The sequence below is a fragment of the Aegilops tauschii genome, chromosome 1 (assembly GCF_002575655.3).
Source record: "Aegilops tauschii subsp. strangulata cultivar AL8/78 chromosome 1, Aet v6.0, whole genome shotgun sequence".
Taxonomy (NCBI): domain Eukaryota; kingdom Viridiplantae; phylum Streptophyta; class Magnoliopsida; order Poales; family Poaceae; genus Aegilops; species Aegilops tauschii.
The window spans coordinates 100046719-100118535 of NC_053035.3; the positions used below are offsets into that span (position 1 = coordinate 100046719).

Consider the following 71817-nt stretch of genomic DNA (forward strand, 5'->3'; position numbering starts at 1 on the left):
ACATGATTCTGAACGTACAATCAACAAGTTGAGACTGGACATGCAGGTATTAGATGCAGGAGTCAAAAAATGAAACAAGACACTGAGGTAACAACGAAGGAATTGGAGATTTTGCAGACTGAAATTTGTGCTATCTAAATCCGGCCAATCCTATTTTCTGGAGAGATTATAGTTCAAATGGTAAGTTATGTTGATGCGCGTCCATGATGTATGAGTTGTATTTGCCCAGTGTATGTAATTTGTTGTTTGTGTATGCTTTATTATCACTGGTGTCGAACCATAATGCCCAATGGGTATAATCGGCTGTAATTTCTTTATTGTATAGTGTAGGATTATTCTACGTTTCTATGACTTAGTCTCTTTATTGTATAGTGTATGTTTTTTAGAGGTGATAGTATAGAGTAGGATAATTCTTTGAATATGCTATATCGTTCAAACGGGGGCCAACTCGCCCAAACGTTGTAGTGACCATGGCCCTCCACAGGTCGTACGTTCCATGGGCCATCTACGGGACGGACGATCCCTGGCCTTCTGTGGCCGTCGGATTCGTGGGCCTTCTATGGGTCGTCGGGTCAATGGGCCTTCTACGGGCCGTCTCTTCTATGGGCCTTGTACGGGCCGTATAAGGGGCCGTAAACGGGCTAGAGTGGAAATCGTACGTTTTATGGGCTGACCATAACGGGCCGTTAATCGGCCGTATTTGATGATGCTATGAAAATGGCCCAACAGATTAACGGGCCACAAACAGGCCGACTGTATCCACGGGCTGAATTTGGCCCACAAGCAGAAAAGGCCTGTAACGGGTCGTAAGTAAACGAATGCTGGAAATGAGCCCAAGAATAAATGGGCCCTGAGAAGGCCGAAAGATAACATGGGCTGGAAACGGCCCAACGATATAATGGGCCGTTAATGGGTATAAAGTGGTACACTGTTCATTACGGGCTAGTTTTACCACGGGCCGTTAATGGGCCGAGGGTTACTAAGGGCCTCATATGGGCCGAAAGACGCCATGGGCCATATGTGGGCTGGAAGTTAAAACGGGCTGGAATTATATTGGACGGCCCAGATGACGCTACTGGGCCTAATTCGGATAGGCCGTAAACGGGCCCTGGGTTAGCGGGCTGTAAATGGGCTATATGCGAACAGGCCGTTAACAGGCTTGCCGTGGGCCGGCCCGCCACCTTTTGACCAAGTCAAACGGGCCGGCCTTTTCACAGGAATGGGCCTCTGTTGGGCCGTGCCACGTGTTGACGTATCATAGGCGCTTTGGGTCCAATGAGTGGATGACATCTGTCCCAACGGCGAGCCGACACGTGTTCCCTCCAGCCAATGATGATTTTACATGTGGAAAATCCCCATTGGTCGGGGCTGTTAACGGGTTATCGGATCCAAAACCGGACCCGATAGCTTAACGGCGTTCCGTTACGGTGGATGCCATGTGTCGGTCACCCTTGACGAAAGCACTTCTGTGACGCGCGATTTATCGTCATGGAAGTGGACACTTCCATGATGATAATTTTGGTAATGTCATGGAACACTTCTACGACAGCACAGGTATGACTATCTTGATTCTGTCATAAATTTGTCATGGATGTACATGCATGACAGAAAACGTGACCTACTGTGACAAACACGTATCATGACGGAAGTGTATATTTTTTGTAGTGATGGCTAACTCCTTAGTCACATTGAGCTCATTATGATGATGCATTACCGAGTGGGCCCAGAGATACCTCTCCATCATACGGAGTGACAAATCCCAGTCTCGATTCGTGCCAACCCAACAGACACTTTCGGAGATACCTGTAGTGCACCTTTATAGCCACCCAGTTACGTGGTGACGTTTGATGCACCCAAAGCACTCCTGCGGTATCCGGGAGTTGCACAATCTCATGGTCTAAGGAAATGATACTTGACATTAGAAAAGCCCTAGCAAACGAACTACACGATCTTGTGCCATGCTTAGGATTGGGTCTTGTCCATCACATCATTCTCCTAATGATGTGATCCCGTTATCAACGACATCCAATGTTCATGGTCGGGAAACCATAACCATCTATTGATCAATGAGCTAGTCAACTAGAGGCTTACTAGGGACATGTTGTGGTCTATATATTCACACATGTATTACAGTTTTCGGTTAATACAATTATAGCATGAACAATATACAATTATCATGAACAAGGAAATATAATAATAACCATTTTATTATTGCCTATAGGGCATATTTCCAACAGTCTCCCACTTGCACTAGAGTCAATATTCTAGTTCACATCGCCATGTGATTAACACTCATAGTTCTAGGGTTTGATCGTGTTATGCTTGTGAGAGAGGTTTTAGTCAACGGGTTTGCAACAATCAGATCTGTGTGTACTTCGCAAATCTCTATGTCATATTGTAGATGTTGCTACCATGCTCCACTTGGAGCTATTCCAAATGTTTGCTCCACTATACGTATCCGGTTTGCTACTCAGAGTCATCTGGATAGGTGTTAAAGCTTGCATCAACGTAACCCTTTACCCCGAACTCTTTATCACCTCCATAATCGAGAAACATTTCCTTATTCCTAAGGACAATTTTGACCACTGTCCAATGATCCACTCCTGGATCATTCTTGTACCCCTTTACCAGACACGTGGCAAGGCACATATTAGGCGCGGTACACAGCATGTCATATCGTATAGAGCCTATGGCCAAGGCATAGGGGACGACATGCGTCCTTTCTCTTTCTTTTGCCGTGGTCGAGCTTCAAGTCTTAACTTCACACCTTACAACTTAGGCAAGAACTCCTTCTTTGACTGATCCATCTTGAACTCCTTCAAGATCATGTCAAGGTATGTGCTCTGTGAAAGTCTTATCAGGCGTCTTGATCTATCTCTATAGATCTTGATACCCAATATGTAAGAAGTTTTACCCAGGTCTACCTTTGAAAGATTCCATTCAAACAACCCTTTATGCTTTCCAAAAATTCTACATCATTTCCGATCAACAATATGTCATCCACATATACTTATCAGAAATGTTGTAGTGCTCCCACTCACTTTCTTGTAAATACAAGTTTCTTGCAAACTTTGTATGAACCCAAAAGCTTTGATCACATTATCAAAGCTTATGTTCCAACTCCAAGATGCTTGCTCCAGTCCATAGAAGGATCGTCGGAGCTTGCATACCTTTTAGCATCCTTAGGATCGACAAAACCTTCTGGTTGTATCACATACAGCCTTTCCTCACGGAAACCGTCAAGGAAACTTTGTTTTGACATCCATCTGCCAGATTTCGTAAATGAAAATGCAGCAACTGCTAACATAATTCTAACAGACTTTAGCATCGCTATGATTGAGAGAGTCTCATCACAGTCAACTCCTTGAACTTGTTAGAAACTTCTTTGAGACAAGTCGAGCTTTATAAATGGTGATATTACCATCAGCGTCTGTCTTCTTCTTAAAGATCCATTTATTCTCAATGGCTTGCCGATCTTCGGGCAAGTCCACCAAAGTCCATACTTTGTTCTCATACATGGATCCTATCTCGGATTTCATGGCTCCTAGCCATTTGTTGGAATCCGATCCCACCATCGCTTCTCCATAGCTCGTAGGTTCACCGTTGTCCAACAACATGACCTTTAAGACAGGGTTACTACTCAGAAGTTGTATGCACCCATGTCGACCTACGAGGTTCGATAGTAACTTGATCTAAAGCTCCATGATCATCATCATTAGCTTTCTCTTCAACTAACGTCGGTGCCACAGAAACATCTTTCTGTGCTGCGCTAGTCTCTGGTTGAAGTGAAGGTTCAACAACCTCATCAAGTTCTATCTTCCTCCCACTCAATTCTTTCGAGAGAAACTCTTGCTCGAGAAAGGACTTGTTCTTAGCGACAAACACTTTGCCCTCATATTTTAGATAGAAGGTATACCCAATCGTCTTCTTTGGGTATTCTATGAAGACACAATTGTCCGCTTTGGGTTCGAGCTTTTCTGGCAGAAGCCTATAGGCATCGCAGCCCCAAACCTTAAGAAACTACAACTTAGGTTTCTTGCCAAACCATAGTTCATACGGAGTCGTCTCCATGGACTTAGATGGTGCCCTATTTAAAGTGAATGTAGTTGTCTCTAATGCATAACCCCAAAATGATAGTGGTAGATCGGCAAGAGACATCATAGATCGCACCATATCCAATAAGGTTCGATTACGATGTTCGGACACGCCATTACGCTATGGTGTTCCAGGTGGCGTCAATTGTGAAACAATTCCACCTTGTCTTTAGTGATTGTAAAACGCATAACTCGGATACTTTCCCTTTGATCAGATCATAGGAACTTGATCTTCTTGTTATGATGATTCTCAACTTCACTCTGAAATTGCTTGAACTTTTCAAACATTTCAGACTTATGCTTCATTAAGTAAATATACCCATATCTACTCAACTCATCGGTGAAGGTGAGAAAATAACAATATCCACCGCGCGCGTGAACACTCATCGGACCGCACACATCAGCATGTGTGATTTCCAACAAGTCACTTGCACGTTCCATTGTTACAAAGAAAACGGGGTTTTAGTCATCTTGCCAATGAGGCATGGTTCACATGTGTCAAGTGATTCAAAATTAAGTGACTTCAAAAGTCCATCGGCATGGAGGCTCTTCATGCGCTTTACACCAATATGACCTAAGCGGCAGTGCCACAAGAAAGTGGTACTATCATTATCAACTCTACATCTTTTGGCATCAATGTTATGAACATGTGTATCACTACAACCGAGATTCAATAAACCATTCACATTGGGTGCATGACCATAGAAGGTGTTATTCATGTAAATAGAATAACCATTATTCTCTGGCTTAAATGAATAACCGTATTGCAATAAACATGATCCAATCATGTTCATGCTCAACGCAGACACCAATGCAAACAACATTTATCTAGGTTCACCACTAATCCCGAAGGTAGAGGGAGCGTGCGATGGTGATCACATCAACCTTGGAAACACTTCCAACACACATCATCACCTCGCCCTTAGCTAGTCTCCGTTTATTCCGTAGCTTTTGTTTCGAGTTACCAATATTAGTAACTGAACCGGTATCTAATACCCAGGTGCTACTAGGAGTACTAGTAAGGTACACATCAATAACACATATATCAAATATACTTTTGTTGAAGTTGCCAGCCTTCTTATCTACCAAGTATTTGAGGCAGTTCCGTTACCAGTGACCGTTCCCCTAATAGAAGCACTTCATCTCGAGTTTGGGTTCTTGGGTTTCTTCACTGGAGCGGCAACTGGCTTGTCGTTCATGAAGTTCCCCTTCTTGCCCTTGCCCTTCTTTGAAACCAGTGGTCTTGTTAACCATCAACACTTGATGCTCCTTCTTGATTTCTACCTTTATGGCCTTAAGCACGACGAACAACTCCTGGATCATCTTCCCTTGCATGTTATAGTTCATCACGAAACTCTAGTAGCTTGGTGATAGTGACTGGAGAACTTTGTCAATCACTCTCTTATCTGGAAGATTAACTCCCACTTGATTCAAGCGATTGAAGTACCCACACATTCTGAGCACATGCTCACTGGTTGAGCTATTCTCCCCATCTTGTAGGCAAAGATCTTGTCAGAGGTCTCAAACCTCTCAACACGGGCATGAGCCTGAAATACCAATTTCAGCTCTTGGAACATCTCATATGTTCCATGCCGTTCAAAACGCTTTTGGAGCCCCGACGCTAAGCCGTAAAGCATGGCGCACTAAACTATCGGGTAGTCATCAGAACGTGTCTGCCAGATGTTCACAACATCCACAGACGACGCCAGAGGGGTTGGCACACCGAGCGGTGCATCAAGGATAGAAGCCTTCTGTGTAGCAGTGAGGACAATCCTTAGACTACGGCCCTAGTCCACACAATTGCTTACAATATCTTTCAACTTAGTCTTTCTCTAGGAACGTATTAAAACAAGGAGCTAAAGCACGAGCTATTAATCCACAACGTAATTTTCAAAGACAATTTAGACTATGTTCATGATAATTAAGTTCATGTAATCAAATTATTTAATGAACTCCCACTCAGATAGACATCCCTCTAGTCATCTAAGTGATACATGATCCGAATCGACTAAGTCGTGTCCGATCATCACGTGAGACGGAATAGTCATCAACGGTGAACATCTCCATGTTGATCGCATCTACTATACGACTCATGTTCGACCTTTCGGTCTCTTGTGTTCTGAGGCCATGTTTGTACATGCTAGGCTCGTCAAGTCAACCTAAGTGTTTTGCATGTGTAAATCTGGCTTACACCCGTTGTATGCGAACGTTAGAATCTATCACACCCGATCATCATGTGGTGCTTCAAAACAACGAACCTTCACAACGGTGCACAGTTAGGGGGAACACATTTCTTGAAATTCTTAGTGAGGGATCATCTTATTTTATGGTACCGTCGTTCTAAGCAAATAAGATGCAACCATGACAAACATCACATGAAAATCATAAAGTGACATGATATGGCCAATATCATCTTGCGCCTTTGATCTCCATCTTCGAGGCGCGGCATGATCACCTTCGTCGCCGGCATGACACCATGATCTCCATCATTGTGTGTTCATGAAGTTGTCTCGCCAACTATTACTTCTACTACTATGGCTAACGGTTAGCAATAAAGTAAAGTAATTACATGGCGTTTCTCATTGACACGCAGGTCATACAATAAATTAAGATAACTCCTATGGCTCCTGCCGGTTGTCATACTCATCGACATACAAGTCGTGATTCCTATTACAAGAACATGATCAATCTCATACATCAAATATATCATTCATCACATCCTTTTGGCCATATCATATCACATAGCATACACTGCAAAAACAAGTTAGACGTCCTCTAATTGTTGTTGCATGTTTTACGTGGCTGTTATGGGTTTCTAGCAAGAACGTTTCTTACCTACGCAAAAGCCACTACGGTGATATGCCAATTGCTATTTACCCTTCATAAGGACCCTTCATCGAATCCGATCCGACTAAAGTGGGAGAGACAGACACCCGCTAGCCACCTTATGCATCAAGTGCATGTCAGTCGGTGGAACCAGTCTCACGTAAGCGTACGTGTAAGGTCAGTCCGGGACGCTTCATCCCACAGTGCCGCCGAATCAAGATATGACTAGTAACGGTAAGCAAATTGACCAAATCATCGCCCACAACTACTTTGTGTTCTACTCGTGCATAGAATCTACGCATAGACCTAGCTCATGATGCCACTGTTGGGGATCGTAGTAATAATTCAAAAAAATTCCTATGTGTCACCAAGATCAATCTAGGAGATGCTAGCAACGAGAGAGAGGGAGTGCATCTTCGTACCCTTGAAGATCGCTAAGCGGAAGCGTTGCAAGAACGCGGTTGATGGAGTCGTACTCGCGGCGATTCAAATCGCGGAAGATCCGATCCAAGCTTTGAACGGACGGCGCCTCCGCGTTCAACACACGTACAGCCCGGGGACGTCTCCTCCTTCTTGATCCAGCAAGGGGAGTGGAGAAGTTGAGGGAGAACTCCGGCAGCACGACGGTGTGGTGGCGGTGGAGCTCGTGGTTCTCCAGCAGGGCTTCGCCAAGGGGAAGGGGTGCGGCTACCCTCTCTCTCCCTCACTATATATAGGGGGAGGAGGAGGAGCCCTAGGGTTTCCCTAGGGGAGGGGCAGCGGCCACAGGGGAAACACTAGATGGGTTTGGGCGCCCCCACCCCTAGGAAACTTGTCCCCCAAGCCGGGAGGGGCAGCTGCCCTAGGGGAGGCGCCCCCACCTCTCCAGGTTACGTGAGATGGGGTGGGAGGGGCGCACAGCCCCTTAGTGGGCTGGTGTGCACCCTCCCCTTGGCCCATAAGGCCCCCCAACGCTTGGTGGGGCCTCCGAAACTCCTTTCGGTCATGCTAGTCGTCACCCGGTACTCCCAGAACAATTTCGGACTCCTATACCCTTCGTCCAATATATCGATCTTCACCTCCGGACCATTCTGGAGTTCCTCGTCACGTCCGGGATCTCATCCGGGACTCCGAACAACCTTCGGTAACCACATACTATTCCCATTACAACTCTAGCGTCACCAAACCTTAAGTGCGTAGACCCTACGGGTTCGGGAACCATGCAGACATGACCGAGACACCTCTCTGGCCAATAACCAATAGCGGGGTCTGGATACCATATTGGCTCCCACATGTTCCACGATGATCTCATCGGATGAACCACGATGTCGGGGATTCAATGAATCCCGTATACAATTCCCTTTGTCCATCGGTATGTTACTTGCCCGAGATTCGATCGTTGGTATTCCTATACCTTGTTCAATCTCGTTACCGGCAAGTCTATTTACTCATTCCATAATGCATGATCCCATGGCTAACTCCTTAGTCACATTGAGCTCATTATGATGATGCATTACCGAGTCGGCCCAGAGATACCTCTCCGTCATACGGAGTGACAAATCCTAGTCTCGATTCGTGCCAACCCAACAGAAACTTTCAGAGATACCTGTAGTGCACCTTTATAGCCACCCAGTTACGTGTGACGTTTGATGCACCCAAAGCACTCCTACAGTATCCGGGAGTTGCACAATCTCATGGTCTAAGGAAATGATACTTGACATTAGAAAAGCCCTAGCAAACGAACTACACGATCTTGTGCTATGCTTAGGATTGGGTCTTGTCCATCACATCATTCTCCTAATGATGTGATCCCGTTATCAACGACATCCAATGTCCATGGTCAGGAAACCATAACCATCCATTGATCCACGAGCTAGTCAACTAGAGGCTTACTAGGGACATGTTGTGGTCTATATATTCACACATGTATTACGGTTTCCGGTTAATACAATTATAGCATGAACAATAGACAATTATCATGAACAAGGAAATATAATAATAACCATTTTATTATTGCATCTAGGGCATATTTCCAACACCACCACCTCCACTATTGACCAATCAAATTGACTGGGTTGACCAGCCCTTGGGGCCCCGTTGCCATACACATAGGCTAGGGTAGCACTAGGTAACGAAAGTTTTTGTTGTTTTACTTTCAAATTAAAAGAATTCCAGAAATTCCAGGAAATCAATAGAACTTTGAAAATTCATATAAAATAAACCGCAACTCCGATGAAAATAATTTATATATCAAAGTCGATCAGAAAGATATAACGAATTTGAATATGCCATCCACATACCTGTCACACCTCTCTAACATAATGAACATTGAACATTTGCACCTGGATCAATATATCATAAAGTGCGTGGAGCTGGGAAAATATACCCGAATATTTCCCCACTTCATTTAAAATACATAGTAATGCATTAGAGCATCCCTAGCACAACATTTTGCCATGTCATGCATTGTGTTGCATTTGTATGCTTTATATTTATTGTTTCTTCCCCTTCTTCTTCTCTGATAGACCCCAAGACCGTTGACGCCGCCGAGTACAACTACGCCCCTGACACTCATATCTTTTCAGCTGAGCTTCCAGGCAAGCAAAACCCCATTAATCATCCAGATATCGTCCATTCTTTCTCTCTCATTATTGCATTAGGTTTTTCTACTATTGTTGTTCCGATAGCTCATATTTTGATGCATAGCCTGCTTTTGTTAACCTACTGTTGATACCTTACCTGTTATCCTATATGCTTAGTATAGATATGTTAGTGATCCATCAGAGGCCCTACACCCTTGTTCGTTTTTCCATGCTCTACTACCAAGTGATTCGATCTAAGTGATCGACGTGTAGAGACCGAACGCACCACCAGCACCCCCTTAGTTGTACGACTTTGCAGAGCTAGTATCGAGTGCCAAGGGTGGTGCTTCGTATCCCACTTTCAATGATATCTCTGTAGTGTAGCACATCGGGTGTGGTTCACAGAGGGTGATTCCTCGCTCACCACTCCCGATAATGTCTCTGTCGTGTAGCACCTCAAGTGTGAACCCATCGAGGGTGATTCCTCCAAGTCCACCTTGATGGTAAGGACACATTGTTACTACGGGACTGAAGGGACATATGGTATCACCCCGGTGGAGGTGGAATTGGGTTCCAGACAGTCTCTTGATAAGTCGGGTCAACCCCAAAGGTACCCACGAGAGTTATTGACGCGGCACGAACAGGCAGGCAGAGACCACCCAGGAGAGATGCGGGTCCGGTCCCTTGTCGTAAGACCGCGAGACGGGGCGACAGGAGCATCGATCGTCTTCGCGAATGAAAGGATCGAGAAGAGGTGTCTAGAGGGGGGTGATTAGACCCTCAACAAAGAAAAGTAGCCGTTTTTAAGTTCTTTAAGTTGAGGTGGAGTTTTAGCACAAGTTTAAGCATTCATAATACATTTCAAGCAAGCATGACAAGAGTATGAGCAGTGGAAAGAGTAAAGCATGCAATTTGCAAGAAAGTAAAGGGATGGGATTGGGGTGTGCAAACGCAAAGAAGACACGGAGATTTTTGGTGTGGTTCCGATAGGTGGTGCTATCGTACGTCCACGTTGGTGGAGACTTCAACCCACGAAGGGTAACGGTTGCGCGAGTCCACGGAGGGCTCCGCCCATGAAGGGTCCACGAAGAAGCAACCTTATCTATCCCACCATGGCCATCGCCCACGAAGGACTTTCCTCACTCGGGTAGATCTTCACGAAGTAGGCGATCTCCTTGCCCTTACAAACTCCTTGGTTCAACTCCACAATCTTGTCGAAGGCTCCCAACTGACACCTAACCAATCTAGGAGACACCACTCTCCAAAAGGTAATACATGGTGTGATGATGACGAACTCCTTGCTCTTGTGCTTCAAATGATAGTCTCCCCGACACTGAACTCTCTCTCACTGATTTGGCAATGGTGGAAAAATGATTTGAGTGGAAAGCAACATGGGGAAGGCTAGAGATCAAGATTCTTGTGGTTGGATTGGAATGTCTTGGTCTCAACACATGAGTAGGTGGTTCTCTCTCAGAAAATGAGTAGTGGAAGTGTAGGCACATTCTGATGGCTCTCTCTTGAATAGACCAGGGGGTGGAGGGGTATATATAGCCTCCACACAAAATCTAACCGTTACACACATTTGACCCAACTCGGTCAGGCCAAATAGGTGAACTCGGTGAGACCGATTCAGTTCAAGATGTGAATGTTAGGATTCTCGGTGGGACCGACATGATCAACTTGGTGGGACCGATGTGCTAGGGTTAGGGCAAAACCTCATCTCGGTGTGACCGATTGCATGAACTCGGTGGGACCGATTTCAGCAATGAGCAAACAGAGAGTTGGTCAGGCAAACTCGGCGGGGCTGATTGCACATTTCAGTGAGACCGAAAGAATTACAATAGGCAACAGAGAGTTTGCAAGGCCATCTCGGTGAGACCAAGATCCCGATTGGTGAGATCGAATTTATTAGGGTTTCTGGCAGTGGCTATGTCAAAGGAACTCGGTGGCGCCGGATAGATCAAATCGGTGGGGCCGAGTTTGACTTTAGGTTTTGGTCATATTTGAAATTGAGAAAGTGGTTGAGGGCTTTGGAGCATATCACTAAGCATTTTGAGCAAGTAGATCATTAACCAACACCTCATCCCCTTTTAATAGTATTGGCTTTTCCTATGGACTCAATGTGATCTTGGATCACTAAAATAGAAATGAAGAGTCTTGAGCTTTTGCCAATCTTTGACCTTAGCATTTTGAGGGGGTTCCACATCCTCTTGTCCATGCCACGCCATTGTTGAACTTTCTGAAATATACTAGATGACGGTATTAGTCCAACAAGAGATATGTTGACATTAATTACCAAAATCACCCAAGGAGCACTTGTGCTTTCAATCTCCCCCTTTTTGTAATTGATGACAACATACATCAAAGCTTTAAATAAGGATATGAAGAGTAACAAGTAAAGCTTTGGAAGCACATGTAACATGCATAGGCTCCCCCTACATGTATGCAATCATGTAAAGATAGAATATGAGTACATGTGAATGCATAAGCATGTCAGAGCAAGCAATGAGTTACATGTATAATGGCTATATGCATCAGAGTAAATGATGTAGATACAGGAAGAGTACCTCCATGTTCACGAGTCCCTCTTGCAAACAATATGTACATCAGCAAGAGATCATCATGCCCATGAGTGTGATGCATATACTTACCTTGTGGTCTTGAGCTGGCTTTGGAAGAGATGAACTTGAGAAAACAGGGTTAGATAACACAAAAACATTACTAATCAAAGCAAGTTCAGAAAACCAAAAGAGTACCAAGACTGGGATGACATGTAGTGAGTGGGTACTTAGTACTCTATTTGGATATAGACATGTCCCCAAGGATTAAAGATATGCAAAGAATTCCAAAGATTTTCATCCCTTAGATATGAACTCTTTCTCCCCCTAAATCTGATATTGGATAATGGGAGAAGGTAGGGTAAGAGAAAATCAGAGCAAAGCAAATATAACATACATTAACATGTCTTTCCCCTCTTAAAGACATGTGACTTCTTTCCTCTATTGTTAATAAGCATCTGGAGAAGCTAAGATGTGCTTTCTCCCCATGTGATAAGCTTTGATGTGCGCTCTCTCCCACTTTGACATCAATTTCCAAGAAGGGATCTTCTGGAGCATGCGTCAAATATGTTTGGTCCTTGAGTCATATTACAAAGCAGCATGTAGTCTAAGATGCAAGTAGAGGATAAGAATCATCGAGTGGAGCTGGAGAAGAAATGAAATTTGTAATGGCAAAATGTTTTCTCAGTAGTGACATCGGTAACGTCAATCCATTTTCATCGGTGACACCGAGTTGGCGGTGTCATAGATGATGCATATCGGTCAGGCCGGGTTAGTCCTCGTCAGTTGTACCGATGAACTGTCTACAAGGTATTGTTGTAGTTCGGTCTAGCCGATAGGCATGAATCGGTGAGCCCGAGCTCAATATAGAGGAAATTTTTTGTCACCTCAGCTCACTTGGCAATCAAGATCTCACAATGCATACTTAGCATAGTTTTGATGTAAGTCTTGCGAGTACTTCGGATGAGTACTCACCATTGCTTTGCACCCATTTTCTTCTACCCGGTTGCTGTGATTAGGTGATGGAGCCCAGGAGCCAGAGGATTCCAAGCTTTGCTACTACGTGGAGTTCGACACCGAAGAGTAGTTCAGAGGTCCCAGGCAGGAGGCCTGTGCCTTTTTAATCTAGAGTCGCGGTTTGTTTTTGCCCTCTTAAGCCACCTTTGTAATTGTTTGTAGTCAGACCTAACTCTTGATGCAATACCAGGTCTTACTACCCTGGCTTGTAATATTTTGTTTCTTTGTTTAATTTTGAGTCGTAGAGTTGTGTTGTGATATTATACCGTGAGTCTGATCTTGATCGTGCATGCTGCGTGGATGTTTAGTATATGATTAATTTCAAGGGCGTCACACAATATTACTAAATTAGCCGCAATTAATATAGATCGAAGGAACTACTTAAGGAAACGGAGAAAAAGAAAGAGATCAACTACTACATGGTTTCATGCTAGGTTAAACTGAAATTAAATTTGCTCTCGTCGAGAGTTGACAATTCACACAAGGATTATATGGAGCAGAAAGCATAAACCAGCAACCGACAATAGTTTGATTTTTTAACAACAATTTGTGCTTGAACTTTGTGTGGAAAATAATTTAACGATATTACTGATTTGGCCACAATTAATATGGATAGAAGTGAGTACTTAAGAATAAACTGAAATAAAAAGGAGGGAAAAAAAGAGATCAATCACTATAGGGTTTCATGGTATAAATAAACTGAAATTAAATTTGCTCTCGTCGAGAGTTGACAATTCACACAAGGATTATATGGAGCAGAAAGCATAAACCAGCAACCGACAATAGTTTGATTTTTTAACAACAATTTGTGCTTGAGTGGAAAATAATTTAACGATATTACTGATTTGGCCACAATTAATATGGATAGAAGGGAGTACTTAAGAATAAACTGAAATAAAAAGGAGGGGAAAAAGAGATCAATCACTATAGGGTTTCATGGTATAAATAAACTAAAATTAAAATTGCTCTCGTTTAGTAGTTGTTCTTTGTTTAATTTTGAGTCATAGAGTTGTGTTGTGATATTATACCGTGAGTCTGATCTTGATCGTGCATGCTGCGTGGATGTTTAGTACATGATTAATTTCAAGGGCGTCACACAATATTACTAAATTAGCCACAATTAATATGGATCGAAGGAACTACTTAAGGAAACGGAGAAAAAGAAAGAGATCAACTACTACATGGTTTCATGCTAGGTTAAACTGAAATTAAATTTGCTCTTGTCGAGAGTTGACAATTCACACAAGGATTATATGGAGCAGAAATCGACAATAGTTTGATTTTTTAACAACAATTTGTGCTTGAACTTTGTGTGGAAAATAATTTAACGATATTTACTAATTTGGCCACAATTAATATGGATAGAAGGGAGTACTTAAGAATAAACTGAAATAAAAAGGAGGGGAAAAAAAGAGAAAAATCACTATAGGGTTTCATCATGGTATAGATAAACTGAAATTAAATTAAAATTGCTCTCGTTGAGAGTTGAACTCAATTAGCCACAATTAATATGGATCGAAGGAACTACTTAAGGAAACGGAGAAAAAGAAAGAGATCAACTACTACATGGTTTCATGCTAGGTTAAACTGAAATTAAATTTGCTCTTGTCGAGAGTTGACAATTCACACAAGGATTATATGGAGCAGAAATCGACAATAGTTTGATTTTTTAACAACAATTTGTGCTTGAACTTTGTGTGGAAAATAATTTAACGATATTTACTAATTTGGCCACAATTAATATGGATAGAAGGGAGTACTTAAGAATAAACTGAAATAAAAAGGAGGGGAAAAAAAGAGAAAAATCACTATAGGGTTTCATCATGGTATAGATAAACTGAAATTAAATTAAAATTGCTCTCATTGAGAGTTGAACTCAAGACCTCCCGCTTACTAAACGGGTGCTCTAACCAACTGAGCTACGAGAGCCGTTGTTACATCAAATGTCCACAGAGACTTAAAAACAATTACATAGAATAGTCCGGTCTTCCACACCCTCCGCAATAGTGCTCTGCATACGACAGCAGCAGGAGATCCCCAAAATGGACGCCACCGTGGTCGCCGTCGCCAGCGACGGAGATGACGGCGACCGCCGCCGCCCCCTCCTTCAGACCGGAAACGAGATCCTCCCATACCCCGAATCCCCTTCGCGACCGCAGCCGGCGGGGGCAGATGCGAAGCCCGAGCAGCAGAAGCCGCAGCGGGTGGCCTCGCTCGACGTGTTCCGCGGTCTCACCGTCGCCGTCAGTAGAACCCTAACCTCTTCGGCTCTTCCCACAGGCTTGTATGTTTCTCTTCTGATTCGCGTGCCAATCGTGTCTGCTTGCGCTTGAGCAGATGATGATACTCGTGGACGACGCCGGCGGGGCGTGGCCGGGGATAAACCACGCGCCGTGGTTCGGGGTGACTGTGGCGGACTTCGTCATGCCGGCCTTTCTCTTCATCATCGGCGTCTCCGCCGCCCTCGTCTTCAAGGTATACCGAATTACTGATGCTTACTACTCCCTCCGTTCCGAATTACTTGTCGCACGTATGGATGTATCTAGATGTATTTTAGTCCATTTCAGCGACGAGTAATTTGGAACGAGGGAGTAGTAGTTACTACTATCCGCTCACCACTATGAAACGATGTAGTACAAGTGTGTAACCATCCCAAGAACCAAATGGTCGGGGCTGTAGAGACCGGGGAATGGTTCAGTGCTTGCTAGATTTTTCATTTGCCCCTAACCTTGGGCCTCTGCTGCTGTGGCGTGTCCATATCACCATATAGCCATATAGGTTTGGTGATTTGTCGAGCTATCCAGTTGTGGACGAAATTGTAAAGGAAATAACATATTCTACATAGCTACTCTCGATTCCATGTAGATTCTAACGAGTTGCTGAAAACCTCTGGTAATCCTCTTGTTCATGCCATAACTGGAGGCTTCTTATGCTGCTTGGAATTAATGTGTTCTGCCGGGTCACCGGTTATCCCTTCTGCTGCACTTCCCTCATGCCTTGGGAATGGGAGAGGGCGGATACAAAGCATGATTAAGAAACAAAACTTACATCAGTGATCAACTCTTTCATTAATTGATGAAACACCATGGCTGGTTCAAGATGTAGGTTCTTCAAACACAGTAACACTACTAGTAAATGGATGCAGTCTGTCTAAAATTAACTGGATGCAATCTAAATAGCTCACTCATAACTTATTATCACTGTGTAATCGAATGTTCTACCCAGTAAATTGTGTAGAAACTATGCAAAGGGTCAATTTAATAATACCGTTATCTGGTAAGGATCTGTAATTAGTGTGACCGCACTCGTTGAACTAGTGGTTGCATATCATATGCTGGCTGCTGCAATGCTCAATACCACCACCGCCACTTTATGGAGGCCCTATATACTGTACGTTGAAGAAGATAATAGAATACGGTGTAAATTTGCTGGAGATGAAACGCTTTCCGTTCGTTTATTCTCAGAGTTAAAAGACATATTCCGGTAAGGAAGACAAATGCAAAGAATCTGAATTGGTAACAAAATTAGTGTCTTCAACTGTTACTAACCTACAGAATGTTATGCACCTGCTGTAGCTTATCTTAAGCAACGGCTGATATTTTGTAGAGTGGAGGTACTTAAGTGCCTCCTAGGCACACTACAACTTCTCCAAAATGAAGTTTGAGGATCTGTAAATCGTCGTATTTTCCCATTTTCATGGATGCCGGACCCTTGTAAACCTTCACAGAGCAATGTGTTGAGTTTGGCTACCATTTTCCTCGAAAGTTTGCTTAAGCTCTTTATGTCTAGTGTGCCAACTATTTTGATCATCAGATAACTATGATTTCAAAGTAGGAAACTGGAAATCAACGGTTCATTGTAGAAGTTGCTCTAGTGAGATCATGGGTTAGACACCCAAAAAGGACAAAAAAACTAAAAAAGGAGAAAAGATGAAAGAGATCACGGGTTGTATTCTCATGGCCAAATTGTTGTAAACCTCACTAGGGCAATCTGTTGAATTTGGCTAACATTTCTTTCTAAAATTTTCTTTAACCTTTTAATTCTTAGCTTCTATGCCAAGTATATTGTTATCAGGTACTCATTATTCCTTGGTGAGGAACTAGGAACTAATGATTACTGCTCTAAAGGTTGGTCCTGGGTTATGTAAGGACTTTATTTCCTTAATAAAACCTTAAACTATGCCACTGCACTTAGATAGTGGACTTCAGTTGCCATGAACAAAATCTTAGTCCCTGTGCTTGTTCAGCTCTACTCCTCAAAATACCACTGATTTGCATATCTCCACCTAGACGTTTGGTGTTCAGTGTGCAATTTAACCATTGACCGACTCTCTATTGAATAACATCTGACAAATATGGCTGGTGCACTACAGAAAACACCAAACAAGATAGCAACAACTAAGAAGGCTGCATTTAGGGCTATCAAGCTTTTCATCTTGGGCGTAATTTTGCAAGGTCATACTTATCCTAGTTCTTTATTAGATATATTGTGATCACCTTTCTTATTTCATTTATCTTGTGTTGGACTTTATCTTAATTTTTTTTTTACTTTTAGGAGGATACATTCATGGACGGCACAAATTAACTTATGGAGTCGATTTGGATCATATTCGATTGCTAGGTGTGTTACAGGTAATTTATAAACTACATATGTTTATTTTTTAGTTTGTATTCGTCTTCTTTCTACTAATTGTCATTTTGCTTCTGGTAGAGAATAGCTATTGGATACTTTCTAGCAGCAATTTCTGAGATTTGGCTTGTGAACAATACTTCGGTGGATTCGCCAGTATCATTTGTGAAGAAGTACTTCGTGGAGTGGTTAGTCAATAATGGTAACATTTTATTAAGGAGATGTTCAGTTTTCCACTCTCTACATTCTTCATGAATCAGTATTAAGCATTTTGGAAGTATGAATCTAATTCTTTATTAAGGGTAATCCCCTTTTCAAAAGAAAAAATGCTCTCGCTATTTCATGTGATTCGGGTAAACTGAGCTCTGCCTCAAAACAATATTTTCAGTGGTATAAAATAGCATGTTTCATTGTCTGTTTCAGAATGTTGTTGTCTTTAGTTTATTAGGCCTTTTATATGAAATTTTGGTTCCTCTGTCGCTCTGTATGTTTAAGTGCCAGAGGTGATTAGATAACTCCCTGCTGTTAGTCACAAAATGTACAAATCTTGTAATTTGGGTGTACTTTGGATGAGGTTAGCTGTATGGACTTACTAAGAGTTATTCTGAACACAAAACACGATATACACTAGTACCAGTACTCACTTCTGTTTATCTTCTGAAGGATCATGGCCATAATGATTTCAGCTCTATACATTGGCTTGGTATTTGGCCTCTATGTTCCAAATTGGGAATTTACAGTTCAGACTAGCAATTCGACCTTTTCAAATCCAAGCAATGGTGTTGGGATCAAAACGGTAAGATGAGAATCCCTCACTAGACCTAATTACCTTGTTCTATTTGAAGATAGGATGCAGGCTCCGAAGTTGTTTTGGATGATGTAATACTATGTACTTTAATAGTATGATTTTAAGACACATGATAATTGTTTATATGTGGTGATATGTTTGAATTGATGTGACTACTCAAGCTGCTGCAATTCAGTTTTGGCACTTGATATATTTCCCAGTAAATATGCTTCGACACTGTTGCATGTTGACCAAGTGAGAAATGATTCTTTGTAAATAAATTTGGAAAACTGATTGATAAGCTTGATCTCAGCGTCCATCATCTTTGGTCGAATTGGTTTGTGTAGGAACCGGATCCCTACCAGGGCGTGGTCTCAGGTTGTAGGGGTGGAAGGAGGGATGACGTGGAGGAAGGCGTGGTCGCCGGCGATGGGGCGCCGTCGTTGCGTGCGCGCGCGAGAGAGAGAGAGCAGGGGGCGGCGGCTAGGGTTAGATCTCCCAGCTCCCTAAGGAAGCCGAGCAAATATGATTGCTTCTTGCTTAATCCCAAAACGGGTCCTTACACGAGTTTATATAATCCTCCTAATAAGATAATTGGGCTAAGCCCCTAATAACGATAAGATAAACTGGGTCACAACTAACTGGGCTAAGCCCCTAATATGCCGGTCATAACATCTCTCCACGCCTGCACAAACAGCTCGTCCTCGAGCTGGAAGGCGGGGAAGATCAACGGTCGCCAAACACCTCCGCGTCAACTGGGGAGGGCTGGTCGCCGAGCCCGGCGGCGGCGGGGTCCTCCTCAATGTAGTCTGCAGCCTCCAGGTAGAAGAGTCGTGGGCAGACGTGGCCCAGTACGTAGGGCTCGTCGCAGTTGAAGCACAACCCTTGGCGGCGACGCTCGAGTTGCTCGGCCGGGGTGAGCCGGCGGAACGGGCGTGCCGCAGCCGCGGCGAGTGGCGCCGCGGAAGCCTGGGCAGGCAGACCCAGCGCGGGAACTTCCGGCCAGGGTGGCGGACCAGCGGCCCGGGGCGGTGGCGCCTGCTGGATGGTCACCGCGTGACGGTCGAACGCGCGGGCGTAGTACATGGTCGTCTGGAGGTCCTGTGGCCCGCGCATCTCCACGTCCACGCGGATGTGGTCCGGTAGGCCGCTGACGAAGAGCTTAGCCCGTTGACGAGCCAAAACGCCGGGGGCGTGGCACGCCAGTGCCTGGAAGCGGTCGGCGAAGTCTTGCACCGAGGTGAGGAACGGAAGACGCCCAAGCTCCGCCAGACGGCTCCCGCGTATAGGCGGACCGAAGCGCAAGAGGTACAAATCGCGAAAGCGCTCCCATAGTGGCATGCCGCCCTCGTCCTGTTCGAGGGCGTAATACCACGTCTGTGCGGATCCTCGGAGATGATACGAGGCGATCCAGGTGCGGTCGGACGCGAGCGTGCGCTGTCCCCTGAAAAATTGGTCGCATTGGTTGAGCCAATTCAGGGGCTCGACGGTGCCGTCGTAGGTCGCGAACTCTAGCTTGGAGAATCTCGGTGGCGTCTGGACGTGGACGACGGGCGGGTGCGCCTCGTCAGCACGGAGCAGCGAGGACGGCGGGGCCGAGTAGGCGGGCATCAGGGTGCCGCCCTGGAACAGGGGCCCGTCGACGCTGGCGAAGAGCTCAGCGGAGCCCGAGGACCTGCCAAACTACATGGCCGGGTGTGTCGCCGGCGGGGGCAGCACATGCAGCCCGACCGAGGCCGTCGTGTAGACCGGCTCAAGGGACCCAGCGAGCCAGGCCGGTAACGGAGACGGCGACGGGGGAAACCGGACCTGGTGGATGGGCACCTCCGGGCCCGTCGTCGGGATGCTCAGGGCCGCGGTCGCCGGTGGCGGCGGCTGTAGCTGTTGCCCCTGCTGCATGGTGGAGGCGCCGGGGTTCGTCGCTGGTGGCGGCTGCCACGGCAGCTGCTGCATGGTGCCGGCGACGGGTGTCGCCGAGGATGGCGGCTGCTGCGGCGGCGGGGCGGTGGCGAAGGGCACAGGCGGCTGCGGCCCATAGGATCTCGCGAGGAACGTGTAGATGCCCGTGACCGCCTGGGTGAGATCCCAGATGGCAGCTGTCATCTCCTCCGGGGTGAAGACGACGGGGACGGGCGCAGCGGAGGTGACCGGCACCGGCAAGAGCGGGGCGCTGGCCGTGGTGGCCATCGGGGCGGTCGGCAGCTGAAGGGTCGGGGTGGGCGGCGGCGAGGACATGATCGCCCCGAGGCTATCTGATACCAAATTGGTAGGAACCGGATCCCTACCAGGGCGTGGTCTCAGGTTGTAGGGGTGGAAGGAGGGATGACGTGGAGGAAGGCGTGGTCGCCGGCGCTGGGGCGCCGTCGTTGCGTGCGCGCGCGCGAGAGAGAGAGCAGGGGGCGGCGGCTAGGGTTAGGTCTCCCGGCTCCCGAAGGAAGCCGAGCAAATATGATTGCTTCTTGCTTAATCCCAAAACGGGTCCTTACACGAGTTTATATAATCCTCCTAATAAGATAATTGGGCTAAGCCCCTAATAATGATAAGATAAACTAGGCCACAACTAACTGGGCTAAGCCGCTAATATGCCGGTCATAACATAAATTGGTAGGAACTGGATCCCTACCAGCGCGTGGTCTCAGGTTGTAGGGGTGGAAGGAGGGATGACGTGGAGGAAGGCGTGGTCGCCGGCGCTGGGGCGCCGTCGTTGCGTGCGAGCGCAAGAGAGAGAGAGAGCAGGGGGCGGCGGCTAGGGTTAGGTCTCCCAGCTCCCTAAGGAAGCCGAGCAAATATGATTGCTTCTTGCTTAATCCCAAAACGGGTCCTTACACGAGTTTATATAATCCTCCTAATAAGATAATTGGGCTAAGCCCCTAATAACGATAAGATAAACTGGGCCACAACTAACTGGGCTAAGCCCCTAATATGCCGGTCATAACATCTCTCCCCGCCTGCACAAACAGCTCGTCCTCGAGATGGAAGGCGGGGAAGATCAACGGTCGCCAAACACCTCCGCGTCAACTGGGGCGGGCTGGTCGCCGAGCCCGGCGGCGGCGGGGTCCTCCTCAATGTAGTCTGCAGCCTCCAGGTAGAAGAGTCGTGGGCAGACGTGGCCCGGTACGTAGGGCTCGTCGCAGTTGAAGCACAACCCTTGGCGGCGACGCTCGAGTTGCTCGGCCGGGGTGAGCCGGCGGAACGGGAGTGTCGCAGCCGCGGCGAGGGGCGTCGCGGAAGCCTGGGCAGGCCGACCCTGCGCGGGAACTTCCGGCCAGGGTGGCGGCCCAGCAGCCCGGGGCGGTGGCGCCTGCTGGATGGTCACCGCGTGACGCTCGAACGCGCGGGGCGTAGTACATGGCTGTCTGGTGGTCCTGTGGCCCGCGCATCTCCACGTCCACACGGATGTGGTCCGGTAGGCCGCCGACGAAGAGCTCAGCCCACTGATGAGCCGAAACGCCGAGGGCGTGGCACGCCAGTGCCTGGAAGCGGTCGGCGAAGTCTTGCACCGAGGTGAGGAACGGAAGACGCCCAAGATCCGCCAGACGGCTCCCGCGTATAGGCGGACTGAAGCGCAAGAGGCACAAATCGCGGAAGCGCTCCCATGGTGGCATGCCGCCCTCGTCCTGTTCGAGGGCGTAATACCACGTCTGCGCGGCTCCTCGGAGATGATACAAGGCGATCCAGGTGCGGTCGGACTCGAGCGTGCGCTGTCCCTTGAAAAATTGGTCGCATTGGTTGAGCCAATTCAGGGCGTCGACGGTGCAGTCGTAGGTCGCGAACTCCAGCTTGGAGAATCTCGGCGGCGGCTGGACGTGGACGACGGGCAGGTGCGCCTCGTCAGCACGGAGCGGCGAGGACGACGGGGCCGAGTAGGCGGGCATCAGGGTGCCGCCCTGGAACAGGGGCCTCTCGACGCTGGCGAAGGGCTCGGCGGAGCCTGAGGACCCGCCAAACTGCATGGCCGGGTGCGTCGCCGGCGGGGGCAGCATGTGCGGCCCGACCGAGGCCGTCGTGTAGACAGGCTCAAGGAACCCAGCGAGCTAGGCCGGTAACGGAGACGGCGACGGGGGAAACCGGACCTGGTGGATGGGCACCTCCGGGCCCGTCGTCGGGATGCCCAGGGCCGCGGTCGCCGGTGGCGGCGGCTGCAGCTGTTGCCCCTGCTGCATGGTGGAGGCGCTGGGGTTCGTCGCTGGTGGCGGCTGCCACGGCAGCTGTTGCATGGCGGCGGCGACAGGGGTCGCCGAGGATGGCGGCTGCTGCCGCGGCGGGGCGGTGGCGAAGGGCACAGGCGTCTGCGGCCCATAGGATCTCGCGAGGTACGTGTAGATGCCCGTGACCGCCTGGGTGAGATCCCGGATGGCAGCCGTCATCTCCTCCGGGGTGAAGACGACGGGGACGGGCGCAGCGGAGGTGACCGGCACCGGCAAGAGCAGGGCGCTGGCCGTGGTGGCCATCGGGGTGGTCGTCGCGGTCGGTAGCGGAAGGGTCGGGGTGGGCGGCGGCGAGGACATGATCGCACCGAAGCTATCTGATACCAAATTGGTAGGAACCGGATCCCTACCAGGGCGTGGTCTCAGGTTGTAGGGGGTGGAAGGAGGGATGACGTGGAGGAAGGCGTGGTCGCCGGCGCTGGGGCGCCGTCGTTGCGTGCGCGCGCGAGAGAGAGAGAGAGCAGGGGGCGGCGGCTAGGGTTAGGTCTCCCGGCTCCCTAAGGAAGCCGAGCAAATATGATTGCTTCTTGCTTAATCCCAAAACGGGTCCGTACACGAGTTTATATAATCCTCCTAATAAGATAATTGGGCTAAGCCCCTAATAACAATAAGATAAACTGGGCCACAACTAACTGGGCTAAGCCCCTAATATGCTGATTTGGTAGGCAACAGAACCTAAGCTAGTGCCGCACCTACTATAAAAAACCTAGTACCACCGTTGGAAACTGAGTGGGGAGTTTCTAACTCAAACTGAATTTTAATCAAAATGGGGTGGCTTGTTACCATGGGGATCCATGAATTCAAACTTGATTCCTCAATTCAAATTAATAAAATGTCAACCGACTTTCTAATTGCCGATTCCTGCTAGCATTTCTACCAACTACCTGGTAGACCAAGTGATTAACCCCTCTCCCTTCCCGGTCAGGCCTTTCAAATACCTTTTATTTTTAGCCTCGAACAACTAAACATCGTCATATCTATGCTGTTGCACTTATGTACCTGTTTGTTGCACTTGTTTTGTTAACTTGCAGATCCAGTGTGGACTTAGAGGTAGTCTTGGACCACCTTGCAATGCAGTTGGCTTTGTAGATCGGGTTTTGCTTGGGGAAAGTCACCTGTACAAGAACCCAGTGTACAAAAGAACTAAGGTTTTGATTTAAGACTTAGAATGCTATTTCTTTTCTTCAGCATCAAAGAGTGAGACAATTTCTCTATAGGATAGAAGTTCTGTAATATTATATCCTAAGGATCAAATTTCTCTTTTTCCTTCACCCATAGGAATGCAGTATTAATTCCCCTGATTATGGACGGCTTCCTCCGAATGCGCCAGACTGGTGCCTGGCTCCCTTTGACCCAGAGGGTTTATTAAGGTAGTTATATGTACCTTCTGTTATTAATTTGTTGCTGATTGCACCTAATCATACTAGGCTTCTTTATTATCCCAACTAATGTTAAACAAGTATGAAAATTGACATCTCTCCTAGAAAAATCAGAATGTGACCCCCGTTCCTCTTTCCACCTGATTTCGCAGTACATTGATGGCTGCAGTGAGTTGCTTTGTTGGGTTGCATTTTGGCCATGTCTTGATTCATTGCAAGGTACATCACCTGAAATGCAGTACATTTTGAACCATGTGCTTGTCTGTTGGAATCTTTATTGTTGAGCAACACGGAATTATGAAACAAAAAGACATTTCCAGACTTCTCTAACCTTGCTTCTGCTGCAGACTCATTCACAGAGAATGGTGTCATGGCTGCTAGCTTCAACGGTGTTAACAGTCTCAGGATTTTTATTACAACTATTAGGTGAGTCTGCATTCTACAAGAGAGTGACACGCCGCGAACCATGATTCGAGTTAGACCTTCCATTTCTGTGCTGACGGCTTGTTGGTCTTTAGGTATGCCTTTCAGTAAGCCTTTGTATACTGTGAGCTACATGCTGCTGGCTGGTGGAGTATCTGGGTTCCTTCTGTTGCTGCTATACTGCATAGTAAGTTGTGTAATCTTTGGTCCAGGCTGTTGCCTGTAACATTGGTATTCTCAATCATCTTATTCTTGATATCACCTTCTTTTTCCCGTAATACTTTGGAATCAAATCTAACGACTAGATCATCATGAAGTCTACTCATCCAAATCTAACAACCTATATGTTGCTCAGGTCGATGTTATCCACATCAAGAAGCCATTAATTCTGTTCCAGTGGATGGGCATGAATGCGCTTATAGTCTATGTCCTGGCAGCTTGTGAGCTCTTCCCTACGCTTATTCAAGGGTTCTACTGGCGGTCACCTGAGAACAACCTGGTATGTGTTTGATGCATATGCATCTCCTGCCATATCTGTTGTAGATTATGTAGAGCTCATGCCAATTTATCGCGCACACCAAGTACCATGCTGGTCACTCATTTATCGGTTCGGAAAATTATCTGCCGCTGTTACCCCTGAAGCACCCAGTTTCATGAGAGATAATAACCCAGAAAAATGTAAAAACTGCTTTTCAGGTGGATGCCACGGAGTGTCTGCTCCAGGCCATCTTCCATTCGAAACGTTGGGGCACCTTGGCGTTCGTCCTCGTGGAGATCATCTTCTGGTGCTTGGCCGCCTGCTTCCTCCACATGAAAGGCGTTTACCTGAGACTGTAGAAACATTTGTTATGCCCCTGTGACATAGCCACTTTCCCTGTAAATATTGGATTGCTAAATCGATGTGTTTGGGCATGGCCCATCACGATGTATGACGATTCTTTGCTACAGTATGCCACTCCTGCCCACCACAATGTACTTTTTTTGTTTCTTGCAAAGTGCACAGTAACTTTTTTTTGCGGGAAAATGGGAGTATAATACTCCCTCCGTTCCAAAATAAGTGAAAAAGTTAGTACAAAATTGAGTCGCTTATTTTGGGACGGAGGGAGTAGTTGATTAGGAAGAGTACTATCATGTGATACAATGATTGCCACCTCGACGGGGCTGCTTAAGAGCATTTTCAACCGGACTGGGCAAATTTGACCCCTATATGTCTGCGGACGGACTCGCAAAGGAGCCAGCGACCCCTATGTGCCCATGGCAACCACATCCTCCATTTTGAAACCTCAAATTCATGCTAACACATGCACATTGATCGTTGAACGATATGAATACACAGAACAATGAATATAACACAAATAAAATTTATGAGAAAAAATACATAATTTAAACGTAAAAAATATTGGGAGTGAAAATACATAATTCAAACATAGAATTTATTGGGAGTGCATAGTCAATGATTTTCAGCGCACTATATGATATACCAAATGATGTAAGAAGATAATATTGTATCACTATGGTGCTCACGTTCTCACGAAGCCCGACAATACTCGGATATCTAGTCTCAATAGGTACGAAGGTAATCGCAAAGATGGTGAAGCTATCAAAGTGTAATGGTAAGGAAGGAAAAGTTTGTGACAGAATGAATACCTTTGTCACACTTAACCCTTTACGAAGTCGGACGTAACTGACCTTGCTTCTGGTGTGTTGGTATCAAAGGGATGAAGTGGTCGTCGTCAATGTCGAGCGTCTTTGGTTAATGTAGTCGATGGAGAGCTACATGATAGTCACTCCGAGGAAGCATTGGTGATGAACATGTGGCACGAGCATGATGATCTATGGAGGGGTCTCGGTGTCGATGAAGAACCTCCAAATTTGTCTTGGTCAAATGATGTGGAAACCTATATAAGGACCCCAGGCACGTTGATACCTTCAAAACGTGCCCAAGGACTCAAATCAAAAAGCCAGAGTCATAAATCAGGGCAAAAACAGTGAATGGGGGCAATGTTGAAATTATGATGCAACTTGCAACCTCTTGTTTAGCCAGAAAGTTTCGAGGGTAGGAGAGGAAGTTTCGAGGGTGCCCAGAAGGTCTAGGGTTCACAGAAAAACTGCGGGGTCGAACTCCAAATTTCATATATGAGTTTTGGGGTGGAGAAATTTGTTTTTCATGCGAAAATTGAAGGGGGGGGGGGAGAAAAATTGAGGCTAGTTTTTTTTAGTGGTAAACCAACTTTATTAACTTGAAGTACGGTTTACCGGAATAACAAAAGGGTCATGGGGACCCCCCAGCCACAAATGGCGCCCAATGTCTAAAGAAGATGAAAATTTAGCTAAATTGTGTGCGTCAAAATTTAAATGACGTCCTTAAAAAATGAACTCGCAACTGATGAAGGCCTTCGATCGCTCGATAATCTCCTTTATGATAGCGCTGTAAGCTCCCTAAGTTCCTTCCTTTATCTCCCCCACTATTGTTTTGCAATCAGATGCAATGACGACTTGATTCAAAGATAAATCAAGCGCCTCCAGCGTAGGTGGATCACTTATATCTCCAAAAGTCATAGCCGATGAGCCCAAGAACTGTCCCATATGGTATCTGCAAATTGTTGCGGCTGCTCCCCTTACCCCATTCCATGAGAGACCCCCATCAATTTGAAGTTTTGGATCCACATATTCACTTGCCAAATACTAGATCCACGGATCTAAATCAACAAAAACTCACAAGGACAACAAATCACAAGAAATTTGGTATGCTTATTTTTGTGGATTTTTTTGAATTAGGGCTTAAAACATTGAAGTAGGGGTAAAAAGTGGAGAGGTGTGGGTTTCAAGTGGCAACCTTGCTCTTGATACCAAATGGTGTAGGGCCAAGCCCTTGTTTGCCCAATCTTCATGAATTGGAGGTGGATTTGAGGAGTGACATGAAGAAGACAAGGGGGGAAACACTCTATTGGAAAAGATCCACACACAAGACACTCAAATCACAAGCAAATGTATAGATCACAAGCATCCAACAACAACAAGGAAAAAAATACATAAGTAGTTCATCCAAATCTCTAGGAGAGATAGGTCTTGATAATCCTATGGTGGGGATCCTTCCCCACAAGTGGAGGCCTTGGTAATCCTAAGGAGTCATCCCCTCAAGAGGAGGTCTTCATCTCCATGAGAGCAGTCGTCTCCATGAAAGGAGTAATCCCACAAGGTGTGATACATCATACGAGCTAAGCTCTATAGTTTTGGTTCTAATCTTAGCTAACTCTAGAATGGAGGAGAGGGAAGCTATATACAGTCCAAGCCACGAAGGGGTAAGTGAGGAGGGGAAGGTACATGGGCTGCGCCCAACTCGCTGCGCGTAGACAGGGACTGGAAGTTCCGGGCGGCTTCCGGGCTTTCCAAAGAGTTTGCACTACTGCATGCAAGGAATGCCGGAAGTTTTGGGGTCGAGAAGCTCCATGATGGAGGCCTGAGGTTCCGAGGGCTCCAGCAAGCTTCACCTTGCTTCTTCTTCCTCCTCTTCCATGCTTCCTTCATGGATGGGGTAGGCGTGATCTTGTGCTTAGATTCCTTGTCACGCTTAAAGCTCTGCTCAAACCTATGCATGCAAACGAGAAGAGTGTCAAGTAGTATAACATCCAAAAAGGGATCAAGTGGACATGTGTAAAGGAGAAGATTCACCTTTGTTTTGCGGCAACCACCTGTGTTGTATATTTGCAACACAAAGAGGCAATTTTAATTTTATGATAGTCACATTCTGATCCTGAGCTCAAATGCTCCTTGATGAACAGTAAAATCGGAAACCAAGTATTTGGTGCTGCATGGTTGTCGTCAGCTCATGCCATGAGATGTTTGGTCAAGTCCTATAACGAGTGAAACCCTCGTTTTGTGTTGTTGAGACATGCGCCTAAGGAGAAATTGCCACCGAAGTGAGCCGAGGAGCCAAGTGACGTGCCAGCGCTACTACTTGATTGAGTGACAGCACGTAGCTATGCTTTCAGCAAGAATTTCACCATTGGGATTCAGTGCCTTTCAAAGCACTTTCACGTGTGAATGGAAGTCATCTTGCCCAAGACCCACGTAAACCTACCTATAGTGACGTCAAAGTACCATTGAAGATGGAGGGTTGGTTGAAATTGATTACGACGATGTCGAGTTGGCGGCGAAGGAAGACTCGGCATGAAGGTCAGCCGCCCCGTGGTGTGGAACGTAGTGGTAAGTTTTGAAAACATATTGGAGTGCTGATTTTTTTGTCATGCCTTCCACGAATGTCTTTTTCTGGTTGAAATTTTGCAAGCATACAAGACATTTGTCAAAGTTTAGCAGGGAGCATTTGAGCTCGGGAGCAGATACTCCACGCCCCAAATTTTAGGACTACTTTGAACTGAGAACGAAAATATAGAAATAGGGCAGCTGCTGAAGCGTCATTTTTTTGCTCGAATGTCCTAAAAAACGTTTTTTGGGGCAGCTGCCCTATTTTACACCGCTTCTCGGAGATGCTCTAAACCCTTTTTTTGCAACAGTTTCACTGAAATTTTGTATAAATTTCATGAGTTTTCTTTCTAAAAATTTGTGTATAAACTTCATGAGAAAACATTCTCACCCATAATTTTATAGAAGTGCATGCTCAACCAAAAAATTGATAGGCAATATATTTATATTGTCGCCAGCCGGGTCTTGATCTCGAGACCTCTTGCCTCTGATACCATATAAAAGTGCATGCTCTATCCAATGCAATCAAAAGACCAATTTGATGCAAGAGACTAGGCAATACATTTATACATCAACAAATTCATCTCTGAACTCAGTAAAAAATAAAAATAAAGTCTGTTTTTTGCAGAAATTTCACTGGAATTTTGTATAAATTTCATGAGAAAACATTTTTTTTTCTAAAATTTCACGAGAAGCTGGACATTTCTTTCTAAAATTTTGTATAAGTTTCATGAGAAAACATTTCTTTCTAAAATTTCACAAGAAGCTGAACATTTCTTTCTAAAATTTTGTATAAATTTCACGAGAAAACAATTCTTTCTAAAATCATGCGAGTTGGGATTTTGTGCTTAGACTCGGAGAGCGGAAACGAGACAGCGCTTTCTCCCCTCACTTTTCCCCTTCGACTCTTCTCCAGCTCCCCACCTCACCTCCAAGCAGCCAATCCAGCAACCCGTGCCGCCGCGCCGCACGGATGGCGGGTGGCAGCGGCGAGGGCGCCGCAATGTCGCCGCCTTCCTCCTCCGGTGTTGGCGGCGGCGGCGGTGGCGGAAAGCGCGGGAGGGATCCGGAGGAGGACGTGTACGTGGACAACCTCCACTCCCACAAGCGGTACCTCAGCGAGGTCGGCGCCCCTTCAGTCTCTCCATGGCTGTGCTTCCCCTTGGTTCTTGGTTTGGGCCTGAATCGGCTGGGGGAAACGGCGCTTCTGTTTCAGATTCTGGGCGGTTTCTTGCTTCCATGAACAGAGTTCTTCTCTCGTTGCGTCGATTAGCGAATCCTTTGATCCGTGATCCTTCCAGTACGAGCGAGACGGGCTTCCTTGGTTCCCGGCGCTGAATTTCGTTCTTACTGATCTCTAACTCTGCGGCTTCCTTGGTTTCCCCTTTCTCTATCTTCTTCTGCTATCCGGATTAGAATTCAGCTTTGTATCATTTACATAGATTCCTGGTTCTCAAATAGCTTTGAGTTATTGTGAAACTATACTGAACAACATTTCTGTTTCCCCCCTGAATATTGTTGCTTTATCAGCTGACCGTTGGCTGTGCTAGTGCAGATAATGGCGTCCAGCCTGAATGGGCTCTCTGTAGGAGATTCGCTTGCCGACAACATCATGGAGTCCCCTGCGAGGTCTGAGAGTTCCTCTTGTGTCAGGTTTGTGTGCTCTGATTCCGTGTACATTTCATCATGTTTACGTCTCTGATTTTTGTCGAAAAGCGGGTCTCAGAAATCCAAGATATAGATACGATGTATACTCTTTCGATCTCGTAGTATCCAGTAGGATTACTATCAATCTATTATTTTCCAATTCAGCAGCTAGCAGGGCCTCTTTGATTCATGGGAAAAGTGGAGGAAAATATGTAATAGAATATTCCTTTGGTGACATTGTTAATACATTTGATTCAAAGGAATTTTATTTTTTTTTGCATTTCTATGCACAAAGAACAAGGCAAAGGCCATGAGTTGCATAAAAACAATATGATATTACCTTTGCATGTGTTTAACCTTCCTTTGCATGTGTTAAGCTTTGATTTGAAGCTTCTTAGGATTCCTGTGCTTTAATGTTCCCCCGAATCAAACACCCAATTCCACAAAATTCCCGTGTTTTCACAATCCTCTGTTTTGCACGTGCAATCCTATCACATTCTTGCGTTTTTCATATTCCTATTTTTGTGGAATCCTGTGAATCAAAGAAGCTCTATTATGTGAGAGGAGGAATGAAATATTTTTGTGGTTCCGTATCTATTTCAGTTATAATATGCTCATCTTTTGCCTAAAAGGGGTCTATTTTTCTAACTTATCCATACAGTTCTCTATAAAATTGTAAACACCCTAATTTTCTCTTTAATCTTTTGAGAAACGCAGTCAATATCCTTGGTTTTTAGATTACGACAAACAGGGCTGGTGTGGCCTCTGTTTCAAATATTTCAGCAATTACTTGACCATAAATAAAAAAGAAGATTTGGGGATGGTAACTCCGGTGTGGTTTCTATTAAATTTAAAATAGTGAGGGTGTCATTTTCATCCATTCATCTCTTTCTCTAGCTTGTCTAAAAGCTATGTTTACAATATTGCTGCACTTTCTAGAACAGCCACCACACTATAATATTTCATAAGATGATGACTAGCGTAGTTTGTCAGAACTCCTTACAAAGTTCATGCTGATTTCCATAGTATGATTAAGCATCTAGGAATTAATATTACGTGTAACGGTACGGTTGGTTCTAATGTATTTGCAGTACAACTGTATTCCGATGGTTCTGTAATACACAACATGAATAGTGAATAATCTGGACAAAGTCTTCCATGCTTATGACTAATCTGGAGCATCTGGATACAATCTGATCCTTCTACTTTATTGCTCGATGCTTGCATCCACATGGAAGCATTTAACTTGCTGAATCATTATAAGCATGTTCTAGAACATGTCAAGCTATCATGATATAATTAAGAATATTACTTAAGGTATGCTTCTGAATATTGTTGTCCACAATGTCTTCTCGCCAAACGCTTATCCATTTAGGAGCCGTGGTCATAAGCAGTCTGCTTGAGGATATAATACTTATATAACTATATGCGTTCCGTTTGTCTTGATACACTTTGGAACCATCAAAGATCAATTATTGCTTGTTTGTTAGTTTTGCCAGGTCTTTTTTTCTTTTCTTGAATCCGTCTCTTTATATTTGATACAATTGATTGCGGGGCTTATTTCAGTTGGTATAATAATACTGCTCTTTCTCAGCAATTATATTTCTTATGGTGCACATGCTATAATGTGTTTTCCTATTTGTCACTTTCAGGGACGAAATAATCTCCCAATACTCACCAATGTCAGAAGACTCAGATGACTACCGGTACTTCGACACGCAACTAAACCCCAACGGGAGTCAAGGCGATGCAATGGTCAGCCCATCAACTAGTCCGATGTCTTCTCCTCACCGGTTCCAGAAACCGCAAGCTGGTTTCCTACCATCAAGCCCATATCCTCTCCCCAGCTGCTCCCTCTCATCCGTGGCTTGCTCTCACCCTCGACGTGGCTCTGAGAATGAAGGCCGGTTCCCGTCTTCACCCAATGACATGTGCCACGGCGCGGACCTGAGGCGAACAGCGCTACTGAGGTCGGTGCAAATGAGGGTGCATGGTCCCCATGCATACGACCCGTCATTCGGCAGCCGGCAGGAGCAAGAACATGTCCATGAGCATGATGATGAACATGGTCATGAACATCTGGAAGATTTGGGAGGGCCGGAAAGACCATCTTGCAGGAAATCAATTGATAATGAAGCTAGTGGCTACCAGGGGGCTGAAAACAGCTATGGGCGGCAGGAGCATGATATTGATTACATCCACGGCTGCACAGCTGATGATGTCTTGAGTGGCCCCAAGTTCAAGCAAGAAGATGATAACCAAGGTAATTCTGACGCCAGTATGGATAAAACTAGATAGATACTATCAGAGTGCAATCACACCATGCAATTGTTGTAGTATTAATTATGGCAATGGGAGATCAGGTTTTTTGCTGTTGTAATTTTCTATGCTGTTAGATTTGTTGCAATCTGGCTGCTTTCCGTAATTTTGAAATTGTGGCATTTGAGTACCTGTCTGCTGTTTGAACGAAAAAGTCTTGCGGAGAGTGATTTATAGTATATCCGTGCATGCAATGTTTTTTCTGATTTTTTGCAACGTTTCAAAGCATTACATGATGTTTGGGTTTTTTCTCGTTTCAGAGTGTATCATAGTTTGCGCTCTTATTCGTTGGTAGACAAATAGAAATTACAATACACTATGAAAAGAGAAGAAAAAGGAGGAAAAAAAAACGATGAAACTATGTAACACTATGAAACAAAACAAATTTGCCAAAGTAGAAAACATGGCACAAATATCAAAATCCTGTGCATGGTAGAATATAATTTCTCCTGCGAACATTTAACTAGCACTCTCTACTCAAACTAAAGCCTGAAGCAGAGATATGGGTCGGCATATAGTCCCGTTATCTGTACCATCCAGACGGACTGATTGGTTGGTAGGCAGGGCATTGAATATAGCATGTGCGAGCGTCTGATATTCACTACTCCCTCCGTCCTATAATATAGAAGCGTTTTTTACACTAGTGTAGTGTCATAAACGCTCTTATATTATGGGACGGAGTGTCAACAACACTGTTATATTATGGGATGGAGAGAATATATTGGAGATGGTGGTAGGTTGTAATTTGTAAAGTTCACGAATGGACCACTGGTACAGGACCTGCATCAGTCATGTACCGATGGCAACATTGTGAAGCTCCGTCGCGCAGCATTGCATGGGATTAGTGTGACTGTGTGAGCAGCATATTTTGAATGAACTGCACTTTATATGGTCCCTCAAATCCTCCATTTGTAATAAACAAACTCAAATAGAAGGCTACTTACAGTGCCTGACGCAACTTTCTGAACGCATTACCAGTTTTTGTTCCTAATTTTGTATTTTCTGCAGGTTTGATGTAATTGAGGATTAACTCAAGTTTTCTTGTGCATGATTGGGAATTTTCTGAAAGCATCTAGCTCGTCTCTCTCCCTTTGCCGTCTGTTGTACAACAATCTCTTCAACGTGTAGTTCTTAGATTACATATGTAGTGTTTCAGAAAAGGATTACATATGTAGTTTCTGTACAGTTTATATGATTTTCTGCAGGTTTTTGTAGTTCAGATGTGTAGTTTCTGTGCAGTTTATGTGATTTTGGACTATGAAATGCTTGTGATGTTCCCATACGCAAAAGATTTGATGTACTTCCATGGAACCAGCTAAAGATGTGTCCATCGATCATCACTAGAGTTGTCAAATTGTTTTTCTGATACAATTACATGAGTCGTGTCCAACTGATTAAAGGAAAAAAATATTTATTTTGCGAAAATCAGATAACATCAGAATGAACAACTTCCAGGGGAAATACCGAATGGTCCCTGGTACATATGTACCCTATATGGGGAATTTTTTTTAATGATTAAACAAAAAGTCAAAATAGTTAAGAAACTATTTTTAGAATAAACTTGACTTACTTGCGCACTAGTATATAAATTTTAACAAAAAAAGAAACTACGTTGACTTCACAGCAAAAAAGACAAAAATTATTTGCTATTATAGGTCACTATTCACGCTATTTTGACTGAAAATTTGTCTTTTTTGAAAAAAAAGTCAAAAAGGAATTTGTTTTTTTGAACTTTTCTTACTAGTACAATGGAAGGTCAAGTTTTTTAAGAAATATTTTTAGAAATTTTTGACTTCTTGTTAAATTATTAAAAAAATCCATATAGGGTACATATGTATCCAGGAACCAAAGAATTTCAGGCCTGTTCAGCTATCCACCAGCTCACCGGAATTATAAGATCTGCGGAACACCTATTTTCCAGCTCCACTATTTTAGCCTGCAGCTCCACGAGCTGAGTCTGGAGCGGACGGACTCTTAAGCACTGTTTAAGAATTATATTTCGCTATTGCCATAGCATCCTGGAACAGCCCCAGTGCATCATGAGCTTAATTCATCGCTGCAATTGCCCCAACTACAAGACCGACCGCAGATGACCATTGTGGGTCACAGCAGTAATGAACAACGGACGAGAAGCAGTATTGAATTTTTGCGAAAGTCTTAACAGTTTGCAGTCTGTTGAAATTGCCAATTCAAGTGACAACTATCTCCTCAGACTGAAACCTATTTACTGTGTTGCGAACCCAATAGACAGCAAACTTTCACGTCCATCAGAGCAAAGCAAAATAAGCTATAAAACACAAAGGGCAGATTTATTAATGTCATCACCAGTTGGTACTGTTTGTTCTTGAATAAACCCTTTTACTGCTAAAGTAAATCCCTGTAACCGAAAAGGTAAACGGCTGAGAAAACAGATATCAGATGTTGTTCAACATTGAACCAAAACAGATAATCTATTGCCGCTAAACTTTCACTGCCATCTCTCTGATCTCTATTTCTCTTTGTCTTTCTTCACTTCTCTCTTGTGGCAGGCGGTACTGTTGTACTACTGACTACACCCCCAACAATGGCAGGGCTGGGGCACGTGGGTCATCACCATTAAGAGGAGAAGGCTGAAAGAATGTTCTTCTTGATGGCGAATTCATCGGCTTTGGAAGGACTGATCGACTGTCATGTTATGAAACAGGAAATTAGGTCATAAATATGGAGATTAAGTAATAATAATGTGACAAGAATCAACTTTCTTGTTACCCACCTTCTCCAACAAGCGATGAAGCCTCTCAGTTTCCTTCTTGGTATAGTCAGAGCCCTTCTGCAATATCTTCTTTGCAACATTCACATAGATCTTTCCATGCCTGGTTTATAGAAGAAAAATGTTGAGGCCATCAATGGCATTGCTACTACTAACATTAAAATAAAATCTGAGAACAATTTGATAACTTGCAAACACAGTGGAGGAGAGGTAGAAGTTAGTACTTGACAGCAGGACCACTGAGCTTCGCAGCCTCCTCTTCAATTTTAGAGAGGATTTCCTTCCGCTTGTCATCAGCAGCACTGTGGAATTCCTTGACAAGAGCATCCAAACTTGCCACAAGCCCAGCCTACAGAAATTGCAACGGATAGGGGCTTTATCAGATTATTACATTTTCACCCAGCTTACTTCCACAGTGTGCTCTCATGTGTGACCAACCTCTGAAGTAAGCTGACCCTTTGAATCACGGCTAGTTCCACTTTTCTCATTAATGAACTTAACAAAGTCATCCAACTCCCGACCGCTCTCATACTCTTCACCAGCTTTGTTACCCTTCGGGAAGAACTTCAATGTGGGAAAACCAGAAACTCCATACCTGAAAGTAATATACACGATTAAAATTCTTCTTCCATTATGTGGTTAAATATCTCATGCATAACCAAAATTGGTAGGTAAGTCAGATAAATGTGTTAGATTTAACAGGTCTTCCATTTGGGTTCATTCAAGAAAACTTCACGAAATTACATTAAAAAAAAGGGAGACCAGTCTACAAAAGTCATTAGAACAGAGAATTCAGAGTGCATACTTCTCAGCCAAGCTTGTGTATTTGTCTGCATCAAGATTAGCAATCACGACACCCTCATCTTGCTTGAAAACAGAGGCCACCTTCTCATATATCTAAGAAATTACAAACTTGAGTTAGAAAGCTGGAAAATGAAGATGCATGACAGTTCTTGTATGAGAAAAGTATGTTATTAAGGAAATTGCCAAGTTACTGAGATCTACAACTAACCGGAGCAAGACTCTTGCAGTGACCACACCTGTCAAGCAAAAATGGCACTTGATGAAATTATGTCTGTTAAAGTGGTGCAATGAAGTAGATTTTGGTGCATGGCAAACTGATCATAATAACCTACCATGGGGCATAGAACTCAACAAGGACATCTTTGGTTTCATCAAGGACAACCGAGTCAAAGGTTTCCTCGGTCAGAACCACAACACTTGAAGGAACTGCGGCTATCTTCACATTGGTTGCTGAAAGACAGATGTCAGAGATTAAAGGACCACCATGAAGTTATAAGGCTAGTAACACTCAACAGGAGTAAAACAAAAATGAGAGACGCCAACATATACATATAAATTTAATGATGCTACACAAGTAACTCCAGCAGCCTTTCCAGTATTAAATGTCAAGTGTATAACTGAAGATGAATGGTACCAATAGAACATGCACAAGTGACAAGGGGGTCAAAGGAAGTGCCACCACATTGCTTAAGTACTAATAATTGTCTAATTTCTACTTCAGTGTGATGCTTATCTTCCAACTTAGTTTTCCTGTGGTGAAAACTTAAATGTTCTACATAATCCATTAAATGGTCATAGAGAACCCGACTGACTTGAAACCCACCAAGACAGCATGGCTGGAAAATGTACTACAACACAAGTTGGAGTTTACCTGCTTCAGAGTTAACATATTCTGTAAGGGCTTCAGCAGTGCGTTGACCCTCATACCTAAACAATGAGTTCAACATTAAGTTTTCAGATTTTATTTTATAACAAGAAGGGAATTAATCAAATACAAAGTGTGCATTCTCACTTCTTGGGCTCCAAGGAACCTTTGGGAAACCACTGGATTGTGGGGTAGCCAGAAACTCCATACTTGCTGCACACACTCTTGTGCTCATCGCAGTCAACCTGGATAAGGAGAAACTTAGTAAATATGCCATAACAAATACTATGCAATTTAGAGGCTAATAACAGTATATGTTATACAGTTGTTGACAAAAAAATTGTTATAGCATTAATGTACAAAACACTTTCAAAAGCACAAGATTTACCTTGGCAATCAAGACTGATTTAGCCTTTTTAAAACTTGCAGCAAGCTTCTCATATTCTGGAGCAAGCTTCTTGCAGTGGCCACACCTATAAAACAGAAAACAATCATCAAATAATGAACCAATGAGTAGAAAAGTACAGTCATCTAAGGAAGAAATAGTTTTTACAAACAAGATAATAAATATGAGACTAACAGAAATAGTAGACACGATTTTAAATGCAATTGCCTCCGATCAATTAGGATTGGTTCGTATATTGATAATATTACCTACCACAACTATGAATAATTTACATGGATCACTTGGTATGATTTGCAACATCCATCGGTTGATAGCTTGGTGAAAGCTTTTCCTCGTTACAATAGATTATTGTTTTCATACTTGCAATGAATTATTAGGTATTGAAAGGTGGGTTTTGAGCTCAACAGCTCTTGCCTTTGATACTATATTCAGTTCGATGCACCAACTGATTCACCGACAAGCCTATGGTATAAGGTAGAAAATATAGTTCAACACTTACTGGAACAACCCAAGTAGTAAAAAAACTGAAGTTCGTCCTGACACACAAAGCCAAGAAGCATTCTACCTTTGAATATGATCCAGAACAACCCACCAGATATCTAACAACATCAAAGATGACCCTTAAAGTGGACGCTTTACTCGCTATGACAATGCGCATGTAAGCCAAAGATACATTAAAATCACCACAAAATAAGATTTGATCCGAATCCCCAACCAGTAGATTGTTTCTACTGTCATACCCAGATTTTTTTTCAAAGAAATCTGAGATCCAAAGACTGGGATCAGAATTGCAGCAAAATTCTCAACAGGCTAATACCAATTCCAATTATAGTGCACGTCAAAAGGAGATCAAAACAGTTCCGTCTGCCAGCGTGAACAAGGCAGATCGTTTGTTTTAGCTCAAGATCCCAATATTTTCCCACTTCAACGGGAGTTCGGTCCAGCAGCATCTAGACTGCTCTACTCCAAGCTACAATTTCGCTACGATCCGTTCCAGCGGCAACCCGGGCACGATCCCATCAGAGATCCGAGCTCGGCGACCAGTGGAGTAAGCAAAGCAACCACGGATCCAGATCCAAGCGGCGCACGCGCAGGTCAAACTACACAAGCACGTCGGGATACGAGGAGATAGGGAGGGCAGGGGAGGGATGCGGCGGGCCACGGACCAGGGAGCGTAGAACTCGACGAGTGCGCCACGATCCTGGCCGACCTCCTTCTCGAAGGTGGACTCCGTGAGGGCAAGCACCTCGTCGCCGTCGGCGGCGGCTGGGTAGAGCGCCGCGGCCGCGAGCAGGAGGATGACGGGGAGGAGGGTTTTGCGGTAGATCTGAGGGGTCGCCATGATCTGTTTTGCTGCGAGCTCGGGTGACCGGGGTAAGCAGGTTAATATACGGTTGGCACCTGTTCTTCTTGCACTAGTACTTGGTGGGCCCGCGGCGGGCCGATTGGATAGTAGAAGGATATAATTTCATATCATGTTTATTGTGGAAAGTATTTAATTTTCAGATTTCCCTCAAACTTTTTTAAAATTTTCAGATGTCCCTAGAAAAAATAATTTTCAGATAAATTTATTATCTTCTAGAGGGAAAATATATACATTTAATAATCGGTATAAATGTTATAATTGATATGGGATTTATAAGCTTTCCCAACTAACGCTTTGGCTGCCGTTGGATGAGGCCCACGGATCTTCAGGCTTCCTGGTGTTCCACGTCACACAAATGTTGCGTTTGCTCGTTGCCGTCCACGCCTGAATGCTCTCGTGCGAGCGACTCTCCACGATGACCTTATCTTTCTCCCCTATTTGATCATCTCCACTCACTTCTCGATGTCCCTCGCCGACACTTCTCTTTACTCCCCGTCACTGCGCTCGCGCACCTCCGTCCCCGCCGCATTCATGCGTCTCCACCTTTGTCACGCAGCTTTGCATTTGCTCGCGGCTCCATCCCTTTCCTCGCCAGTGATCACGGGGATCCAGCGCGCACTTTCTTCGCCGCTCACGTGGCCCCGCCCTTTCCTTCGTTGTGTGAGTAGGAGCATCAGAGGTTTCGTGTGCGGCCGCATGATGAGGACCTATGGAGGTCCTACGACGGTCGTGCTATAAGAAGCCCTGGAGGTCCTGCGGGTGGACGTGTGGGAAAGAGCAAGGCGGCATCCGACTTTCGTGCGGCTGGGCCTGCACCGGTGGACCCGGCGGTGTACAGTCGCCCAGTGATTGGCATCGTCACGCACTTGGAGGACGACGTGGCGGGGGGAGGGTGTAATGCCCACGATGCAGCTATATCTCTCACGTGTCGAGGCACGACTTAGAGGCATAACCGCATTGTAGGTTTTGTCGCAAGAAGGGTCATCTTCACACAATCCCATGTAATGAATAAGAATGGGATAAAGAGGGTTGGCTTACAATCGCCACTTCACACAATACTTAAATAATCATACATCATTCAAAATACACACATAGACCGACTAAGGTCAAAACCAAATGGAAAGAAGATAACCCCAAATGCTAGATCCCCGATCGTCCCAAATGGGCTCCACTACTGATCATCAGGAAACGAAACATAGTACATACCAAGTTCCTCGTCGAACTCTCACTTGAGCTCGGTTGCGTCGCCTGCACTGGGTATCGTCGGCACCTGCAACTGTTTTGGTAGAATCTGTGAGTCACGAGGACTCAGCAATCTCACAACCCGCGAGATCAAGACTATTTAAGCTTATGGGTAGGATAAGGTAATGAGGTGGAGCTGCAGCAAGCACTAAGCATATATGGTGGCTAACATACGCAAATGAGAGCGAGAAGAGAAGCAACGCAAACGGTCGTAAGCTATAAGTGATCAAGAAGTGATCCTGAAACTACTTACGCACAAGCATAACACAAGACCGTGTTCACTTCCCGGACTTCGCCGAAAAGAGACCATCACGGCTACACACGCGGTTGATGTATTTTAATTAAGTGTCAAGTTCTCTACAACCGGACATTAACAAATTCCCATCTGCCACATAACCGCGGGCACGGCTTTCGAAAGTTTATACCCTGTAGGGGTGTCCCGACTTAGCCCATCACAAGCTCTCACGGTCCACGAAGGATATTCCTTCTCCCAGAAAGACCCGATCAGACTCGGAATCCCGGTTACAAGACATTTCGACAATGGTAAAACAAGACCAGCAAAGCCGCCCAATGTGCCGACAAATCCCGATAGGAGCTGCACATATCTCGTTCTCAGGGCACACCGGATGAGCCAGACGTCGGGTTGGCATAGACCCTGGTTGCCCAGGGGGCGCCGGACATCGCTCGGTTTGGACCAGCACTCAGAGGAGCACTGGCCCGGGGGGGTTAAAATAAAGATGACCCTCAGGAGCGCGACTCCCAAGGGAAAAAGGCTTAGGTGGCAAATGTTAAAACCAAGGTTGGGCCTTGCTTGAGGAGTTTTATTCAAAGCGAACTGTCAAGGGGTTCCCATAAAACCCAACCGCGTAAGGAACGCAAAATCAAGGAACATAACACCGGTATGATGAAAACTAGGGCGGCAAGAGTGGAACAAAACACCACGAATAAGGCCGAGCCTTCCACCCTTTACCAAGTATATAGATGCATTAATTAAATAAGAGATATTGTTATATCCCAACATATCCATGTTCCAACATGGAACAAACTTCATCTTCACCTGCAACTAGCGACGCTATAAGAGGGGCTGAGCAAAGCGGTAACATAGCCAAACAACGGTTTGCTAGGAAGGTGGGTTAGAGGCTTGACATGGCAATATGGGAGGCATGATACAACAAGTGGTAGGTAGCGCGACATAGCGATAGAGCGAACAACTAGCAAGCAAAGATAGAAGTGATTTCGAGGGTATGCTCGTCTTGCCTGAAATCCCGCAAGGAAGAAGAACAAGTCCATGAAGAAGACAAACGGACGTAGTCGAACGAATCCTCACAATCGCAACGTAACCGGAACTATCAAGGAGAAGCGCAACCGGAAAGAAGCAAGCAACATAGTAAACAATCATCACATAAACATGGCATGATGCACAATCAAGTATGATGCATGTCCGGTTTAAAAAGGCATGGCATGGCAAAGTGCACAAACAACACTACAAATTTAGTGGAGCTCAATATGCAACGACTTGCATATTGACGAAACACCACATGACTCATTTAGTTCTCTCTTGGTTATGTACCCAACAATATTAAATGTTGTAAAACATGGCAAGGGGTGAAGCATAACAAAACTACCTATCTAGGCAAGTTTAAATGACGCCGGAAACAACAAACAACAATTCCGGAAAATCCCCATATGCATATTTTGAATTAGCTACTGCTCTGCCCTAAAACATATTTTAATGTTGCTAAACAGTAAAACAAAGGGGATCATGTTAATCTATGCATTTTTCCACCCCAATTACATATATAGTTTATTAAAATCGGAGCTACGGTTAATTAGTTATGAAATAAAGCATTTTACCATGGCATTTATGCAAAATTAAACAAACAGCAAGTTTAAACATTTTAAACATGGATGAAAGTTGCATATTATGAAACTAGATATAATTCTAAACATTTTTCATATATAAAACATTTACATATGATGCATGGTTAATTAGTTATTAGATGCATGAACACTAGGGGCTTTTCTGAAAAACTGCACTATCTGGATAATCAGCAAATTCACATAGCAGGGGAAAAAACATGACACGGGCCTAATCTGGTGCATGATGGGCCAACAGAGAGGAGGGGCTGGGCGGCTGCTCACATCGGGCCAACAGGCCGGCTGGGGAATGTAGAGGCGCTGGGCCTTGGCGTGCTGGAAGCGACCCAGGCGCGGGTCAACGCGCGGCGGCAGCGTGCGCTCGTTCTCTGCTCGGAGGAGGACGAGGCAGAAGGCAGGGGCGATGCAGGGGAAGCAGAGGCGCGGCGGTCTCGAGCGGCAGCGGGCTCCAGGAAGGCCGGCGAGGTGCAGACGGGGCGGATCCGGCTGGCCGGCGCCGGATCCGGGCAACGACGGCGCGGGTGGAGCTCAGGGGCGGCGTCAGTTCCCTATGGAAGAAAGACAGGGAGGGAGCATTCAGAGAGAGAGAGGAAGAGCAGAGAAGGAGAAGGAAGCAAGGTGAGGGCAGGCGCGGCTTCGGTCGACCAGCTGTTGGTCGGAGGCGACGAGGGTCGAAGACGAAGGCGCGAGCGAGCGAGGATCGAGCTCGTGCATCCGTGACGTCCTGCAGGACAAAGACAACAGAGAGAATTTGAGCGACAGAGAGAGAGAGAGAACCCGAGGAAGAGGGAAGGAAGCAAGGGCACGGCCTTGGTTTGGGAGGAGCTGGTCTCCATGGATGGAGGAAGCGAGGAGGCGCGACGAATGCTGGTGCCCCTGGTGGTGGACGCCGGCAGCATCGGCGATGGTCAGAAACGAGGCAGAGGCGCGCACGATCGGGAGCTCCTCTCCTGATCGAGCTCGTGGATGAGGGGGTCGAGCGCTCGGGCTCTGGATCGAGAGGAGGAGCTCGGGGCCTTGGGAGCAGAGGAGGTGGCGGCTGTGGTTGGTCGGCGGCGCAAATCCAGGGAGATGGTCGGAGGCGGGAGAGGATCTGGATCGGGTGCGGCTTCGGTTGGTCTGATGCTGAAAACAAGGGAAGGAGAGAGGCTGGCTGCGGGCTTGGATCCCAAGGGGGATTTGGTGGAGTGGCGGCGGCGGCTGCGGGATGGAATGGAATGGATGGATTGGACAGGTAGGGGCTAGGGTTTAGACTGTTATAAATAGCATGTGGGTTTTTGGTTAGGGGCTAATTTGGCCCGTCCGATCGTAACCGGGCGGTCGAGAATAGATAGGTTAGGGAGTCCAAATAAGAAAACGGATATGTTCTAGGGATGTTTGAGGATGATCCAGACACATCGGTCACGATTGAGCGGTTTGGGTTCGGGACAGTTTTGGATGCGCTCGAGAGGGGGTCTGAGAGAGGTCGACAAAGACAAAGGGTCCTGATAAAGGTCAACAAAGACGAGGAAGAAGCGGCAACTACGAGCGGATGCAACTTTTGAAAACATGACGGCAACGGAGTGCCGATGCAATGCGAATGATGCGATGATGAATGCAACAAACAAATAAAACACACGGCAACAACGAAAAACATGGAAGGCGTCTGGAGCGTCGGTCTTGGGGCGTCACAACACTCCTCCACTTACAAGAGATCTCGACCCGAGATCTAAGGATGACACGGGGAGAAACGGAAGAGGACGAGGTAAAACAAAGTTGCTTCTTTGACAAACGAGTGAAACCCACAAACCTTGAGAGGTTGAACAAATCGAAAGAAAGAATGAGGTGAACGAGATTGCAAACACTGCGTTAGCAGAGAAGAACAAAGAACATGATGAGAACCAAGAGCTTAGGGGACAAGATAGATTTTGAAGCCACTCCGGTTAAAACAAGATAGAGTAGGATTACGAATGATATAATTTGGACAGCACTCCGACTGAAAGTGGAAGGAATTAACATGAACTTGAGAAGATGGGATGATACTTGATGAAATCAACAACACACTGCCTCCGGAACTATTGAAAAATGGCACAAGGGGTAAGAAAGATTTCAGACCGCACTCTGGTTGAGGAAGGAGACAAAACTTGATAAGATGAGGGAGCTCGAATGAAAACACGACACTCATGTTAAATGGATAAGCTAGGAAAAGAACATGATCTCCAAAATGAGATGATGGGTCGAAGAAAACATCACAATGCCTTTGGGACAAATGAAAGAGTGGAATCAAGAGAACAGAGAAGAGAACAACAACTTCTATCACAATTGAATTTGAAAGAGCCTCCTTAAAAAGAAGGATTGAACGGAGTTGTTGGAAAACCAACAACGAAAAGAATAAGCTTGTAGTGGACTTATGGAAACATCTCAACATTATGAGGTGACAAACGGCCACTAAAGGAAGCCATTGATTTGAGTGGGAGCACCAAGGCGATGAAAAACTTCTTTCACCAAGAGGATAGGAGAAAACTTGGATCATTGATAAGCACCATAATAGCAACATTCCTTAGGGAAGGCTTTAGGTGAAACATGACACAAGATAAATCCAACGAAGAGATTGGTGGATTTAAAATATCTCATTCTTGACAACATGTGAATCATGAAACGCGAACTCAAATTGTCAAGAGTGACATAACACCACCTCAAATGATAAGGTAGAACGAATTGCACTTTGGAATGCAGGAAGAAGAATATTTGAGCTCTTCCAACAAGAATCTTGAGAACACTTCGAGAATGAATTAAATCCTTAATGAACCACCATGAAGAAACTCCATGAAGAACTCTGGTAAGAAAAGGATGATAGAAAGAAAGAGAAGTTGAAAACACAAGGTGAAGCCTTGCGGTGATAAGATGAAGCTTTGAAATGATATAACCGAGAAAACTTGGAACTCCGAAAAGAAAGATGAACAAATGAAATCAAGAATTTTGATGAACCTCCGGAATAAGGAATTTAATTTACTCGATGAAACAAGAATAAGAATTACATTATGCTCATCCTTCACCAATTAAATTGATGACAAGCAATGGATTTGGCATGCCACTTATTCTCGTAGAAAGGATTAAGATAGATATGGCGCAAACTTGGGAAGCTCTTCAACGAACCACCGGTAGGATTGGAAAGAACGAATGAATCTATATGATAACGAAGGAAGAGAACTCTTGAACAAACCACCGTAAGAATTGATAATGAACGAAGAAAAGATAAAGAAACACCGGGAAGAATTAGAAAATGAACGAAGATACTTGAGAGAATTTAGATACAAGTGAACGCAGAGATCCTGAGCTGATTAGATAATACTTGAATGATGCACCGGTATGATTTGGAGAACGAGAGCTGAAAGCTTGAATGAATAATTCTGAGATGATGGGCTCCGGAGAATCAAACTGAAAAGACTCCTGAAATGCTCCGGATGGGTGAAAAGAATTCTCACAATCGAAAACAATTATGAGAGGATGGCATCAAGCTAGAACCATGAATCTTGAAGAGAATGAAGCAAGATTTAAGAGAAACTCTTCTTTGGTCTTCAAATGTTGAGAATGACGATGAGAAACACCACCATTAATTGTTGAGGCACTCCGGAATGAAAATTGGAAAGGTTGAACCAACGATGAAAAGAATTTGAAAGATCTTGGAGAAAGACATATGACTGATGATAACCCATTCTTACGTCAAACCTTGAAAAGAATTTTAGAAGCTCCGGGAAAAATAGAAGAGTCAGGTAAGATCCTGGGAAAAGACATGTGGGTTAGGGCCCACTCAAAAGAACCACCGTTGAATGATTGCTTGAAAAGAGAGATTGCACCGGTTGAATTAAATGGCTTGAATGAGATAGCATCCTCAAAAGAACTTGAGTGAATTGAGAATGGAAACTTGAATCTTCTGAGATATCTTCATCACTCCGGAACAATTGAATAGCGAGAAGTGGATGATTAAGAGGTGCACCGGTACGAGAAAAACATTTGAAACGAGGAAAAGATATGATCGGCAAAGCTTGAATTTAATCCACTGGAGAAGAAAGAGAACGAATAATGTTGAAGTTAAGGCTCCGTTAGTATCTTCCTGAGAATCACCGGATAAGAACATTGACGGAAAAGAATGGAGAGACTTCCCATCTATAAGATGGATACTTGATTAAGAAATCTGAATCCTTGAAGAAAAGGGGTGGGAGGGCGGGGAAAACAAAGACAACTTGGGACGGATGAAGCAAACAGCGTTGCAAAGAACTGAGAATTGATCTCGCGAATGTTGAAATGATCGGATCCACTTGAAAAAGAGCACGTCGGTTGGAAAAGAATTGGCATGACAATCTCGATGATCAAGAAGGATTGGTATTCACATAGAAGTATGAGAACACCGCTTAGGAAAGGTAAGGAATCAACACCTGACAATGAAGCAACTCGAATACCACAACTTAAAACAAAACAAAGGATTGGCTCGCAGAATAAGCCGGAAACAAACATATGATAGAGATTTCGCCCAAAGTGTTCGTGATGAGGCCCCACGGGCACGACGTACAGCAGACGTCACGAATGACAAACAAGACGTCCCCGAATCGGCATAGCCAAGGATTCTTTAAGACGCCTCGCGACCGCTGTAAATCGACCGTGAAAAGCGAACCACTAGACGTTGGACCCCAATCTCAAATCATACATCTGTCGAAAATATATTCTAGGAGCTACTTGAATTCCCACCTATAAACTCCCGAAACTTTCTGGTTATGCAATCAGGTGTTGGGGATACAGGGGACGCAATATATCTCACCCAAACTAACAATCCCTAGATCCAGCTGTATCCATCCGTCAACACATAACCAAGAAAACTCCAGAAATCGTGTACCTCAACCTTCGAAAAGCATCCGTTATACGAGTTATGGCAATACTCCCGAACTCCTGCCCCAGTACTGAGTGGCGTCGAGGTGATCTCACCAACAACTGCATAAAATAGATTTTCGATGTCGACGAAACTCAGGTATTCCAGAACTGCAACGATAAAATTGTGACGACAACACCTCGGAGCTCAACTCCCCGGGACACTGCCACAACCCCTAAATGTCAGGAGGCACCAAGAACAATGTTCTCGTCACAAGAATATCGAAACGATCCCAAGATACCCGCGTGATCCTAAAATTTATTTTAGTGAAATTTGAGGAGAGGAAAGACAAAACATCTACGTCAGGAGGCCTCACCAGAGCGACGAAGGGAATGAGGAGTAAAAAGAATCCTACTCTCCGATATATATAATCCTAAGACTCAAAACATTTTTGTTCTAGACTCAACAACGTCAGCGATTCGATCAAGCAGGGGGCTCCTAAGTCGGGGATGGCTCTGATTACCAACTTGTAACGCCCACGATGCGGCTATATCTCTCACGTGTCGAGGCATGACTTAGAGGCATAACCGCATTGTAGGTTTTGTCGCAAGAAGGGTCATCTTCACACAATCCCATGTAATGAACAAGAATGGGATAAAGAGGGTTGGCTTACAATCGCCACTTCACACAATACTTAAATAAATCATACATCATTCAAAATACACACATAGACCGACTACGGTCAAAACCAAATGGAAAGAAGATAACCCCAAATGCTAGATCCCCGATCGTCCCAACTGGGCTCCACTACTGATCATCAGGAAACGAAACATAGTAACGACCAAGTTCCTCGTTGAACTCTCACTTGAGCTCGGTTGCGTCGCCTGCACTGGTATCGTCGGCACCTGCAACTGTTTTGGTAGAATCTGTGAGTCATGAGGACTCAGCAATCTCACAACCCGCGAGATCAAGACTATTTAAGCTTATGGGTAGGATAAGGTAATGAGGTGGAGCTGCAGCAAGCACTAAGCATATATGGTGGCTAACATACGCAAATGAGAGCGAGAAGAGAAGCAAAGCAAACGGTCATAAGCTAGAAGTGATCAAGAAGTGATCCTGAAACTACTTACGCACAAGCATAACACAAGACCGTGTTCACTTCCCGGACTCCGCCGAAAAGAGACCATCACGGCTACACACGTGGTTGATGTATTTTAATTAAGTTAAGTGTCAAGTTCTCTACAACCGGACATTAACAAATTCCCATCTGCCACATAATCGCGGGCACAGCTTTCGAAAGTTTATACCCTGCAGGGGTGTCCCAACTTAGCCCATCACAAGCTCTCACGGTCAACGAAGGATATTCTGTAACATCCCAAATTTTCAATTTGGAATGTTATACATAGATCATCATTTGCATATCATGTTTTGTTGCATTTTGACAAATCCTCGATAAATCCTAAGAAACTCAAGGACCCTCGGAGAGAGTTGGGGATTTTCTCGAATTTTCTTATTTGATTTTTCAAACGAGGATTTGGATTTTTTATTATTTTTCTCTCCGGTAAAATATTTCATATTAAATAAACGAGACGAGAAAATATGACTTCTCCAAAACATTGAAATACTGGAGGAAAAATGTTAAAAATCATTATTTGGATTTTATTTGCAATTTTTATTGCATTTAAAAATATGCATGTTTTCAAAGTATTTTGTTTTGATTTTAAAAAATGTTCACCCTATTCTAGATTTTCTAACTAGACGGGGAAAATTTATTTCATATTTTTCTGATTTTTATTTATTTTTCTACGCAATATTTTCCGCGGAACTTATTTAAAAAAAAATCGCGCCCGCGCCGACTGGGCCGAGCCCAGCCGACGGCCCGCCCGTCGCCCCTCTCCTCTCTCCCCACGACGCGACGCCGCCGGAGTCCGAGCTCGCCACGACGCCGCCGCCGCCTCGGTAGCCCCTTCCCCAAGCCGCCCGCACCCCCCCCCCTCATAAATACCCCCCTCCGTTTTCCTCATCACCGCCGACGGAGGAGCCCGCCGCCGCCGCCGCCCGCCGTTGCCTCGCCCCTCGCCGCCGGGAGCACCCGAGCCCGCACTCCTCGCCGCCGGAGCCCCCCCGAGCCCCGCACCCCTCGCCGCCGAGCCCCGCCCGCCGGAGCCCCCTCGCCGGAGCCCCCGCCGAGGTACTGCTGCCGCCGGTCGTCTCGTGTTGACCGGTTTTCTGTAAAAAAAACCTTTTGTTTAAAAAAAACCTAGATCGGTTTTTTTTCGGTTTTCTTATTTCGCGAGCGTTCATCGAACCGTTCGTTTTAACGAACGCGTTCGTCGGTTTTTCTTTGTTAACGAATGTCCGTTATTTAACCGTTCGTCCGTTTTTCTTTTTCGTCGGATTTTCTCGTTATTTTCTCAGATTCGATTTCCGATCGAATTTTCGAATCTGTTTAACTTTTCGCTCGTTTATCGGAATCAGGTGATTCAAGCGCCTAGAGTTTCGTCTCGAAATTCTCTTTCCGTTTAACCTACTCAAACAAGTTTTTGCTACAGTAAAATTTGACCTAGATCCAGATTAGCAAATGAAGTTTCTTTCTTTCGCCGTTTGACTTTCGTTGCTTCTTTCGAGCTGATTCTTTTTGCAAACCGGAGTTCTTAAGTTGAACTTTCTGGTTGGATCTTTCATTCGAGTTTTACCTGTGCATTAGATGAGTACTGATTGTATGCTTGTTTGTTTGCGATAGAGTACCCGGAGTGTGCCGCTTGTTACTTCGACTCGCTAGGTTTTGCGGATCATCAGCAAGGCAAGTAACACTTTGATCATACCCCGTTCATACCCAGTTTTATTGCATTAGATCTATTCCTCAAACACATTGCATGATTAGGATCTAATTAAACTGTGGGTATTGGGAAGTAGTTGAGGTAGTACCTATTACCTGTTTTACTATATCAAACCCTTGGGAGTTACTTCTACGTTGCTATTATATGCCATGCTATGCTTGTAGACGTGGATTGGGTTTGAGTGATATTCATGACAGATGTGAGATGTTTAATAATGGTTCAACTTAAGGTGGCAACTAAAACTCACATCTGGGTGGATTGAGGCACCTGGAGAACCTAGTGTTGTCTGTTTGTATAAGGTCCGCCACCCAGGCTCAAAGGGATCATAAGATTATTCATGCTAGAAACTTCTGTGTGCAGCCGCAAGCTATTATGGGCTCTAGCATAGCTGAGTAGGTTACAGGATCTCTTGAAGAGGTGGACTAGCAGATGTAGGGGAAAGTAGGTGTACCGGTCCATCCAGAGTAAAGAGTGATTGTTTCTGAAAGACTGTGTCTCGGTCATCCGTTTCTCAAACATCATGTAGTGCGAGAATCAAGCGGAGGCGATCGAGTCTTGTGGGGAAAAGTGCACAAACCTCTGCAGAGTGTACAAACTGATCATGATTAGCCGTGTCCCCGGTTATGGACAACTTGAGTATCTAGTATCTGGATTATCATTTGAATCTCATCACCGCGATACTTATAATTAATTTTGTTGGGTTAATGATGACACTTAATTGGGATTGAGTTGGAGGTATCTTCTCAATGTTTCAACCACCATGATAGTTAAATAAAATTTATTCCTTTGAAGTAGGGAAAATTGGCTTTTCGCAAAACATTAACCATAGAGCCTTTCCACCAGCCATATATGCATATAGTATAGCCTTATCATTGTTCATTGTTCTCTATGTGTTGCTTTGCCAGCATATTCTATGTGCTGACCCGTTTCGGGCTGCAACGTTTCATGTTGCAGACTTTTCAGACGACGAGTAAGGTGCCTTAGGTCATGGTCTTATACTCAGTGATGCCGCTGGAGTTGATGGACTCACTTATCTTCCAAGTCTTCCGCTGTTATCGTTATTAGATGGCCTTAAGCCATGTTTATCATACTTAATCTCTTCGGAGATATTCGATGTAATAAGTGTGTGATTGCTACTCTGTTATAAATCCTCCATTTGTACTGTGCGTGCCAGCATTACTGATCCAGGGATGACACTGGTGCACAGCAGCACAGGCCATTTGAGGTCTGGTCGCTACAAAGTTGGTATCAGAGCACATGCTGACTGTAGGACACGACCACTAAGCTTAAGCCCTAGAAAACTTCTCTCTTCTCATTTCTGACTCCTCTCCACTTTCTACTCTTTTAGGAATGGCGAATGCAAGGAGCAAGTTCATGCAACCAGATGAAGACACGCCGTTTGGACGACACTTGAAGGAAGTCACCAAGTACTTGAACATAGGAATACCAAGCATCACCGGAACCTACAACGCCACCTTACCTGAAGAGGAGAGCTGGAAGATTCAAGTTATCATTCCAGGAAGAACGTTTGCGCCAATTACGGAACCCATAAGATTGGTTTTCGAAGCACCAACTTGGAGTTTAGGGAAGAGCATGGCCGCACATATCGCCATGGGACGCATTGGAGAAGTCTATCACCAGGAGCTTAAGGATACCATTTATCAAATTTGTGGACGTCGAGACGCGCAATGGGAGATGATCAAGACCAAGAAGGATGGATCAATTGCAGCTTTCATCCAGGAGCAGAACCAACATATTCGACGCCAGGAGAACCAGATATGCACGGACAAGGAAGAACTGAAGAAGGCATTCACGAAGATCAAGGAACTCCAAGAAGAACTCAAGGCTACACGCGAAGATTACTTGGAGGAAATCAACGCACTAGTCGGGAAGATTGACGACCTGGAGAACAAGATTGGAGCATCCGTGGGAAATCCAGTGCCAAAAGCAGAAGTCGACGAATGCACTTGTCCGGATAACTACATCATCATCGACGACACCGACTCGGAACCAAGTGAAGAGGAATGGATTGATGAAGCTGGAGCAGACATCATGGAGTCTTCAACGGATCAGAATTTTTAGTAGACTACCATATCAGTAGTAGTTTTCCCCCCATTTAGTAGTATAGTTCAAGCACTTTGTAACGCTAGATAGATCGATTGTTTTGCCTTGTTTGGATTGATTGAGTGATATTGATTGTATTTGTCTCATGAGCATATGGGTAGTGTTTTCTCTCTAGACCTCATTCTATTCTTAAATCTCATCTTTTCTAAAACCTATCAGATGCCTCCGAGACGCGACACCGGTTTTGTTTTCCCGCCAGAGATCACCCAGTTGATTCAGCAACAGAATGACCTGATGCAAGTGTTAGTTCAGAACCAAGGGAACAACAACCCACCGCCACCACCACCTGTTGACCACTTAGCCCGTTTCTTAAGGCTAAACCCGCCGGTGTTTTCCAGTAGCACCGAGCCGATTGTTGCAGATGATTGGCTCCGCAAAGTTGGAAGGGAGTTGACCACTACAGGATGCACAGATGCGGAAAGAGTGCGTTTTGCCGCACATCAGCTTGATGGACCCGCAGCATCATGGTGGGAGAATTATACAGCCACGCACCCTATTGACACTGTCACATGGGACCAGTTTCAGCAAGCTTTTCGTACAGCTCATGTTTCAGCAGGAGCTATGGCTATGAAGAAGCGTGAGTTTCGCAACCTACGCCAAGGAGGACGCACCGTAGGCCAGTATGTGGAAGATTTCAGTAAGTTAGCACGTTATGCACCAGATGACGTTGCTACGGATGCAGCCAAGCAGGAGAAGTTTCTGGAAGGATTGAATGATGAGCTGAGTGTGCAGTTGATGGTAGCAACTTTCAACAACTACCAGGAGCTGGTAGATAGAGCTCTCATGATTGAAGGGAAGCAACAGCAGATTGAAAACCGCAAGAGGAAGTATGGACAAGGGAAGTACAATTCTGGAGCCCAGCAGAAGCCACGGTTTACCCCGAAGCCGGGAGGACAGTTTCAGCATACCCATGGAGGAGGTAGTTCGCACAACCATAATGGCTCCAAGAATGGTAATGGGAATGGAGGAGGAAACGGACAGAACCGCACCAACCCATCTACCCCAACCAAGAGAGATCTAAGTCACATTACTTGTTTCAAGTGCCAGAAGACGGGACATTATGCAACTGATTGTTCCGAAGCCCAAAATGGAAACGGCAATGGAAGCTCTGGGAAGAAGCCGAACCCGTTCAACAAAGGACATGTGAACCACGTGAGCGTGGAGGAGATTGAAGCTCAGCCTGATGCAGTAATAGGTAAGTTTTCGGTTAAGTCATTTACTGCAACTGTTCTTTTCGATACTGGTGCATCGCATTCATACATATCAAGGGGATTCGTAAACAAGTTTAAGATGTCCACCCAAGTTCTCAAAAGCCCCATGTTAGTAACCTCGCCAGGAGCCGAGTATATGGCCACCCAAGGATGTTTTAAGATACCGTTGGCCATTGGAAGGCATGTTTTCCCCTCAGACCTCATTGTTTTGGAATCGCAAGGTTTGGATGTGATTTTGGGAATGGATTGGCTATCGTTGTATGGAGGAAACATCGATTGTGCCAGCAAGACTATTTTGCTTACCACCCCGGAAGGAAAAAGGATCAAGTATGTATCCAGGCATATGCCGAAGAGGACTCAAGTGAATTCCTTATCAGGAGTTGTACAGGAGGAAGTACCAGTGGTGAAGGATTATCCGGATGTATTTCCAGAAGAGTTGCCAGGCATGCCACCAGATAGAGACATTGAGTTCTTGATTGAACTTTTGCCAGGCACAGGGCCAATATCTAAGAGACCGTACAGGATGCCCGCAAAGGATTTGGAAGAAATTAAGAAGCAGATCAAGGAGTTACTGGATAAAGGCTATATTCGCCCAAGTTCGTCACCTTGGGGATCACCAGTACTTCTAGTGGAGAAGAAAGATGGATCGCTGAGGATGGTTGTTGATTACCGAGGATTGAATGAAGTGACCATCAAAAACAAGTACCCACTGCCGATGATCAACGATTTGTTTGACCGCCTGCAAGGAGCTAAAGTATTTTCCAAGATCGATCTACGATCAGGATACCATCAGTTAAAGATTCGAGAGCAGGATATACCCAAGACAGCATTTACTACCAGTTATGGATTGTATGAGTATACCGTTATGTCATTTGGACTGACTAACGCACCTGCCTATTTCATGAACTTGATGAACAAAGTGTTTATGGAGTTTTTGGATAAGTTCGTCGTGGTGTTCATTGATGATATTTTAATCTTTTCCAAGGATGAAGAAGAGCATGAGGAGCATTTACGATTGGTACTTGAGAAGCTCAGGGAACATCAGTTATATGCCAAATTCAGCAAATGTGAGTTTTGGTTGAAGGAAGTTGGATTCCTTGGACATGTTATTTCTGGGGAAGGAATAGCAGTAGACCCTGCCAAGGTTGACACAGTGACAAGTTGGGAGTCACCCACTACAGTTGGAGAAATCCGGAGTTTTCTTGGACTTGCAGGATACTACCGGAGATTCATCCAGAATTTCTCAAGGATTGCTAAGCCTATGACTGAGCTATTGAAGAAGGACACCAAATTCGATTGGACTGAGGAGTGTGAAGCTAGTTTCCAGGAGTTGAAGAAACGATTGGTTACCTCACCCGTGTTGATTCTGCCAGATCAACGCAAGGACTATGAAGTTTATTGCGACGCTTCTCGTCGAGGACTTGGATCAGTGCTTATGCAGGAAGGAAGAGTTGTTTCGTATGCTTCACGACAACTTAAACCCCATGAGAAGAATTATGCTACGCATGATTTGGAATTAGCAGCCGTGGTGCATGTATTGAAAACATGGAGACATTTTCTCATCGGAAACCATTGTGAGGTGTACACGGATCACAAGAGTTTGAAGTACATTTTCACGCAGAAGGAGTTAAATCTCAGACAGAGGAGATGGTTGGAGCTCATCAAAGACTATGATATGAGATTGCATTATCACCCAGGAAAGGCTAACGTAGTAGCAGACGCGTTGAGCCGCAAGAGTCATGTCAACACCCTCATGACAGGAGAGTTACCTCAGGAGTTAGCCGAGGACTTACGCGAGCTATGTTTGGAGATAGTCCCTAGAGGCTACTTAGCGACATTGGAGATTCAGCCTACCTTGATGGAAAGGATCAGAGAAGCTCAGAAGTCAGACAAGGAGATTGAAGAGATAAAGGAGAAGATGAGCAAAGGAAAAGCCAAGGGATTTCGTGAGGATGAGCACGATACCTTATGGTTCGAGGACCGCGTATATGTGCCAAATGATCCAGAGATCAGGAAGTTGATTTTGCAAGAAGCCCATGATTCACCGTACTCGATTCACCCAGGGAATACCAAGATGTATTTGGATTTGAAGAATACTTTCTGGTGGACCGGAATGAAGAAGGATATTGCGGAGTTTGTAGCAGTTTGTGATGTATGTCAGAGAGTGAAGGCAGAGCATCAGAAGCCAGCAGGATTGCTACAGCCATTGCCGATAGCCGAATGGAAGTGGGATAAAATAGGCATGGATTTTATCACAGGATTACCCAGGACTCGTTCAGGCTATGACTCGATATGGTTGTAGTCGACCGTTTGACGAAAGTGGCTCATTTCATTCCAGTGAAGACCACTTACACCAGTGCTAAGTTGGCAAAGATATACATGACCAGGATAGTATGTTTGCATGGAGTTCCGAGGACCATTGTATCAGACAGAGGAACCCAATTTACCTCGAAGTTTTGGAAGCAGTTACATGAAACGTTGGGAACCAGGCTGGAATTTAGTACAGCATTTCACCCGCAGACAGATGGACAGACCGAGAGAGTCAACCAGATTTTGGAAGACATGTTGAGAGCATGTGCACTAGATTATGGATCTAGTTGGGACGACAATTTGCCATATGCGGAGTTTTCGTATAACAACAGTTATCAAACCAGTTTGAAGATGGCCCCTTTCGAAGCTTTGTACGGAAGGAGGTGTAGAACACCGTTGTTATGGGACGAAGTTGGAGACCGTCAGTTGTTTGGACCAGATTTGATTAAGGAGTCTGAACAGAAAGTGAAGTTGATTCGCAATAGGCTCAAGGTAGCCCAATCCAGGCAGAAGAGTTATGCTGATTCTAAACGCAAGGAGACAGTTCACGAAATCGGAGACAGAGTGTATCTTCGAGTATCACCACTTCGAGGAGTGAAGCGCTTTGGAGTTAAGGGAAAGTTAGCGCCTCGTTTTATCGGACCATACAGAGTGTTGGAACGTATGGGAGAAGTTGCCTACAAGCTGGAATTGCCCGAAGGATTGTCTGAAGTTCATGATGTATTTCACGTTTCGCAGTTGAAGAAGTGCCACGCAGAGATGGCTGAGATACCACTGAGAGATACTGTGCCACTGGAAGCGATTCAGTTGGAAAGTGATTTGACTTATGAGGAGAAGCCAGTTAAGATTCTCGAGTATGCCAGCCGAGTTACCCGCAGCAAGGTTATCAAGTTTTGCAAAGTTCAGTGGAGTCACCACACAGAAGATGAGGCCACCTGGGAGCGAGAGGAAGATCTACGGAAAAACCACTCCCACCTGTTTTCTAGCCAACCCGAATCTCGAGGGCGAGATTCATCTTAAGGGGGGTAGGTTTGTAACATCCCAAATTTTCAATTTGGAATGTTATACATAGATCATCATTTGCATACCATGTTTTGTTGCATTTTGACAAAATCCTCGATAAATCCTACGCAACTCAAGGACCCTCGGAGAGAGTTGGGGATTTTTCTCGAATTTTCTTATTTGATTTTTCAAACGAGGATTGGGATTTTTAATTATTTTTCTCTCCGGAAAAATATTTCAATTTATAAATAAACGAGAGGAGAAAATATGACTTCTCCAAAACATTGAAATACTGGAGGAAAAATGTTAAAATCATTATTTGGAATTTATTGGATTTTATTTGTAATTTTTATTGCATTTAAAAAAATATGCATGTTTTCAAATTATTTATTTTTGATTTTAAAAATGTTCACCCTATTCTAGATTTTCTAACTAGACGGGGAAAATTTATTTCATATTTTTCTGATTTTATTTATTTTTCTACGCAATTTTTCCCGCGGAACTTATTTGAAAAAAAAAATACGCGCCCGCGCCGACTGGGCCAAAGGCCCAGCCGACGGCCCGCCTCGCGGCTTCCTCTCCCCGCACGGGAGCACGCCCGCCGGAGTCCGAGCTCGCCACGGGAGCCGCCACCGCCTCGGTGCCCCTTCCCCAAGCCCCCTAGCCCCCCCTCCATATATACCCCCCTCCGTTTTCGCCATCACCGCCGCCGGAGGAGCCGCCCGCCGCCGCCGCATCTAGCCCGCCGCCGCCGCCGCCTTTGCCTCCCCGCCCGCCGCCGGAGCCCCGCCCCCTCGCCGCCGGAGCCCCGCCCGCCGGAGCCTCGCCGGAGTCCCGCCGAGGTATTGCCGTCGCCGGCCGTTTTTGCTATTGACCGGTTTTTCTGAAGAAAAAAAACTTTTGTTTAAAAAAAAACCCTAGATCGGTTTTTTTCGGTTTTCTTATTTCATGAATGTTCACCGAACCGTTCGTTTTAACGAACGCGTTCATCGGTTTTTCTCTGTTAACGAACGTCCGTTATTTAACCGTTCGTCCGTTTTTTTTCGTCGGATTTTCTCGTTATTTTCTCAGATTCGATTTCTGATCGAATTTTCAAATCTGTTTAACTTTTCGCTCGTTTATCGGAATTAGGTGATTCAAGCACCTAGAGTTTCGTCTCGAAATTCTCTTTCCGTTTAACCTACTCAAACAAGTTTTTGCTACAGTAAAATTTGACCTAGATCCAGATTAGCAAACGAAGTTTCTTTCTTTCGCCGTTTGACTTTCGTTGCTTCTTTCGAGTTGATTCTTTTTGCAAACCGGAGTTCTTAAGTTGAACTTTCTGGTTGGATCTTTCTTTCGAGTTTTACCTGTGCATTAGATGAGTATTGATTGTATGCTTGTTTGTTTGCGATAGAGTACCGGGAGTGTGCCGCTTGTTACTTCGACTCGCTAGGTTTTGCGGATCATCAGCAAGGCAAGTAACACTTTGATCATACCCCATTCATACCCAATTTTATTGCATTAGATCTATTTCCTCATAAACATTGCATGATTAGGATCTAATTAAACTGTGGGTATTGGGAAGTAGTTGAGGTAGTACCTATTACCTGTTTTATCTATCAAACCCTTGGGAGTTACTTCTACGTTGCTATTATATTGCCATGCTATGCGTAGACGTGGATTGGGTTTGAGAGATATTCATGACAGATGTGAGTTGTTTAATAATGGTTCAACTTAAGGTGGCAACTAAAACTCACATCTGGGTGGATTGAGGCACCTGGAGAACCCAGTGTTGTCTGTATGTATAAGGTCCGCCACCCAGGCTCAAAGGGATCATAAGATTATTCATGCTAGAAACTTCCGTGTGCAGCCGCAAGCTATTATGGGCCCTAGCATAGCTGAGTGGGTTACAGGATCTCTTGAAGAGGTGGACTAGCAGATGTAGGGGAAAGTAGGTGTACCGGTCCATCCAGAGTAGAGAGTGACTGTTTCTGAAAGACTGTGTCTCGGTCATCCGTTTCTCAAACATCATGCAGTGCGAGAATCAAGCGGAGGCGATCGAGTCTTGTGGGAAAAGTGCACAAACCTCTGCAGAGTGTACAAACTGATCATGATTAGCCGTGTCCCCGGTTATGGACAACTTGAGTATCTAGTACCTGGATTATCATTTGAATCTCATCACCGTGATACTTATAATTAATTTTGTTGGGTTAATGATGTCACTTAATTGGGATTGAGTTGGAGGTACCTTCTCAATGTTTCAACCGCCATGATAGTTAAATAAAAATTTATTCCTTTGTAGTAGGATAAAATTGGCTTTTCGCAAAACTGTAACCATAGAGCCTTTCCACCAGCCATATATGCATATAGTATAGCATTATCATTGTTCATTGCTCTCTATGTGTTACATTGCCAGCATATTCTATGTGCTGACCCGTTTTCGGGCTGCAACGTTTCATGTTGCAGACTTTTCAGACGACGAGTAAGGTGCCTTAGGTCGTGGTCTTATACTCAGTGATGCTGCTGGAGTTGATGGACTCACTTATCTTCCAAGCCTTCCGCTGTTATCGTTTTTAGATGGCCTTAAGCCATGTTTACTCTTAATCTCTTCGGAGATATTCGATGTAATAAGTGTGTGATTGCTACTCTGTTATAAATCCTCCATTTGTACTGTGCGTGTCAGCATTACTGATCCAGGGATGTCACTGGTGCACAGCAGCACAGGCCATTTGAGGTTTGGTCGCTACAAAGTTGGTATCAGAGCACACGCTGACTATAGGACACGACCACTAAGCTTAAGCCCTAGAAAACTTCTCTCTTCTCATTTCTGACCCCTCTCCACTTTCTACTCTTTTAGGAATGGCGAATGCAAGGAGCAAGTTCATGCAACCAGATGAAGACACGCCATTTGGACGACATTTGAAGGAAGTCACCAAGTACTTGAACATAGGAATACCAAGCGTCATCGGAACCTACAACGCTACATTACCTGAAGAGGAGAGCTGGAAGATTCAAGTTATCATTCCAGGAAGAACGTTTGCGCCAATTACGGAACCCATAAGATTGGTTTTCGAAGCACCAACTTGGAGCTTAGGGAAGAGCATGGCCGCACATATCGCCATGGGACGCATTGGAGAAGTCTATCACCAGGAGCTTAAGGATACAATTTATCAAATTTGTGGACGTCGACACGCGCAATGGGAGATGATCAAGACCAAGAAGGATGGATCAATTGCAGCTTTCATCCAGGAGCAGAACCAACATATTCGACGCCAGGAGAACCAGATATGCACGGACAAGGAAGAACTGAAGAAGGCATTCACGAAGATCAAGGAACTCCAAGAAGAACTCAAGACTACACGCGAAGATTATCTGGAAGAAATCAACGCACTAGTCGGGAAGATTGACGACCTGGAGAATAAGATTGGAGCATTCGTGGGAAATCCAGTGCCAAAAGCAGAAGTCGACGAATGCACTTGTCCAGATAACTACATCATCATCGACGACACCGACTCGGAACCAAGTGAAGGCGAATGGATTGATGAAGCTGGAGCAGACATCATGGAGTCTTCAACGGATCAGAATTTTTAGTAGACTACCATATCAGTAGTAGTTTTTCCCCCATTTAGTAGTATAGCTCAAGCACTTTGTAACGCTAGTTAGATCGATTGTTTTGTCTTGTTTGGATTGATTGAGTGATATTGATTGAATTTGTCTCATGAGCATATGGGTAGTGTTTTCTCTCTAGACCTCATTCTATTCTTAATTCTCATCTTTTCTAAACCTATCAGATGCCTCCGAGACGCGACACCGGATTTGTTTTCCCGCCAGAGATCACCCAGTTGATTCAGCAACAGAATGCCCTGATGCAAGTGTTAGTTCAGAACCAAGGCAACAACAACAACCCACCGCCACCACCACCTGTTGACCACTTAGCCCGTTTCTTAAGGCTAAACCCGCCGGTGTTTTCCAGTAGCACCGAGCCGATTGTTGCAGATGATTGGCTCCGCAAAGTTGGAAGGGAGTTGACCACTGCAGGATGCACAGATGCGGAAAGAGTGCGTTTTGCCGCACATCAGCTTGATGGACCCGCAGCATCATGGTGGGAGAATTATACAGCCACACACCCTATTGACACTGTCACATGGGACCAGTTTCAGCAAGCTTTCCGTACAGCTCATGTTTCAGCAGGAGCTATGGCTATGAAGAAGCGTGAGTTTCGCAACCTACGCCAAGGAGGACGCACCGTAGGCCAGTATGTGGAAGATTTCAGTAAGTTAGCACGTTATGCACCAGATGACGTTGCTACGGATGCAGCCAAGCAGGAGAAGTTTCTAGAAGGATTGAATGATGAGCTGAGTATGCAGTTGATGGTAGCAACTTTCAACAACTACCAGGAGCTGGTAGATAGAGCTCTCATGATAGAAGGGAAGCAACAGCAGATTGAAAACCGCAAGAGGAAGTATGGACAAGGGAAGTACAATTCTGGAGCCCAGCAGAAGCCACGGTTTACCCCGAAGCCGGGAGGACAGTTTCAGCATACCCATGGAGGAGGTAGTTCGCACAACCATAATGGCTCCAAGAATGGTAATGGGAATGGAGGAGGAAACGGACAGAACCGCACCAACCCATCTACCCCAACCAAGAGAGATCTAAGTCACATTACTTGTTTCAAGTGCCAGAAGACGGGACATTATGCAACTGATTGTTCCGAAGCCCAAAATGGAAACGGCAATGGAAGCTCTGGGAAGAAGCTGAACCCGTTCAACAAAGGACATGTGAACCACGTGAGCGTGGAGGAGATTGAAGCTCAGCCTGATGCAGTAATAGGTAAGTTTTCGGTTAAGTCATTTACTGCAACTGTTCTTTTCGATACTGGTGCATCGCATTCATACATATCAAGGGGATTCGTAAACAAGTTTAAGATGTCCACCCAAGTTCTCAAAAGCCCCATGTTAGTAACCTCGCCAGGAGCCGAGTATATGGCCACCCAAGGATGTTTTAAGATACCGTTGGCCATTGGAAGGCATGTTTTCCCCTCAGACCTCATTGTTTTGGAATCGCAAGGTTTGGATGTGATTTTGGGAATGGATTGGCTATCGTTGTATGGAGGAAACATCGATTGTGCCAGCAAGACTATTTTGCTTACCACCCCGGAAGGAAAAAGGATCAAGTATGTATCCAGGCATATGCCGAAGAGGACTCAAGTGAATTCCTTATCAGGAGTTGTACAGGAGGAAGTACCAGTGGTGAAGGATTATCCGGATGTATTTCCAGAAGAGTTGCCAGGCATGCCACCAGATAGAGACATTGAGTTCTTGATTGAACTTTTGCCAGGCACAGGGCCAATATCTAAGAGACCGTACAGGATGCCCGCAAAGGATTTGGAAGAAATTAAGAAGCAGATCAAGGAGTTACTGGATAAAGGCTATATTCGCCCAAGTTCGTCACCTTGGGGATCACCAGTACTTCTAGTGGAGAAGAAAGATGGATCGCTGAGGATGGTTGTTGATTACCGAGGATTGAATGAAGTGACCATCAAAAACAAGTACCCACTGCCGATGATCAACGATTTGTTTGACCGCCTGCAAGGAGCTAAAGTATTTTCCAAGATCGATCTATGATCAGGATACCATCAGTTAAAGATTCGAGAGCAAGATATACCCAAGACAGCATTTACTACCAGATATGGATTGTATGAGTATACCGTTATGTCATTTGGACTGACTAACGCACCTGCCTATTTCATGAACTTGATGAACAAAGTGTTTATGGAGTTTTTGGATAAGTTCGTCGTGGTGTTCATTGATGATATTTTAATCTTTTCCAAGGATGAAGAAGAGCATGAGGAGCATTTACGATTGGTACTTGAGAAGCTCAGGGAACATCAGTTATATGCCAAATTCAGCAAATGTGAGTTTTGGTTGAAGGAAGTTGGATTCCTTGGACATGTTATTTCTGGGGAAGGAATAGCAGTAGACCCTACCAAGGTTGACACAGTGACAAGTTGGGAGTCACCCACTACAGTTGGAGAAATCCGGAGTTTTCTTGGACTTGCAGGATACTACCGGAGATTCATCCAGAATTTCTCAAGGATTGCTAAGCCTATGACTGAGCTATTGAAGAAGGACACCAAATTCGATTGGACTGAGGAGTGTGAAGCTAGTTTCTAGGAGTTGAAGAAACGATTGGTTACCTCACCCGTGTTGATTCTGCCAGATCAACGCAAGGACTATGAAGTTTATTGCGACGCTTCTCGTCGAGGACTTGGAGCAGTGCTTATGCAGGAAGGAAGAGTTGTTTCGTATGCTTCACGACAACTTAAACCCCATGAGAAGAATTATGCTACGCATGATTTGGAATTAGCAGCCGTGGTGCATGTATTGAAAACATGGAGACATTTTCTCATCGGAAACCATTGTGAGGTGTACACGGATCACAAGAGTTTGAAGCACATTTTCACGCAGAAGGAGTTAAATCTCAGACAGAGGAGATGGTTGGAGCTCATCAAAGACTATGATATGAGATTGCATTATCACCCAGGAAAGGCTAACGTAGTAGCAGACGCGTTGAGCCGCAAGAGTCATGTCAACACCCTCATGACAGGAGAGTTACCTCAGGAGTTAGCCGAGGACTTACGCGAGCTATGTTTGGAGATAGTCCCTAGAGGCTATTTAGCGACATTGGAGATTCAGTCTACCTTGATGGAAAGGATCAGAGAAGCTCAGAAGTCAGACAAGGAGATTGAAGAGATAAAGGAGAAGATGAGCAAAGGAAAAGCCAAGGGATTTCGTGAGGATGAGCACGATACCTTATGGTTCGAGGACCGCGTATATGTGCCAAATGATCCGGAGATCAGGAAGTTGATTTTGCAAGAAGCCCATGATTCACCGTACTCGATTCACCCAGGGAATACCAAGATGTATTTGGATTTGAAGAATACTTTCTGGTGGACCGGAATGAAGAAGGATATTGCGGAGTTTGTAGCAGTTTGTGATGTATGTCAGAGAGTGAAGGCAGAGCATCAGAAGCCAGCAGGATTGCTACAGCCATTGCCGATACCCGAATGGAAGTGGGATAAAATAGGCATGGATTTTATCACAGGATTACCCAGGACTCGTTCAGGCTATGACTCGATATGGGTTGTAGTCGACCGTTTGACGAAAGTGGCTCATTTCATTCCAGTGAAGACCACTTACACCAGTGCTAAGTTGGCAAAGATATACATGACCAGGATAGTATGTTTGCATGGAGTTCCGAGGACCATTGTATCAGACAGAGGAACCCAAAAGACATGTGGGTTAGGGCCCACTCAAAAGAACCACCGTTGAATGATTGCTTGAAAAGAGAGATTGCACCGGTTGAATTAAATGGCTTGAATGAGATAGCATCCTCAAAAGAACTTGAGTGAATTGAGAATGGAAACTTGAATCTTCTGAGATATCTTCATCACTCCGGAACAATTGAATAGCGAGAAGTGGATGATTAAGAGGTGCACCGGTACGAGAAAAACATTTGAAACGAGGAAAAGATATGATCGGCAAAGCTTGAATTTAATCCACTGGAGAAGAAAGAGAACGAATAATGTTGAAGTTAAGGCTCCGTTAGTATCTTCCTGAGAATCACCGGATAAGAACATTGACGGAAAAGAATGGAGAGACTTCCCATCTATAAGATGGATACTTGATTAAGAAATCTGAATCCTTGAAGAAAAGGGGTGGGAGGGCGGGGAAAACAAAGACAACTTGGGACGGATGAAGCAAACAGCGTTGCAAAGAACTGAGAATTGATCTCGCGAATGTTGAAATGATCGGATCCACTTGAAAAAGAGCACGTCGGTTGGAAAAGAATTGGCATGACAATCTCGATGATCAAGAAGGATTGGTATTCACATAGAAGTATGAGAACACCGCTTAGGAAAGGTAAGGAATCAACACCTGACAATGAAGCAACTCGAATACCACAACTTAAAACAAAACAAAGGATTGGCTCGCAGAATAAGCCGGAAACAAACATATGATAGAGATTTCGCCCAAAGTGTTCGTGATGAGGCCCCACGGGCACGACGTACAGCAGACGTCACGAATGACAAACAAGACGTCCCCGAATCGGCATAGCCAAGGATTCTTTAAGACGCCTCGCGACCGCTGTAAATCGACCGTGAAAAGCGAACCACTAGACGTTGGACCCCAATCTCAAATCATACATCTGTCGAAAATATATTCTAGGAGCTACTTGAATTCCCACCTATAAACTCCCGAAACTTTCTGGTTATGCAATCAGGTGTTGGGGATACAGGGGACGCAATATATCTCACCCAAACTAACAATCCCTAGATCCAGCTGTATCCATCCGTCAACACATAACCAAGAAAACTCCAGAAATCGTGTACCTCAACCTTCGAAAAGCATCCGTTATACGAGTTATGGCAATACTCCCGAACTCCTGCCCCAGTACTGAGTGGCGTCGAGGTGATCTCACCAACAACTGCATAAAATAGATTTTCGATGTCGACGAAACTCAGGTATTCCAGAACTGCAACGATAAAATTGTGACGACAACACCTCGGAGCTCAACTCCCCGGGACACTGCCACAACCCCTAAATGTCAGGAGGCACCAAGAACAATGTTCTCGTCACAAGAATATCGAAACGATCCCAAGATACCCGCGTGATCCTAAAATTTATTTTAGTGAAATTTGAGGAGAGGAAAGACAAAACATCTACGTCAGGAGGCCTCACCAGAGCGACGAAGGGAATGAGGAGTAAAAAGAATCCTACTCTCCGATATATATAATCCTAAGACTCAAAACATTTTTGTTCTAGACTCAACAACGTCAGCGATTCGATCAAGCAGGGGGCTCCTAAGTCGGGGATGGCTCTGATTACCAACTTGTAACGCCCACGATGCGGCTATATCTCTCACGTGTCGAGGCATGACTTAGAGGCATAACCGCATTGTAGGTTTTGTCGCAAGAAGGGTCATCTTCACACAATCCCATGTAATGAACAAGAATGGGATAAAGAGGGTTGGCTTACAATCGCCACTTCACACAATACTTAAATAAATCATACATCATTCAAAATACACACATAGACCGACTACGGTCAAAACCAAATGGAAAGAAGATAACCCCAAATGCTAGATCCCCGATCGTCCCAACTGGGCTCCACTACTGATCATCAGGAAACGAAACATAGTAACGACCAAGTTCCTCGTTGAACTCTCACTTGAGCTCGGTTGCGTCGCCTGCACTGGTATCGTCGGCACCTGCAACTGTTTTGGTAGAATCTGTGAGTCATGAGGACTCAGCAATCTCACAACCCGCGAGATCAAGACTATTTAAGCTTATGGGTAGGATAAGGTAATGAGGTGGAGCTGCAGCAAGCACTAAGCATATATGGTGGCTAACATACGCAAATGAGAGCGAGAAGAGAAGCAAAGCAAACGGTCATAAGCTAGAAGTGATCAAGAAGTGATCCTGAAACTACTTACGCACAAGCATAACACAAGACCGTGTTCACTTCCCGGACTCCGCCGAAAAGAGACCATCACGGCTACACACGTGGTTGATGTATTTTAATTAAGTTAAGTGTCAAGTTCTCTACAACCGGACATTAACAAATTCCCATCTGCCACATAATCGCGGGCACAGCTTTCGAAAGTTTATACCCTGCAGGGGTGTCCCAACTTAGCCCATCACAAGCTCTCACGGTCAACGAAGGATATTCTGTAACATCCCAAATTTTCAATTTGGAATGTTATACATAGATCATCATTTGCATATCATGTTTTGTTGCATTTTGACAAATCCTCGATAAATCCTAAGAAACTCAAGGACCCTCGGAGAGAGTTGGGGATTTTCTCGAATTTTCTTATTTGATTTTTCAAACGAGGATTTGGATTTTTTATTATTTTTCTCTCCGGTAAAATATTTCATATTAAATAAACGAGACGAGAAAATATGACTTCTCCAAAACATTGAAATACTGGAGGAAAAATGTTAAAAATCATTATTTGGATTTTATTTGCAATTTTTATTGCATTTAAAAATATGCATGTTTTCAAAGTATTTTGTTTTGATTTTAAAAAATGTTCACCCTATTCTAGATTTTCTAACTAGACGGGGAAAATTTATTTCATATTTTTCTGATTTTTATTTATTTTTCTACGCAATATTTTCCGCGGAACTTATTTAAAAAAAAATCGCGCCCGCGCCGACTGGGCCGAGCCCAGCCGACGGCCCGCCCGTCGCCCCTCTCCTCTCTCCCCACGACGCGACGCCGCCGGAGTCCGAGCTCGCCACGACGCCGCCGCCGCCTCGGTAGCCCCTTCCCCAAGCCGCCCGCACCCCCCCCCCTCATAAATACCCCCCTCCGTTTTCCTCATCACCGCCGACGGAGGAGCCCGCCGCCGCCGCCGCCCGCCGTTGCCTCGCCCCTCGCCGCCGGGAGCACCCGAGCCCGCACTCCTCGCCGCCGGAGCCCCCCCGAGCCCCGCACCCCTCGCCGCCGAGCCCCGCCCGCCGGAGCCCCCTCGCCGGAGCCCCCGCCGAGGTACTGCTGCCGCCGGTCGTCTCGTGTTGACCGGTTTTCTGTAAAAAAAACCTTTTGTTTAAAAAAAACCTAGATCGGTTTTTTTTCGGTTTTCTTATTTCGCGAGCGTTCATCGAACCGTTCGTTTTAACGAACGCGTTCGTCGGTTTTTCTTTGTTAACGAATGTCCGTTATTTAACCGTTCGTCCGTTTTTCTTTTTCGTCGGATTTTCTCGTTATTTTCTCAGATTCGATTTCCGATCGAATTTTCGAATCTGTTTAACTTTTCGCTCGTTTATCGGAATCAGGTGATTCAAGCGCCTAGAGTTTCGTCTCGAAATTCTCTTTCCGTTTAACCTACTCAAACAAGTTTTTGCTACAGTAAAATTTGACCTAGATCCAGATTAGCAAATGAAGTTTCTTTCTTTCGCCGTTTGACTTTCGTTGCTTCTTTCGAGCTGATTCTTTTTGCAAACCGGAGTTCTTAAGTTGAACTTTCTGGTTGGATCTTTCATTCGAGTTTTACCTGTGCATTAGATGAGTACTGATTGTATGCTTGTTTGTTTGCGATAGAGTACCCGGAGTGTGCCGCTTGTTACTTCGACTCGCTAGGTTTTGCGGATCATCAGCAAGGCAAGTAACACTTTGATCATACCCCGTTCATACCCAGTTTTATTGCATTAGATCTATTCCTCAAACACATTGCATGATTAGGATCTAATTAAACTGTGGGTATTGGGAAGTAGTTGAGGTAGTACCTATTACCTGTTTTACTATATCAAACCCTTGGGAGTTACTTCTACGTTGCTATTATATGCCATGCTATGCTTGTAGACGTGGATTGGGTTTGAGTGATATTCATGACAGATGTGAGATGTTTAATAATGGTTCAACTTAAGGTGGCAACTAAAACTCACATCTGGGTGGATTGAGGCACCTGGAGAACCTAGTGTTGTCTGTTTGTATAAGGTCCGCCACCCAGGCTCAAAGGGATCATAAGATTATTCATGCTAGAAACTTCTGTGTGCAGCCGCAAGCTATTATGGGCTCTAGCATAGCTGAGTAGGTTACAGGATCTCTTGAAGAGGTGGACTAGCAGATGTAGGGGAAAGTAGGTGTACCGGTCCATCCAGAGTAAAGAGTGATTGTTTCTGAAAGACTGTGTCTCGGTCATCCGTTTCTCAAACATCATGTAGTGCGAGAATCAAGCGGAGGCGATCGAGTCTTGTGGGGAAAAGTGCACAAACCTCTGCAGAGTGTACAAACTGATCATGATTAGCCGTGTCCCCGGTTATGGACAACTTGAGTATCTAGTATCTGGATTATCATTTGAATCTCATCACCGCGATACTTATAATTAATTTTGTTGGGTTAATGATGACACTTAATTGGGATTGAGTTGGAGGTATCTTCTCAATGTTTCAACCACCATGATAGTTAAATAAAATTTATTCCTTTGAAGTAGGGAAAATTGGCTTTTCGCAAAACATTAACCATAGAGCCTTTCCACCAGCCATATATGCATATAGTATAGCCTTATCATTGTTCATTGTTCTCTATGTGTTGCTTTGCCAGCATATTCTATGTGCTGACCCGTTTCGGGCTGCAACGTTTCATGTTGCAGACTTTTCAGACGACGAGTAAGGTGCCTTAGGTCATGGTCTTATACTCAGTGATGCCGCTGGAGTTGATGGACTCACTTATCTTCCAAGTCTTCCGCTGTTATCGTTATTAGATGGCCTTAAGCCATGTTTATCATACTTAATCTCTTCGGAGATATTCGATGTAATAAGTGTGTGATTGCTACTCTGTTATAAATCCTCCATTTGTACTGTGCGTGCCAGCATTACTGATCCAGGGATGACACTGGTGCACAGCAGCACAGGCCATTTGAGGTCTGGTCGCTACAAAGTTGGTATCAGAGCACATGCTGACTGTAGGACACGACCACTAAGCTTAAGCCCTAGAAAACTTCTCTCTTCTCATTTCTGACTCCTCTCCACTTTCTACTCTTTTAGGAATGGCGAATGCAAGGAGCAAGTTCATGCAACCAGATGAAGACACGCCGTTTGGACGACACTTGAAGGAAGTCACCAAGTACTTGAACATAGGAATACCAAGCATCACCGGAACCTACAACGCCACCTTACCTGAAGAGGAGAGCTGGAAGATTCAAGTTATCATTCCAGGAAGAACGTTTGCGCCAATTACGGAACCCATAAGATTGGTTTTCGAAGCACCAACTTGGAGTTTAGGGAAGAGCATGGCCGCACATATCGCCATGGGACGCATTGGAGAAGTCTATCACCAGGAGCTTAAGGATACCATTTATCAAATTTGTGGACGTCGAGACGCGCAATGGGAGATGATCAAGACCAAGAAGGATGGATCAATTGCAGCTTTCATCCAGGAGCAGAACCAACATATTCGACGCCAGGAGAACCAGATATGCACGGACAAGGAAGAACTGAAGAAGGCATTCACGAAGATCAAGGAACTCCAAGAAGAACTCAAGGCTACACGCGAAGATTACTTGGAGGAAATCAACGCACTAGTCGGGAAGATTGACGACCTGGAGAACAAGATTGGAGCATCCGTGGGAAATCCAGTGCCAAAAGCAGAAGTCGACGAATGCACTTGTCCGGATAACTACATCATCATCGACGACACCGACTCGGAACCAAGTGAAGAGGAATGGATTGATGAAGCTGGAGCAGACATCATGGAGTCTTCAACGGATCAGAATTTTTAGTAGACTACCATATCAGTAGTAGTTTTCCCCCCATTTAGTAGTATAGTTCAAGCACTTTGTAACGCTAGATAGATCGATTGTTTTGCCTTGTTTGGATTGATTGAGTGATATTGATTGTATTTGTCTCATGAGCATATGGGTAGTGTTTTCTCTCTAGACCTCATTCTATTCTTAAATCTCATCTTTTCTAAAACCTATCAGATGCCTCCGAGACGCGACACCGGTTTTGTTTTCCCGCCAGAGATCACCCAGTTGATTCAGCAACAGAATGACCTGATGCAAGTGTTAGTTCAGAACCAAGGGAACAACAACCCACCGCCACCACCACCTGTTGACCACTTAGCCCGTTTCTTAAGGCTAAACCCGCCGGTGTTTTCCAGTAGCACCGAGCCGATTGTTGCAGATGATTGGCTCCGCAAAGTTGGAAGGGAGTTGACCACTGCAGGATGCACAGATGCGGAAAGAGTGCGTTTTGCCGCACATCAGCTTGATGGACCCGCAGCATCATGGTGGGAGAATTATACAGCCACGCACCCTATTGACACTGTCACATGGGACCAGTTTCAGCAAGCTTTCCGTACAGCTCATGTTTCAGCAGGAGCTATGGCTATGAAGAAGCGTGAGTTTCACAACCTACGCCAAGGAGGACGCACCATAGGCCATTATGTGGAAGATTTCAGTAAGTTAGCACGTTATGCACCAGATGACGTTGCTACGGATGCTGCCAAGCAGGAGAAGTTTCTGGAAGGATTGAATGATGAGCTGAGTATGCAGTTGATGGTAGCAACTTTCAACAACTACCAGGAGCTGGTAGATAGAGCTCTCATGATAGAAGGGAAGCAACAGCAGATTGAAAACCGCAAGAGGAAGTATGGACAAGGGAAGTACAATTCTGGAGCCCAGCAGAAGCCACGATTTACCCCGAAGCCGGGAGGACAGTTTCAGCATACCCATGGAGGAGGTAGTTCGCACAACCATAATGGCTCCAAGAATGGTAATGGGAATGGAGGAGGAAACGGACAGAACCGCACCAACCCATCTACCCCAACCAAGAGAGATCTAAGTCACATTACTTGTTTCAAGTGCCAGAAGACGGGACATTACGCTACTGATTGTCCTAAAGCCCAAAATGGAAATGGCAATGGAAGCTCTGGGAAGAAGCTGAACCCGTTCAACAAAGGACATGTGAACCACGTGAGCGTGGAGGAGATTGAAGCTCAGCCTGATGCAGTAATAGGTAAGTTTTTGGTTAAGTCATTTACTGCAACTGTTCTTTTCGATACTGGTGCATCGCATTCATACATATCAAGGGGATTCGTAAACAAGTTTAAGATGTCCACCCAAGTCCTCAAAAGCCCCATGTTAGTAACCTCGCCAGGAGCAGAGTATATGGCCACCCAAGGATGTTTTCAGATACCGTTGGCCATTGGAAGGCATGTTTTCCCCTCAGACCTCATTGTTTTGGAATTGCAAGGTTTGGATGTGATTTTGGGAATGGATTGGCTATCGTTGTATGGAGGAAACATCGATTGTGCCAGCAAGACAATTTTGCTTACCACCCCGGAAGGAAAAAGGATCAAGTATGTATCCAGGCACATGCCGAAGAGGACTCAAGTGAATTCCTTATCAGGAGTTGTACAGGAGGAAGTACCAGTGGTGAAGGACTATCCGGATGTATTTCCAGAAGAGTTGCCAGGCATGCCACCAGATAGAGACATTGAGTTTTTGATTGAACTTTTGCCAGGCACAGGGCCAATATCTAAGAGACCGTACAGGATGCCTGCAAAGGATTTGGAGGAAATTAAGAAGCAGATCAAGGAGTTACTGGATAAAGGCTATATTCGCCCAAGTTCGTCACCTTGGGGATCACCAGTACTTCTAGTAGAGAAGAAAGATGGATCACTAAGGATGGTTGTTGATTACCGAGGATTGAATGAAGTGACCATCAAAAACAAGTACCCACTGCCAATGATCAATGATTTGTTTGACCGCTTGCAAGGAGCTAAAGTATTTTCCAAGGTCGATCTACGATCAGGATACCATCAGTTAAAGATTCGAGAGCAGGATATACCCAAGACAGCATTTACCACCAGATATGGATTGTATGAGTATACCGTTATGTCATTTGGACTGACTAACGCACCGGCCTATTTCATGAACCTGATGAACAAAGTGTTTATGGAGTTTCTGGATAAGTTCGTCGTGGTGTTCATTGACGATATTTTAATTTTTTCCAAGGATGAAGAAGAGCATGAGG

The 71817-nt window shown here is 44.9% G+C and overlaps 3 protein-coding genes and 1 non-coding gene across 5 annotated transcripts; 2 read left to right on the forward strand and 2 right to left on the reverse strand.

Annotated features, from left to right (window-relative positions):
• Nucleotides 1-14911: 14911 nt before the first annotated feature.
• TRNAT-AGU (transfer RNA threonine (anticodon AGU)) lies at nt 14912-14985 on the reverse strand. The gene has a single exon. It is a non-coding gene; the product is annotated as a tRNA-Thr (tRNA).
• A 37-nt stretch (nt 14986-15022) lies between these two features.
• On the forward strand, nt 15023-25493 carry LOC109774972 (uncharacterized). The gene is made up of 13 exons (XM_020333733.3): nt 15023-15299; nt 15394-15531; nt 17429-17510; nt 17611-17687; nt 17767-17873; nt 18349-18481; nt 23712-23828; nt 23959-24050; nt 24212-24278; nt 24407-24485; nt 24578-24669; nt 24838-24981; nt 25179-25493. Exons 1-13 carry the CDS (start codon nt 15099-15101, stop codon nt 25317-25319), a joined length of 1470 nt encoding a protein of 489 aa, XP_020189322.1. The 5' UTR covers nt 15023-15098; the 3' UTR covers nt 25320-25493.
• A 4047-nt stretch (nt 25494-29540) lies between these two features.
• Nucleotides 29541-33914, forward strand: LOC109774971 (uncharacterized). Of its 2 annotated transcripts, XM_020333732.3 has the most exons (4): nt 29541-29808; nt 30241-30338; nt 31985-32595; nt 33660-33914. In XM_020333732.3, the coding sequence occupies exons 1-4, from the start codon at nt 29659-29661 to the stop codon at nt 33668-33670; spliced, it is 870 nt and encodes a 289-aa protein (XP_020189321.1). In that variant the 5' UTR covers nt 29541-29658; the 3' UTR covers nt 33671-33914. The 2 variants fall into 2 exon arrangements, with proteins under 2 accessions (XP_020189321.1, XP_020189320.1); XM_020333731.4 differs by lacking the exon at nt 33660-33914 and having other exon boundaries at nt 31985-32830.
• A 1027-nt stretch (nt 33915-34941) lies between these two features.
• On the reverse strand, nt 34942-38898 carry LOC109774970 (protein disulfide isomerase-like 2-1). The gene is made up of 11 exons (XM_020333729.2): nt 38642-38898; nt 37458-37542; nt 37217-37314; nt 37076-37131; nt 36537-36654; nt 36413-36440; nt 36206-36297; nt 35839-35995; nt 35625-35749; nt 35404-35503; nt 34942-35315 (listed from the first exon to the last, which is right to left on the reverse strand). Exons 1-11 carry the CDS (start codon nt 38815-38817, stop codon nt 35247-35249), a joined length of 1104 nt encoding a protein of 367 aa, XP_020189318.1. The 5' UTR covers nt 38818-38898; the 3' UTR covers nt 34942-35246.
• Between the last annotated feature and the right edge of the window lie 32919 nt (nt 38899-71817).

What these genes read in the sequence shown, in the direction of transcription:
- LOC109774972 (XM_020333733.3), top strand. Translation starts at nt 15,099, where the DNA reads ATGGACGCCACCGTGGTCGCCGTCGCCAGCGACGGAGATGACGGCGAC. An exon ending in TCCGCGGTCTCACCGTCGCC is followed by an intron (nt 15,300 to 15,393) that starts GTCAGTAGAACC and finishes GCGCTTGAGCAG; the next exon opens with ATGATGATACTCGTGGACGA. An exon ending in GGTCACCTGAGAACAACCTG is followed by an intron (nt 24,982 to 25,178) that starts GTATGTGTTTGA and finishes ACTGCTTTTCAG; the next exon opens with GTGGATGCCACGGAGTGTCT.
- LOC109774971 (XM_020333731.4), top strand. Translation starts at nt 29,659, where the DNA reads ATGGCGGGTGGCAGCGGCGAGGGCGCCGCAATGTCGCCGCCTTCCTCC. An exon ending in ACAAGCGGTACCTCAGCGAG is followed by an intron (nt 29,809 to 30,240) that starts GTCGGCGCCCCT and finishes GTGCTAGTGCAG; the next exon opens with ATAATGGCGTCCAGCCTGAA. An exon ending in GAGAGTTCCTCTTGTGTCAG is followed by an intron (nt 30,339 to 31,984) that starts GTTTGTGTGCTC and finishes TGTCACTTTCAG; the next exon opens with GGACGAAATAATCTCCCAAT.
- LOC109774970 (XM_020333729.2), bottom strand. Translation starts at nt 38,817, where the DNA reads ATGGCGACCCCTCAGATCTACCGCAAAACCCTCCTCCCCGTCATCCTC. An exon ending in GGTTCCTTGGAGCCCAAGAA is followed by an intron (nt 37,132 to 37,216) that starts GTGAGAATGCAC and finishes CTCATTGTTTAG; the next exon opens with GTATGAGGGTCAACGCACTG. An exon ending in TACACAAGCTTGGCTGAGAA is followed by an intron (nt 35,996 to 36,205) that starts GTATGCACTCTG and finishes TATTACTTTCAG; the next exon opens with GTATGGAGTTTCTGGTTTTC.